The sequence below is a fragment of the Ovis aries genome, chromosome 15 (assembly GCF_016772045.2).
Source record: "Ovis aries strain OAR_USU_Benz2616 breed Rambouillet chromosome 15, ARS-UI_Ramb_v3.0, whole genome shotgun sequence".
In the NCBI taxonomy this organism is placed as follows: Eukaryota; Metazoa; Chordata; class Mammalia; order Artiodactyla; family Bovidae; genus Ovis; species Ovis aries.
This window is the reverse complement of record NC_056068.1, coordinates 80,188,556-80,260,644: the sequence shown is the minus strand read 5'-3', so window position 1 is coordinate 80,260,644 and position 72,089 is coordinate 80,188,556. Positions and strand designations below refer to the sequence as shown.

At 42.8% G+C, this 72,089-nt stretch overlaps 2 protein-coding genes across 2 annotated transcripts; both read left to right on the top strand.

Annotated features, from left to right (window-relative positions):
* The first annotated feature begins 12,977 nt into the window (after window positions 1-12,977).
* On the top strand, window positions 12,978-16,301 carry LOC101103671 (olfactory receptor 10W1-like). The gene is given in 3 exon segments (XM_042232635.1): window positions 12,978-13,638; window positions 13,641-13,916; window positions 16,240-16,301. Coding segments are annotated over 3 exon segments (999 nt in total).
* Window positions 16,302-35,612: 19,311 nt separating this feature from the next.
* LOC101103423 (olfactory receptor 10Q1-like) lies at window positions 35,613-60,586 on the top strand. The gene is given in 3 exon segments (XM_042233583.1): window positions 35,613-35,817; window positions 35,820-35,900; window positions 59,869-60,586. Coding segments are annotated over 3 exon segments (918 nt in total). The 3' UTR covers window positions 60,501-60,586.
* Window positions 60,587-72,089: the final 11,503 nt, after the last annotated feature.

The window sequence follows — 72,089 nt, the reverse complement described above, 5'->3', positions numbered from 1 at the left end:
TGCTGCTTTCTCAAGATTCCCCTTCTTTCCTCTAAGTATCTTTAGTCAGTTGGATGAGGCCCACCCACATTAAGAAGAGTAGGCTGCTTTACATATAGTCTGCTGATTTAGTTTTATTGTAATTCATTTTTTTCCATGCTTTTTAACATTTTGTCATGAAAATTTTCAAACAAGTAGCAACATTGTTAGAATTTTACCGTGGACACCCACATTCTCAGCACCTAGATTCTGCTGTTAACATTTGATTATACTTGCCTTATTACATAACTACAAATCCATTAACATATCTTATTATTTGTGATGTGCTTCAAAGTAAATCAAAGACATCAGTACACTTCCCCCAAATTCTTCTGAGGCATATCGTTAATATTAGAGTTTAATATTTGCTGACATTTTTCTTTTGATGTAAAATTTGCAATGAAATGCACCATCTTAAAAGTACATTCGCTGCATTTGACAAACATATACAAGTATAACCCACCAAGACACAGAATACAGGTAGTTCCCTGACTCCCCTTTCTAGTGAGTCCCTCCTCCAAGTCCCAGTGGTAACCCCTGTTCTAATTTTTTTTGCGCAGTAGATTAGCTTTATATATTTCAGAATCGTGTCAGTGAAATGACATGATACGTACTCTTTTGTGCAAACCTCATAATATCTGCGAGCTCTGTCCACTGCCTCTCACGTGTCAGTCACTTGCCCTTTTGTGTTGCTGGACCCATGGTTCACCATCACGTACTTATCTGTGTTTCTCTTAACAGACACTATGGCTCTTTCTAGTTATTGGCTATATGAGGAAAGCCATTGTAAACATCTTGAGTCTTTTTTGTGAACATATTTTTTGTTTATACTGGGTAAACATCTCTGCGTGGAGCTGCTGGTCATAGAGTGGGTGTATGTTTCATTCTAGAAGAAGCTGTCAGAGTTTTTCCCAGGGTGGTTGTGTCATTCACCCCATCATGGACGGCCCTGCTCCAGGCGCTGTATCCCTTCTTCCATAGATGGCTGATGTTAGCCTCTCTGATGGCCTCCTGATTTAAATGTGAATTTTATCTTAAAACAAACACACACACATAAAAAAAACCTTAGTGCAGCAACTCCACTGACGTTTGACCAAACTGCTGGGCACCGTGGCCTAGCCAAGTTCACATGTAAAATGACCATCACAATCCATCCCTTGTCAACTCAGCACCCCTACTCATCTCCTTAAACCATACCTGATCTCCAAGTAAAGATAGTAAAAAGCATACTTCTGCCTAATCTGATACAATTATACTGCATATAACTGAAAATACACAAACGGTTTCCACATGAGGGGGATGCAAAGTCTTTGGGTGATGGTCATCCTTCTCCTTGGTAGTCTGTGTGTTAAACGCTATGCTGTAAAGTTAGCAATACTACACACCATGGTGCAAAGCCAATACATTTTGTTACACGGCAAAGGGTTAAGAGATGGAAGGACAAACACACCAACGTATGGAGTAAAAAATAAAAAAGAGATATGCATAATAATTACAGCTCTCATTTCTGTAACTGGTCATGTACTCAAAATTGACATCTATAAAGCACTTCTTCCAATACCCATCCATATTCCCTTTGTCCTCAGAAAGTACCACAATATTTGGCAGTATTGGAGGGGGGAGGTTGGCAGTATTGGGGGCTTCCCTGACAGCTCAGTTGGTAAAGAGTCTGCCTGCAATGTAGGAGACCCTGGTTCCATTCCTGAGTCTGGAAGATCCACTGGAGAAGGGATAGGCGACCCACTCCAGTATTCTTGGTCTTCCCTGGTGGCTCAGCTGGTAAAGAATCCGCTGCAATGTGGGAAACTTGGGTTCAATCTCTGCATTGGGAAGATCCCCTGAAGAAGGGAAAGGCTACCCACTCCAGCATTCTGGCCTGGAGAATTCCATGGACTGTATTCCATGGGGTTGCAAAGAGCTGGACACGACTGAGCGACTCTCGTTTACATTTCCTTCTTTATGAGGACCCAGCCTGCCCTTAATTCAAGGAGTTCTGGGTCTATAAACTAGCTCAAGTCTGAGAATTGATTCTCTGTTTTATGATTTAAGTTAAGACTTTTGATCATTTGACCTAAAGCTCTTCCACTTAATAGACTTCCCGTCTGTTTTACTTTCAGGAGCACTATGATCAACTAGCCAAGGTCATTCACAGAAGTCTGAGTCATAACATCCTGATTGCTGCTTTGACTTCGTGTGCATTAGGACGACCATATCACCCTACCTTTGGCAATTAAATACTGCACTTGGACCTTGTCACCAAGAATCCAATTATCCCCATTACATTTAAGCTTCTCAAGCCAGTGGCAGAAGATCCCACTGTAATTTCTGAGAAGAGCAGTCACAGAACTCTTCAGAGACTCTGAAATTCTGCTTGTGAATTTGTTCCCCATGGTTATAGTGAAAAGTGTGTCCTCTGGACCCTCCTGGGGTGGATGAGCAAGTCTTAAATCCTCTAAGTTCTAAAGTGTGTGAATTGCTCTCTCAATGTGCTACCAAGGCACTCTGGTATTTCTACCTTCTCTGGTGTAAGCCACCCTGTGGCCCATGTTCCAGCCAAAAAAGCAAACGATTAAAGTCCTTTGTAACACTCGAAGCTGCAAAATCAATTTCAAAATCTGTGCCTAGTGTTGCTGTTGTCCAGTTGCTGAGCTGTGTCCGGCTCTTCGAGACCTCGTGGACTGCAGCACACCAGGGCTTCCCAGGCAGCTAGGTGGTAAAGAGTCTGGCTGCCAATACAGGAGACACAAGAGACTCAGGTTCTATCCCTGGGTCAGGAAGATCCCCTGGAGTAGAAAATGGCAATACACTCCAGTATTCTTGCTTGAAAAATTCCATGGACAGAGGAGCCTGGGATACAGTCCATGGGGTCGGAAAGTCAGACACAAGTGAGCAACTGAGCATGCATGACTGGAATATATTGAACATGGGAGTAAACAGTGATCAAAATAAGCTTGGAAATTTAGGCTTAAATAGGTTATTGCAAAGATACATGTGCCATGCTTTGCCTTTATTCCAAAAAATGATAGAAAACAAATAAATTAAGCAGAGCAGTATCATAATTTGATTTTTAGTGGGCTCATCTCAATAAATTCAGCCCACTTCAGCTTTGTGTTCTTTCATCATTAATCCACATATTTAATATGCATTTCCGCGCATATTCCTCACTTTTGTTTCTGTAAAATGGTGGGGATGGGGGGCATTGTGATTCTCTTGTAATTTTGTGCAACTCCTCCTCAGTCAGACTCTGCACTTCACCTTTCAGGGCCTATGGGGACTGGAGTCTAGTTTTAGGTCCAGAAGTAAAAAGGGTAATGGGTGTGGGTCCCGTGGAGAATTACCGGGGTTTTGTAAGGCAAATACCACCAGAAAGGCTATTATAGGCAAAGTAGGATTGATCTCTCTTGCACTGTTTCCTTGATATTTCCAGTTTTCTCGAAGAGCTCTCTAGTCTTTCCCATTCTATTGTTTTCCTCTATTTCTTTGCATTGTTCATTTTAAAAAGGCCTTCTTATCTCTCCCTGCAATTCTCTGGAACTCTACATTCAGCTGGGTGTATCTTTCCCTTTTCCCCTTCTATTCCTCACCTATTTGTAAAGTCTCCTCGGGCACCACTCTGCCTTCTTGCATTTCTTTTTATTCGGGATGGTTTTGGTCACTCTCTCCTGTGAGGGTTTTGAGTGGTACTGGAGAAAATTTGAGTCCCTTGGACAGCAAGGAAATCAAACCTGTCCATCCCAAAGGAAATCAGCCCTGACTATTCATTGGAAGGACGGATGTTGAAGCTGAAGCTTCAGTACTTTGGCCACCTGATGCAAAGAGCTGACTCATTGGAAAAGACCCTGAATCGGGGAAAGACTGAAGGCAGGAGGAGAAGAGAGCACCAGAGGATACGATGGTTAGACAACATTACTGACTCAACAGACATGAATCTCAGCAAACTCCTAGAGAGAGTGGAGGACAGAGGAGCTTGGCGGTTTACAGTTTATGGGGTCACAAAGGGTTGGACATAATTTAGCGACTGAACAACAACAAGAATGATCTCAGATGGGAGTGAAGCAGCTGCTGCTTCTAGCAAAGAAGACTCATCCGAATCAGGAATTCTATGTCCCCGGTTTTTGGATTATCTCATTGGTGCCCCTTGCAATTTTCAGGATCCCATTCTTTTACAATTAATGCCCTTAGTTAACAGAAGAAGCCCTGTGAGGTTAGGAATTGAATTTGCATTGTAAATCAGCCACTCAGAGGATGAAATTCTGGGTTGGGTTTTCAGCTCTTCAACTATAGGATGGTTAAGTCATCCCCCAATCTACAGGGGATTGGGTTCAAGACTCCCTACAGATAGCAAGATTTGTGGGTGCTGAAGCTCCTTATATAAAATGGCATTGGTTCAGTTTAGTCACTCAGCTGTGTCCAACTCTGCAACCCCATAGATCACAGCACACCAGGCCTCCCTGTCCATCACCAACTCCCAGAGTCCACCCAAACTCATGTCCATTGAGTCGGTGATGCCATCCAGCCATCTCATCCTCTGTTGTCCCCTTCGCTTCCTGCCCTCAATCTTTCCCAACAACAGGGTCCTTTCCAATGAGTCAGCTCTTCACATCCAGTGGCCAAAGTATTGGAGTTTCAGCCTCAGCATCAGTCCTTCCAGTGAACACCCAGGACTGATCTCCTTTAGGATGGACTGGTTGGATCTCCTTGCAGTCCAAGGGACTCTCAAGAGTCTTCTCCAGCACCACAGTTCAAAAGCATCAATTCTTCGGCGCTCAGCTTTCTTTATAGTCCAACTCTCACATCTATACATGACCACTAGAAAAACCATAGCCTTGACTAGATGGACCTTTGTTGGCAAAGTAATGTCTCTGCTTTTTAATATATATTTTATATATTATTTCATCTCTAGGCTACTTATAATACTTACTACTTATAAATGCTATGCAAATTGTTGCCATCATGTAACAAATTCAAGTTTTGTCTTTTGAAACTTTCTGGAATATTTTTGATAAGTGGCTTGTTGTATCTGCAGATGTGAAACCAATGAATATGAAGGGCTTACTATGTACTAGTCTCTTTCAGGGCAGACATAGAAGTTTCCAGGTCATTTACTCAGTAGTTGAGCTGAGAACGTGAATCCTCCAGCACATCCTTTTCTTTCTTACTTACTCTTGTGCAAATAGAAGCAACCCACCAATCTCATTAGTCAAATCTCATTTGTCAAATGCTTTGACAAAAGCATTTGAAGGTATCGTATGCATGCTCACCCCACCTCTCTCCTGCTATAAGCATCTGATCGTTGTTTCCAGCATCACATTCTGCATCTCTCTATTCCCGTTACCTACCATGCCCTCTCAGGGCTCTGCTACTGGAAATAGAGGTATTAGTATCTTTAAATCTAATCATAAGAGACAGCCATTTCCACAAAACCCAAAACCAATTCAGAAAACTCACTCTTAAGATTTCTTCCATTTAGAAACAGTTATTGCTATCAAAGGGCTTCCCAGGTGGTGGTAGTGGTAAAGAACCCACCAGCCAACGCAGGAGACGCAAGAGACAAGGATTTGATCCCTGAGTTGGGAAGGCCCCCTGGAGCAGGAAATGGCAACCCACCCTGGGATTCTTGCCTGGAGAATCCAATGGACAGAGGAGCCTGGTGGGCTATAGTCCACAGGATCACAAGAAATCAGACACGACTGAAGTGACTTGGCACACACTCATGTGTTGCTGTCAAAAGCTGGATCAGTCAGGGTTCTCCAGGAAACAGAACCAAGAGGATTTATTTAGAGAGAAAGAAAGAACATTTGATGTTAAGGATTTTCCTTTTTTAGTTGAAGAATCTGGCAAGTTCAAAATGTGCACGGTAAGCCAGCAGGCTGGAGACTCAGAGAGAAACTGATTCTGCAGCTTGAGCGCAAAGGCAGGCTGGAGACAGAATTTCTTCTTCTTCAGGAAACCTCAATCTTTCTTCTTCTCCTTAAAGTTTTCAACTGATTAGATAAGGCCCACCACATCACTGAGGGTAATTTGCTTTACTAAAGTCCAATTTTTTTGTAATTGTAAATCTCTTGTGTTAAAAATACTTTCACAGTAACATGTAGACTGGTATTTGACAAAATATTTGGGCACTGTGGCCAGGCAAGTCAACACATCACAACCCAGGAAATAAGAAGAGATCTGATATAACTTTAAATCTCAATCGTGTTCATGTTTCTATCTCAGAAAAACTGTGATGAAATGCTTTTGACAATATTTTATTCTGTCAGATACTCATCATACAAGTATTGCTTCAAAACATGCAGTCATCTTCTGAGTCTTAGAAATAAGTACGTGCATGCTCAGTCACGTCTGACTCTGCAACCCTAGGGACTGTAGCCATCGGGCTCCTCTGTTCATGGGATTTTTCAGGCAAGAATACTGGAGTGCTTGCCTTGCCCTCCTCCGGGGGATCATACCAACCCAGGGATTGATCTTTTATATCAGATCTTTTCTTATTTCCTGGGTTGTGATGGTCAGTTTTCTGTGTTAACTTGGCTGACCACAGTACCCAACTATTTTGTCAAAAATCAGGGATCGAACTTGTACCTCCTGCATCTCCGGCATTGGCAGGTGAATTCCTTTACCACTGAGTCATCTTAGAAATATATTTAATTTCAAACAAGTTTGTACATAATTAGTTTTAATTGTCAGGAAAAAAAAGGTAAATCCTTGGTCTAACAAGTTATTGGAAGTCATATGATATTCTCTTAAAAATAGATACTTATTGTCCACCCACTTCCTTGGTGACCCTGAAGAGCTGATGGGTTTTATCACTTGATAATCTGCAGACAGGTAAAGAACTTTTCATTAGCAATTTTAATATGGCAAAGCAGTAGTTGAAAAGGAACATGGTCAAGCCTATGAAATCTATTTGGTACATTGAGTGAATATCTCTATTTTCTTCACATTCTGGAAGACTATAATAAAAGTTGGTTGGTTTTTTTTTTTTAAGTAACAGAGAAGAGTTAACTCTCTGCCTGAGCTCACCCTCACTTTGTCCCGTTATGCATGGCCAGGATTGCAGGTGCCCCTTTTCCATAAACACCATGGGACGCAGTGTCAGTGCTCCTGAGCAACAATCATGTAAGACCTGGCTGAACCCGGCTATGGCAAATCCGACGGGCATTAGCTCCCACTTTATATTTTGGGGGAGATTACTTTGACTGAGAATGCTGATAAAAGGTTTAATATTGGCCTTTACTTTGACGAGAACAGATTTAATTTGGACTGATTATTGGTAACAAGGGAGAAGATGAGCCAACACCAAAATGCCTTCTGGGAGATGGAATTTATGAGACGAAATCCTGAATAGCAAAGCAACTTTCTGCTTCCACTGCTTTTATCTGGGGAGAGCGCTGAAGTCTCGGTCTCACTAGGCAATCTCTCCAGGCTCACGCTTCTCCCTTCTTTACCCACCAGAGCAGCCAGATATCACCTGCCAGGCCCTGTCTTTCATGAATACAAGTAAGAAGACCGGTTCGGTGTGCTCCTTTCTCTTCTGATGGTACAGCCAAGAGCTACAAGGCCTTTGGCAACCTCCTTCTTGATTTACAAAGTTCCAGGCGCCAGCTGACATTAAGTTAGAAAAGTGAGTCATGGCTTTACAAGTCAAGACTCCAGTATTTCAGAACTAGTACAGACCATGACTTGTGGTATTGTCTCTGAATGCACTTGGAAGCCCAGTTTATCTGAGTAGAATGGCAATAGCTAATCTCAATCAAAGAAACAGCGAGAGAGTAAATAATATAAATTGTGGTAAAGCTTAAGATTATAAAAAACCCTCTCCTGATATGGTATGTCATTTAATCTTGACAGAAAATGAAGCAGATATTATCTGTTAATATTAACTTTTCTATAGATTCAAAGAGATAAGGGAAAAATTAGCTTTGTATGCAAATTAATAGGTTTCATACTCTCCAGATTGCTCAGTGGTAAAATAGTTCGCCTGCCAATGCAGGAGATTCAAGAGACTCCACTTTGATCCCTGGGTCAGGAAGGTCCCCGGGAGAAGGAAATGGCAACCCACTCCAGTATTCTTGCCTGGAGAATCCCATGAACAGAGGAGCTTGATGGGTTACAGTCCATGGGGTCACAAAGAGTCAGAGATGAGGAGCAAACACACACACACACACACACATACACACATATCAAGCCAAGTGTTCTAAAAGCTTTATCTCATTTAATCTCACCAAATTCTGGATATGGGAAGATTTATTATTTGCATCTTTTAAACAAGGAAACCAAAGTAATGCAAAGTGATCCCCCAGAGGATAATGCTATTAATAGGAAACAGATTTTAGCACCGATCTGTTTATTGCCACATTCTCTTATCTCTTTTAAAATAATGCTAATTAGACTACAAGGAGATCAAACCAGTGAATCCTAAACAAAATCAATCCTGAATATTCATTGGAAGGACTGATGCTGAAGCTCCAATCCTTTGGCCACCTGATATCAGGAGCCAGCTCATTGGAAAAGACCCTGATGCTGGGCAAGACTGAAGCAGGAGAAGGGGGTGGCAGAGGATGAGATGGTTGGATGGCATCACTGATTCAATGGACATGAATCTGAGCAAACTCTGGGAGATAGCGAAGGACAGGGTAACTTTTCTCCTAACATCCTACCAGCTGGGGCTGCGCTGGCTGGAGAAGTAAGAAGGAAGGAGGGTATGATGTGGGCTGTGACTTGGAGTTGCTGATATGGGGGCAGAACCATGAACAGGTGTCACTCTGGGCAGATCTCCGGAGATGGTGCTAAAGTTACCTTGCCTCGGTTGTATGCAACTTGAAAGCAACTTGGATGAACAAGTTGATGCTATGTTGATATAATAGGTTTTACTTCTGGGAACCATAACTACCCCTATTTCATCTGTCCCCCTATTTCCTATGGACCCCATGACTCATCCTGTCCCTCTGCTCCTCGTTAATTTCTATTTTTCAGATCTAAGCTTAAATATGATTCCCTCTAGGAAGACTTTTCAGAATTGCTTAATCAAAAACTATGTCAGAACCCCATGTTGTACAGTCTTATAACACACTACTTTTTTTAATATTTACTTGACTGAGTCAGGTCTCAGTGGTGGCACTCGGGGTCCTCAGTCTTTGTCATGGCGCGCATGCAGGATGTGGGACCTAGTGCCCCGAAGTGAATCCCAAGCCCCGTGCATTGGGAGCATGAGTCTTAGCCACTGGACCACCAAGGAAGTCCCTATTTTTTCTGGATAGCAGGTAATGATATATATATACATACATATATAGATAAGCCAGATTGTTTTATCAACAGTGTCTGCCTCTCATCAGGATAGACTATCAGCTGAGAAGCAATCATCCCATTTTGATCACCATTGTATGTGGTGCTTGGCACTTTTATTACATTAATTCTTGTATTTTTTTATGTTTTGTCTTTCTCTGTCTGATTTGTTTCACTTAGCATAATGTTCTCAAGGTCCATCTATGCTGCCACAAATGGCAAAGCTTCTTACCTTTTGTGAATGGAGAGTATTCACAGTTTCTTGTTCACTGTTTCATCGGTGGACTCAGGCTGTCTCCGTGTCTTGGCTGTTGTGAATAATGCTGCAATGAATGTGGAGGGGCAGACATCTTTGGGACAGTGATTTTGCTAATTTTGGATATACACCCAAAGTGGAGTTGCCAGATGATATGGTGGTTATAGTTTTAATTTTCTGTGGAAACTCCGCAGAAATTTCCAACAGTGGCTGTGCCGTTTTACATTCCCACTAGCAGTGCACAGGGGGTTTCTTTTCTCCACATTTTGGCCAGCATTTGTTTTTCTCTTGTTTTAGCTTTGGTTTGCTTTTCCTGACAGCAGCCATTCTGACTGGTGTGGGGTGATATCTCATTGTGGTTGATTTGCATCTCCCTAGTGATTAGCGATGGGGAGGGCAGTGGCACCCACTCCAGTGCTCTTGCCCGGAAAATCCCACGGACAGGATCCTTGCGGGCTGCAGTCCATGGGGTCGCTAAGAGTCGGACACGACTGAGCAGCTTCACTTCCACTTTCCACTTTCATGCATTGGAGAATGAAATGGCAACCCACTCCAGCGTTCTTGCCTGGAGAATCCCAGGGATGGGGAGCCTGGTGGGCTGCCGTCTATGGGGTTGCACAGAGTCGGACATGACTGAAGCAACTTAGCAGCAGCAGCAGCAGTGATTAGCGATGCTGAGTTCGTTTTCATGTACTTCTTGGCCATTTGAACATCTTTTTTAGAAAAACGTCTGTTAGCGAAGCATTGATACACTCCTTTGCATAAAAAGGTAGCTAAGATGAGAAGTGGATTTTTTAAAGTCTCAATATTGGCAGGCTAGAACAATGGGCCAGTGTTACAGGAATGGTAGAGGACGTCCTGATCCTCTGAAAATGAGAAAAATAATTAGGAATTTTAGCACTAAGAAGTTAATATCAGTCAAAGTGTGAGCAGACCACCAAAACCATCAAACACAAAGCTATAAATTAACCTGATTTTTATTAGATTATTATCATATTTTTGAATTAATTTTACTGGAGTATAGCTGCTTTATGATATTATGTCAGTCTCTGCTGTACAGCAGAATGAATCAGCTATATGTTTGCATGCATCCTTTCTTTTGGATTTCCTTCCCCTAGGCCACCATGGAGCACTGAGCAGAGCTCCCTGGGCTATAGAGTAGGTTCCCTTCAGTTATCTGTCTTACTGTATCTTTTTAATGATGGTCATTTCTGTGATCTGCCCCTTCCAGCACACTTTTAAGGATGATATTTGAAATAAGGGGATTTCCAGAGCTAAAACTGTGAAACACATCAAAACTATGTCACATGATGAATAGCTAAACAAATCAGAGTTAAAATGGAGGGCTGCATGATAATGGCTATTCAGTATCTGAAGTGTTTCCTGTAGAAACGGCCCCATTGCACAGAACAGAATGAATGAATACGTAGAGGCTGCATAGGAGAGTGTGTCTGCTCATTATGAGAAAGGACTTTCAGAGCACTGACCCAGCCGTGGAGCAAGAGAACCAGGACGCAATGAATGGAAGCTCTACTAGAGGTCCAATGTTGGACCTTTACATTTTGGGGTCGTCAAAAACACATAACAAAGTTTATTATCTTCAAGCGTACAGTATACTACAATTAACCACATACCCATTGTTGTGCAAAAGATCTCCACAAAATTTTCACGTTACAGGACTGAAGTTCTATCCATTGATAGAATGGTTTGATATTTCTATCCATTGCTTTTTCCCATCACCCCTACCCCAGTAAACACATTCCATTTATAGTTTCTAAGGGCTCGACTACTTTGGATACTATCTATAGGTGGAATCATGCTGCAGTCTTCTTTTTGTGACTGGCTGGTTTCACTTAGCACAATGTCCTGAAAGTTTAAGCATGTTGCAACATATGACAAGATTTCACTTTTTTAAGGTTGAATAATATTCCTTTGTATGTTTATATCACATTAGCTTTATCCATTCATTTGTTGGTAGACAATTACATCGCCTCCACTTCCTGGCTATTATAAACAGTGTTGCGATGAATACAGGTGTGCAAATATTTCTTCAAGAACCAATATTCATTTATTTTAGAAATATACTAAGAAGTGAAATTGCTGGATCATATGGTAATTTTGTGTTTAATTTTTCTGAGGAACTTCCATACTGTTTTCTATAGTGGCTACACCATTTACATTCCCACCAAAAAATGCAAAAGGTTTCTAATTCCTCCACATACTTGCCAAAACTTGCCATTTTCTATTCTTTTATCGTGGCCGTCCTAATGGGTGTGAAGTAACATTTCATTCTGATTTTGTAAACCTGATGATTGGTGACGCTGAGCACCTTTTAACATGCCTGTTGGCCATGCATGTGTCTTCATTGAAGAACTGTGTATTCAAGCCTTTTCCCCATTTTTAATTGCATCGTTTGTTGCTCAGTTAGGTAAGTTTTTTTGCATATTCTGAATGTTAAGCCTTTATCAGACAGACAGTGTGTAGATATCTTATCTGAGTCCAGCAGCTGGCATTTCACTCTGCTGGCTGTTCTCTGCAGCACACGGCACTGCTCCTTCTTAAGCAAGGCTCTGATGATGTCATCCCATCACTGCTACTCTTACCAAATGGTACACACCCTCCTACCGTACTACATCAAGTATTTACCCTTGTAAAAGCTTATGGCAATCTCCTCTTTCCATTCTCCTTTGTAGCATCTTACACTCCATCCAGAATGAATCAGCTTCTCATGACCCTCCCACTGTTACACTTTTAAATTGTATTTTCCATAAATTTCCTTTCCTTAGTCATCCTTACATGCTTTCTCTCCCATGAAGTCTTGACTGACTCCCAAAACTGAAAATGCATTCTATCTATAAAACTTAATTATCTAATTTATACATCTCTTATGACTCTATCTACTTTCTGTTACAATCTTGTTACGTATATTTCACACCATATAATGAACTTTTGAATATTGTACCCATATATCTCCAACTGAATGTCTTAGGAGGTACTGAGTATACATACAAATGAATTAAGTGATGAATAGTTTCCACCCTCCCCTTCATAATCTCTGAACTTTAAAAGTTGTTGACAGTTTCTTGGGAGTTAACCGAAATAATCTTCATTCCACTTCTACTGAAAATAGTTTGAAATTCCACAAACTTCCCTGACTCTTTTCCTCAAAAAATTCTTACACAGTTTAGCCCAACTTTTGGCAGTTAGAAGTATAATCGTAGATATTTGTGTGAAGAAGCTTGTTAAAGGGGGAAGGAAAGGAGGGTAAGTCTTAATTCTTGTGGTTTCTAACTCAGTCTTGTTAGATTACATCATGGTGATGTAGATTACGTCATGCATCACGGGAGTGTGAACTGATGTATTGTTAGTCTGATTCTTTCTTTGTATTAATAACTCTCGACAGAGAAAATCTGTTAACTCAATGTCCTGGGGAAACCGCTCAGTGTGGATGGAATTCGTGCTCCTGGCCTATCCCTCCCAGTCAGAGCTGTGCATCTTGTCCTTCCTTGGGGTCAGCCTGGTTTATACATGGGTCATCACCGGGAATGTCCTCATCATGGTGGCCATCCAGACCGAAGCCCACCTCCACAGGCCCATGTACTATCTTCTGGGCAGCCTCTCGGGAGTAGAAATCGGCTACACTGCTGTGGTGGTGCCCCACATCCTGGCCAACATCCTACGGTCGGAGAAGACCATCACCCTGCTGGGCTGTGCCACTCCGATGGGCTTCTTCGTGGGACGGGGCAGTGCCAACTGCTTCCTCTTGGCTTCCATGGCCTACCACCGCCACGCTGCCGTCTGCCACCCCCTGCAGTGCCTTCTCATCATGCCTCCGACGCTTTGCGCCCGCTTGGTGGCGGCCTCCGTGGCCCTCGGCCTCTGCCTGTCCTCCCAGCAGGCGGCCTTGGTCTTCTCTCTGCCCTTCTGCCCAGCTCGGGGCGTTCGGCACTTTTACTGTGACGTGCCCCCAGTGAGGTGTCTCGTTTGTGCCCAGAGCCACAGGCATGAAGAGTCAGTGCTGGTGGCGGCCACACTGGCCATCGCGGTGCCTTTCCTCCTGATTGCCGCCTCCTACGCCTCCATGTGGCCGCGGTGCTCCGGGCCCACTCGGCCGCGGGCCGCCGCCGGGCTTTTTCCGCCTGCTCCTCCCACCTCGCGGTGGTCCTGCTGCAGTACGGCTGCTGCGCCTTCATGTACCTGCGGCCGAGCTCCAGCTACCACCCCGAGCAGGATCGGTTCGTCTCCCTAGTGTACACACTGGGGACCCCATTGCTGAACCCGTTTGTCTACACCCTGAGGAACAGTGAGATGAAAGGCGCCATAGCAAGAGTTCTTACCAGGAATCGCCTCCCCCAGGAAAGCGAGTCCATCCTAAAGGAGCTCAGTCCTGAATATTCATTGGAAGGACTGATGCTGAAGCTGAACTCCAATACTTTGGCCACCAGATGCAAAGAACTAATTGGAAAAGACTCTGATGCTGGGAAAAATTGAACGCGGGAGGAGAAGGGGACGACAGAGGATAAGAAGATTGGATGGCATCACCGACTCAATGGACATGAGCTTGAGTAAACTGCGGGAGCTGGTGATGGACAGGGAGGCCTGGTGGGCTGCAGTCCATGGGGTCACAAGAAGTCAGACACGACTGAGCGACTAACTGAACTGAAAAACTAGGAGAGGATTTTACCTCTCAGGCAAGGATTAGTTTCCAGCTCATGCAAATTCCCATGCAACAGAGATTTCTCTCAGTTGATGTTAAAACTATCTTTCAAAAGTGTACAAGTTATTTGGACACTATTTAGCTAAGTGTACTAGAGACCTTTAAAATTTTTCTGCCATTTGACTGAGTAATTTATTTTTCTTTTTCTTTCTTTTTTTTTTTTTTTTTTTTAGCTTATATGGCTGTGCTGGGTCTTAGTTGCAGCGCATGGGACCTTAGATCTTGTTGGGGTATGTGGGATCTTTTTTGAAGCATGCAGAAAATTTCCTTGTTTTCATTGTGCATGTGTGATCTAGTTCTCTGGTCAGGGATGGAACTGGGGCCCCTACATTGCGAGCAAGGAGTCCCAGCCACTGGACCACCTGGGAATTCCTGACTCATCAATTTCTATGAATGAAATACATAAGCAAATCATCATAAAGTAATATAGAGTGGTACTTATAAGACAATATCCAGGTATCAGTTGGAAGCAGATGACCCATTCAATAGATTTTAACTGAAAAAAAAATATTCTGATCATATGGAGACATATGAGTAAGGGAACCAATAATCGTAGTCAAGACACTTACGTACTAGCAATAGCGGGAAGCCATCGTCACCCCTACACCTAAAAGGCAAAAGGATGATAGAGTATTATCTGAGACCAATAAGAGCAAGATTTATCGAAAAGAGACTCTTGGTGGAACTCTGGCCTCAAGGGGAAAAGCCTATTATAGAATAAGGGCCATGCAGGGAAAGATCAGGGAGATAAATACTTAACCCACTCTCTGCCTGTGTCCTCCTATCTCTTGCATTTTCTCCCATTGGCTGAGTTCATCTGGAAGCAAGAGGACAGAGAGATTGAGTGACTCAGTCCACAGAAGTGAGACTTTGGGGACAGTCTGGAGCACAGAAGGTCCTTGAGAACTGGGGCAAGAAGATAATAATCAGAACAGAAGTTGCTCGTTAGCATATTAGATCTAACAATGAAGATACATTAAGAGTTAAGTTTCCTCATAATAAAGGATTGGTTAAACAATTACTTATGAGATAATATTACGTAGCCTTGAAACCTGTTTCAAACGCTAGTTGTTGGTGATGGCTGACACTGAGTGCCTTCTGTCTGCCGGAATCCGTGCTAGGGGACTCGCTTTCTCTCCCTTCCCTTCTCCCTCTCCCCGCCCCTCTCCATCTCAGTCTATCTACCTATCCGTAAAAGTCAGCAGATGGAGGAGGTGATGGACTCGTGTCCTCAAGAACCATCTTAATTTGGGGTAGAATTTAAGTGTCTTTCCTTATTTTCCGAGGATAAAACTGAATCAAAGAGATTGAATAACTGGTAGATGTCAGACAGCTCACGAGTGGCAGAGTTGGGATTTGAACCCGGATTCCAACTTCAGAGGCCATGTTAACACTTAACTGGTGAAAGTTGTAGAACTGCTTCTACAGCATGACCCGATATTTGGAAAATACACCGTGTGCACATTTGAAGAAAAAGTGGCCACAAATGTACCAAGATGTTAACTATGGTCATCTCCAGTTTGAGGGACAAAGAATGATCTTCATTATATTCACTCTCCATCTTTATCTTTTTCCACACTTTCTATATTACAAACCTATTATTTCTAATTCAGAAAAAAATAACTGTTGAAAAGCATTTTCATAAAGAATCTGATGTTTATGCATTAGCTTGAACCGTGTGAAATGACTACCGTTTGACCACTTGTGACCTACAAGACAGTGATCTCACATGTTGCAAGCTAGTGCATTTATTTAGCTTAAATCTTCTATTCCTACAAGAATGCCCTTCTACTTTTCATATAACCCTGAATTGATAGTTTTATCTTTAATGTTTCCTTTTTTCTCTCCAAACCCTTGATGATTTCTTAAAATGAGGACAATTGTTTTAATCTAGTTTGACATAGAAATAGTGAGAAGGACTTTACATTTTGTAAAGTGTAAGGCATTCTCCTCCTATCCTCTCAAGACATCATGCATCATTTTGTCTGCAACATTTTTCTGGGCGTTGAGAAGAATGTAAAAAGGTAGGGGGAGGAAAGCAGGGAAGGAAGGAGAAGGTAAGGTTTTCAATTTCATTTCAATGTGACATTTGATGTCATGAATCACATTTCTCATTAACTTATAACTCAAAACAGGTAAGTCAAGAAAGAAAGGATGAATTATAAGGCCAGTGGAGAAATGTCGCTGAAGGATTGATTCCAAATTACTGAGTAGCTCCAGTCCCCCATCATCCAGACATATAATAAAGGATGAGGTTTACTTGCTTATCGAAAACCATTTGGCAAACTCATGTGTCTAGCGTCTAGTTAACAAGAGTCCTTTCATAGAATCATTAGCCATCAAAAGTACATAGTACAATAGAATCATGGAAGAAAGCATGCCTATGTCTGCCTGGGGGTATTTTTTTTTTACTAGGTCCTCATAAAGCTATATTTTACCAATCATAATAAGTGCCCTATGATTCTTTTTCTCTGACTAGATAAACTAGACACCTATGATCATAAATGCCTGAAAAGCACTTCCTCTGTCTAGAGACGGGGCCATAAACATATAACTAACAGGCTCTCTGACTGCGTATCAGTGTCTCCTGGCTCTGAATTCTGCTTCTTGATATTTTCCTTGTCCCAAGTCTCTGGGATGTGTATCATTGACCCCCACCTAAGTTACTCTACCTTGTGGAACTTCCCCGGTGGCACTAGTGGTAAGGAACCCGCCTGCCAATGCAGGAGACGTAAGAGACACGAGTTCAATCCCTGGGTCGGGAAGATCCCCTGGAGGAGGGCCTGGCAACCCACTCCAGGATTCTCGCCTAGAGAATCCCACGGACAGAGGAGCCTGGTGGGCTAGGGTCCACAGGGTCTCACAGGGTGGGACAAGACAGGTGATTTAGCACGCGTGCATGTGAAGCTTATTTGGATTGACTTTCTAAACTACTCTTGGGTTTGATGATGCTTTACCTCAATTGTCTCTTTAGTGATTATCCGTGGGTCTTTACCTGTGGTTCTGTCCCTCCTTTCCTCTGTGTTTCAACTCTCAAATCACAGCAGTTTTATCACCCAAATCCCGTTAGTCTGGAAGGGAATACTCAATGAGAAGTATAGCCAGTGCCTTGAGGTAACTAAAGAATAAATTTTTCATCTATCTCTGCATCAAAATTACATTCTCTTAATCACTGTGGATTCACAGTAATGCCTGATATAAAGTAGAGCAAGCCAAATCATCATGTTTTTCTTCAAGAGTGTATGAGCTATTCTTGGTCCTTCAGAAATCCTTAAGATTTTAAGATCAACTTGTCAAGTACCTGCCTCTCTCTCTCTCTTACACACACACATGCACACACCCACATACACACATACTTACCCACACCCCTACTGGAATTTTTATTCAGATTGTGATGTGTCTACAAGTCAATATCAGAAGTCATATCTTTAAAAATAGTATACTATGATCCATGACCATGGCATACGTTTTCATTTGCTCAGATTTTAACCACTATCTTTCAATGAAGTTACATACTTTTGCAGAAAGCAGTCTTGCATTTCTATTATTTTGAGTTACTGGTCCTTTACTGGGATATAGCATCTTTGCCATAAAATGCACACATTTAAAACTTCAGAGCTCAATGAACTGTGATAAGTATATCCAGCTGTGTAAACTCGGCTCAGCCCAAGGTAACACAGAAAGTTGCTTTGTACCTCTTTCTAGTCAATTCTCCTCTTCAGAGGCAACCACTATGTATATTATTCTTCTCATAGAATAGTTTTACCAATTCTTGAACTTCATAACTTGGAGTAAACAATGCAACGGTTATCAATCTCTTGCCTCTCAGCTCCCAATTCACTCTTTTCTATTCTGCTCCATGACGCACCACAGCTACTTTGCTAGCTGGCAGAATGCGTAGGGTCCTCTGTAGAGAGTTTCATTAGAGGGACACATCGGGAGGGAGCAGCGTCCTTCCTGGTTCTGGTAGGCTCTGCTCTGCTGATGCTCAGCCGTGTCTGACTCTGAGTGACCCCCTGAACTGTAACCCACTAGGCTTCTCTTTCCGTGAGATTTTCCCAGCAAGAATACTGGAGTGGGCTGCCATATCCTCTTCCAGGGGGTCTTCTCCACCCAGGGAGTGAACCCGTGTCTGGTGCGTCTCCTGCACCGGCAAGTGGATTCTTTACCACTGAGTCCTCCAGGGAAGCCCGCTGGTAGGCCATTTCTGTTCTATTCCTGTAAGTCAAGGCCAGTGGTGTGTGGGACAGCCATAGACACGTCCAGTGGCTCTTGCTAGAATTCTAAAGGATGGTTTTGCACTGAGTTTTTTTCCAGCATCCCAGCTGGTTTCCTAGCAAGTATCACCAGTGCCTCAGTGGACAGCTTCCCAAAGAGTTTCACCTGCATTTCAAGGAGTATGTTTCTGTGACTTCAGCAAACTTCTCAAACTTTCTAGAAGGCTACAATCACATACACTCCAGGTAGGTCAGAATCCCAGCCTTGGGGGTAGGGGGATGCCTTCCTAAAAGTTGTTTCTTCTTTGATTCTTTTTGTTCCAGTGGTGCGGGCCTTTTGGTATCCACATAAAGGGAATTTTAATTGGGTGGGTTGGACACGACTGAGCGACTTCACTTTGACTTTTCACTTTCATGCATTGGAGAAGGAAATGGCAACCCACTCCATCGTTCTTGCTTGGAGAATCCCAGGGACGGGGGAGCCTGGTGGGCTGCCGCCTATGGGGTCACACAGAGTCAGACACGACTGAAGCGACTTAGCAGCAGCATAATGTGTGGAGTTTTTAAATTTTTACTGGAGAATAGTTCCTGCAGAATGTTGTGCTAGTTTCTGCTGGACAGCAAAGTGCATCGGCTGCACAGACCCCTCAGCCGCTTAGCCAGGCGATTCCCAGGGGGATTTCTGAGTCGTCACGTGCCTTTCTTTTCACCAGACAAGTAGGGATTTCTTTTCTCTTTTCCTTCTGTAAATAGGCAGTACATGTCCATGTACACAGTGACCCCTGTCACCCTCTGTCCAGTCTGCACCAAAGTAAACATCATTTTACTATATATATAACATTATATATATATATATATATATATATATACACACACACATATATGTATATATATTTACATGTATATCTCTTTCTTGGGGCTTCCCTAGTGGCTCAGTTGGTAAAGAATCTACCTGCAATGCAAGAGATACAGGTTCAATTCCTGGGCCAGGAAGGTCCCCTGGAGAAGGAAATGACAACCTGCTCCAGAATTCTTGCCTGGAGAATCCCGTGGACAGAGGAGCCTGATGGACTACAGCTCATGGGGTCGCAAAAGAGTCAGACATGACTTAGCAACAAAACAATAACAAAAGCATATATTTCTTGATTCTTTAGCCTCAGCTCTAGAAGTCGAGGATACTCCTTTTATCTTCAATTCCTGTGTTAAAGTTCCCTTTGCCCTTTTTGGAGAAGGAAATGGCAAGCCACTCCAGTATTCTTGCCTGGAGAATCCCATGGACGGAGGAGCTTGGTGGGCTACTGTCCACAGGTCGCAAAGAGTCGGACATGACTGAGCGACTTCACTTTCACTTTGCCCTTTTTACTAGATAACCCCCTATTACCAGACTAGAAATTCCTTTTACATTAAGCTTTCCCTGTTCCCGGTGTTAGTCTGGTTCGGCTGCCCCATGCAGTACATACTCTTTTGCGCCTGGTTTGTTTTGCTGAACAGTGTTGCATTGTGCAAGCAGGTAAAAGGTTGTCTATCCTTTCTCCCGGAAACCCTACAGAAAGACATTAAACGGACAAAACAGGCATAAGCCCTTGGGATAATGAGCACAGACGAGGGCAGGCAGCAAATAAATATGCTTTTTGGAAAATGTAAGACAAACAGGTAATTTGTAAACAAGTTAGTAGAAGAGAGAAAGTATTAACACCTATCAGCTTGAAAGGAAAGAACCCAATAAAAAGAAATCTTGATTGCAGAAATTCTGGATGAACACAGTAATTGGAACCCTCAGGTGCTTCAAAAATCAGGGAGGGACTAAAAGGAAGAAAAGCAGTTGAAAATCTGTATTGTTACAGAGACTATTAAGTACGTTGTGGAATAAAGCAAAGAAGTGATTACGTTTGTGTTATGGAATCTTGGAAAGGAAATACAGATAGAAGGCTGAGGTAAAACCTTTATAGTTCTAAAGTTGAATGTGAGAAAAGAACATTCCTGTTCTCCAAAATCAAGAAAGAAAAAGACTGACTGCTTAGAGGTCATATGTGTCAGTGGTCCAGTGATTAGCCAGCTGTTTGATGCTTTGCTAGAAGGACTCATAAGATTTAGCTTATAACTGTACTCGTGGCTCACATCCATTCGAGCCAACAGCGTACACAATAGAAGCGGCAAGGGCATAACAGCGCGGGCCTCCTGTGTTCTTCCTGACGGAGTCGCGCAGAGAACACGTCCTTCTACAGGGGCTGAAGGCAGCAACGTGTGTGCGATGCTTCTGCCCGGGAAGCCCACTAGAGACTCAGAGCCCTGGTGTTTCATCTGGGGCTGGTCACACAGACATGCTACACTTGTATGAAAAGGCACAATTATCAAAATCCCAGGCTCGCAATAGGAAAGCAGGTTGCCTGAAAGCAGAAATATGTCAGAGCGTCCCATTCAGACTCTTTGACTAGAAATCCCCTCTCTCCTTCATTGCTAGATCAACTGATATCTCAAGAGAAACTACATCTGAAATTTTTTAGCTACTGATTTAAGTGCTTGCCTAAATCAAAAATGACTCCTCCTCTAAGCTAAAATTATTTTTGCTTTCTTAAAACTAATCTACTCATCTACTCATAAGGACTTCCCTGGTGGCTCAGACGGTAAAGCGTCTGCCTGCAATGCGGGAGCCCCAGGTTCGATCCATAGGTCAGGAAGGTCCCCTGGGGAAGGAAATGGCAACCCACTCCAGTACTCTTGCCTGGAAAATCCCATGGACGGAGGAACGTGGTAGGCTACAGTCCATGGGATTGCAAAGAGTCAGGCACAACTGAGATACTTCATTTTCTTTAAAACTGATCAGTGAAACAGAAATTTCCAACCTTCAAGGGACTTGGGTATCAGATTTTAAAAGTGTTTTCTTAACGCTTTATTCTCTATTTGAAGAGTATGATAAAACTTCATAGTTGCGGCCTGTTAACCATGAGATAATCACCTTTCATATTTCTAAGCAGAATTGGATATGCATTCTGCGGGGAAGGAGACACAAATGATTTTGCCAATAACTGGGTGTCTGCTTTACAGAGGGGAAGCTTTGTACTCCATGTATAAAAACACCTGCATCAGATACAAGTGATGATTAAAACAACTCCCAGTCATGACCTCATTGGCTCATTTTGGCCACATTTAATAAGCTATTTGCTGTTCAGATTTCTCACGGAACTTCTGCAAGCATTACACTTCTTACAAATAATATTTTGACAAAAGTGAATGCAGATTTGATGAGACATACTGAAGCAGAAAACACTAACAATGTGCTTCTCTATTATTTCCTGAAATAAAGGGGGAAAATCCAGGAATATGTGGTGGGCAATGAAAGGGAGGGAAGGCTTGGGTCTATAAAGGAGGATTTAATCAAGGATATCCTAGAATAACAGATAATTATACTTTTTAAAATCTCTGGGTGGATGAGCAGTGGAGGTTGGGAGGTGGAAGGAGATGTATCTGCATGCAATTTTGAAGCCAGTTTAGAGTTTGATATTAAAGCATACATAACTTTTAAATAATGAAGATTTACCAGTTTATAGAGAGTATTCATCAAGTCAAAAGGAAGCACATATTCTAACATCTAGTTCCCAAAATAACAAATTCTTCTCCTCCAGACATTAGAGAATCTAGAATCAACAGACCTCTTTTTTTAAATCAATTTAAATGATTGCAAAGCAAGACAAACGAATATACTGAAATCCAGAAAGGAATGCCTCCTTGAAGAAGTGCTAGCTGCAGGACATTCCTCAGTCCCCAGTGTTCAGATGCCAGCTTGGAGTCAGGACTGATGTCTTCATCCTTGGCACGCCTCAAGCACATTATTTATGACTAAGAGGCGATCATCTGACGGCACGCCACAATCACGATGGCATCCATTCTTCACGTTGCCCAGTGTCCTGCCTGCAAGATGAACTTGACAAATGTTGGATGCACGTTAAAATGCAGTAAAAGTCAGGCAAAGTCAGAATGATGACGTAAGTATTTTTCCCCTGGTAATTCACATGCCTCCTTTCCAAGAAACTGAAGTTTGTTTTTCAAAACAAATGCTTTTAATTTAATCATTTTGAAAGCATATCTAAAATACACTGGCAGTGCCTGGCATGGCACATAGAAGTAATGTGATGATCCCACTCCTGGGCATATATCTGGAGAAAACCATGGTTCAGAAGTATACAAGCACGCCGATGCTTATTTCAGCACTGTTAACGGTAACCAAGTCAGGAAAGGAACCTAAATGACTATCAACAGACGAATGGGTAAGGAAGATGTGCCACGTATACACAACGGAATATTCAGTTCAGTCGCTCAGTCGTGTCCGACTCTCTGCGACCCCATGGACTGCAGCACGCCAGGCCTCCCTGTCCATCACCAACACCCAGAGCTTATTCAAACTCATGTCCCTCGAGTCAGTGATGCCATCCAGCCATCTCATCTTCTGTCGTCCCCTTCTCCTCCTGCCCCTAATCCCTCCCAGCATGAGGCGAAAGGTGGTGGTGAGGGACAAACTGGGAGTTTGGGATTGACATATAGACACTGCTTTATTTAACATGGATAACCAACAAGGACCTACTGTATACAACAAGGAATTCTTCTCAAGATTCTATAATAACCCAAATGGGAAAAGAATTTGACAGATACCTGTGTGTGTATACGTGTGTGTATATGTGTGTGTACACGTGTGTATACGTGTGTGTACGTGTGTGTATATACGTGTGTGTATGTGTGTATACGTGTGTATGTGTGTATACGTGTGTATACATGTATGTGTATATGTGTGTACGTGTGTATACGTGTGTGTGCACGTGCGTGTACATGTATGTGTGTACACACGTGTGTGCGTGTATGTGTGTACACGTGTGTATACATGTATGTGTATATGTGTGTATGTACGTGTGTATACATGTGTGTGCACGTGCGTGTACATGTATGTGTGTACACACGTGTGTGCGTGTATGTGTGTACACGTGTGTATACATGTATGTGTGTATGTGTGTATGCACACGTGTGTGTGCACGTGTGTATACATGTATGTGTGTACACACGTGTGTGCGTGTGTGTGTACACGTGTGTATACATGTATGTGTGTGTACACGTGTGTATACATGTGTGTGTATACGTGTGTGTGCACGTGCGTGTACATGTATGTGTGTACACACGTGTGTGCGTGTATGTGTGTACACGTGTGTATACATGTATGTGTGTGTATGTACGTGTGTATACGTGTGTGTGCACGTGCGTGTACATGTATGTGTGTACACACGTGTGTGCGTGTGTGTGTGTACACGTGTGTATACATGTGTGTGTGTGTGTGTGTGTGTGTGCAAGCCTGAATCGCTCTGCTGTGCACCTGAGACTAACGCAGCGTTGCTGGCCAGCCGCGTGCCGCGCTGAGCTTAGTCACGCAGTCGTGTCCGACTCTGAAACCCCATGGACTGTCGCCCGCCAGGCTCCTCCGTCCATGGCGGTTCTCCAGGCAAGAATACTGGAGTGTGTTGCCATGCACTCCTCCAGGGGATCTTCCCAATCCAGGGGTCGAACCCAGGTCTCGCCAATATAAAATAAAACTTTTTTAAAAAGAGAAGTAAAATGATGGTAGCAGGCAGTCTAGTCTGCACAGACTCACCCAAAGCTGAGCCTTATGAGCCTGGAGTACAAAGATGGATGTGCCCCGCCTTTTCCCAGTAAAGTGCCCATTGTGTCAGGCGTCTTGGACAGAGAATTCCTTGAACACCGACAGGCATTTTGGCAATCAGAAAGCTCTTTAAAAATGCTTAATACAGAATAATGAAATAAGCAGACAAGGGTTCTGGTACAAACCTGAATTCCTCTAGAGCAACGTATCTCTAAGGGCGCTGTCAGCTGGATTTCTGCATCGGAATCAGCAGCAGTAATTGGGGAAAGTGTTGCTCCCAACATCCCTTACCCAATGCCACCCAATCAGACGTCTATAAAGAGTGAGAAATATGCTTTTGAAACAAATATCCAGTGACCCTGTGTAAACTCAAGTTTACATATCAAAGATGTGCAAACCAATCTTCTTTTCATATTGGCCCACGCTGAGATAGCAGAGCCTATTTATCTTCACTCTTACTGATGTTCCTCAATTATTATTGATAGTCCTGAGGGTTCAGCTGTTGAGGTCGCATCCCCAGTGACCCTCTGCTAAGCCTTTCTCTGCAGTCCTTACTTTTGCTTTGTGCTTGTCTCAACTAGGACATGAAAGTTCCTGAAAGATGGCATGTGTAGGAATTCCACAAGGAATTTTTCTGCATTGATAATTTATATCCCCACTCACATTCTTTAATTTTTTTTAAGTTGCTCTTTAAAAATAGTTTTCTTGAAGGAAAGTATACCAGTAAGCTTTACTTCTTCACCCAAATTCCCTTTGGGATTAATTAAATCCAGTCCCTGAAAATCAGGGAAGAGAAGCAGAGTTATTGCAGCAACAAATTTCTCATTCCATGCAGTGCTTGGTCCATCATTACAGTGTTTCCTAATAGTTTCCTGATAAAATGTGGGACATGGGAAACACATTCTTAGGTAACCAGATATGTGAGTTTCCTTCACCTACTCCAGGCGTTTTCCCCCTGAGGGTTAGTGAATGGGGATTGGGGGTTGGGGGCAATGGCTCCAACAGTGCACCCAGGCTCTGACAGGCAGCCAAGGGCTTGAATCAGGATGCAAACCCGGGTCAAGACCATCCCAAAGTCTAGGCACTTTCTAGCTTTCTGTGGTCAGCTATGTGACGTGAATGAGTGTGTGTGTGTGTGTGTGTGTGTGTGTGTGTGTTCACTGTCATGAGTCCCCTGCCCAAGCTCCCCTTACCCTAGATGTGTCTTGAACTCTTAGCTGTAGAACCATTCACTTGTCCCCTCATTCCCCCCAAACAAGGATCCACACAGACAACTTACTTCTATTTTTGCCTATTCTCTTTTTAATATTCTTTTCCATTGTGGTTGATCACAGGATGCTGAAAACAGTCCCTGTGCTGCTCATCAGGGCCTTGTTGCTGACCCACTCTAAATGCAGTCGCTTTCATCCACCAGCCCCAGATCCCGGGTCCAGTCCTCTCCTCCTCTCCTCCCTCTCAGCAACCTCAAATCTGTTCTCTATGTCTGTGAGTCCGTTACCTTCCTTCTGAAGAAAATTGTCAGACAGAAGTTAATCTGTGTTACTTAAAATGAAGAGTTGTAAGAAAGAACTGATGCTTCCTTAGAAATGCATGGAGAAGAAGATGCTCTGATTTTATCTGAAGTATCTTTACAACAGTGAGGAAAATGCATCAGACAATCTTAGGTGGATAGAAAGACATATTCCACATATGGCTCAATTGGCTACAATTCTGCGTTCCTATACTAACCTCTCAATCTTTACCTTGAATTGAAAATTCCATTCCCATAGAGTCCCAGTCCTGGGAGACTTAAGCTATTTATTCAAATATTCAACAAATAGTTGAGGGTTTTGGGCCACTCTCTGTGTCCTGCTGGATCTTAGTTCCCTGACCAGGAATGGAACTTACGCCCCGTGCGTTGGAAGTGTGGTGTATTAACCATGAGACTGCCAGGGAAGCCCCAACAACAAATAGTTTTGAGGACCTTCCATGTGCCTAGCCCAAAGGGTCTCAACTGAGGGCAACTGAGGCTCCCAGAGAAACATTTATAACGTCTGGAGGAAGGTTTGGTTACCATAAAGAGAGCAGAAGCTACTGCACTGTGACCCAGCAAGAAGGATCCAGGACACCGTGAAATATCCCACAGCAAGCAAGACAGCCCGCACAGCAGAAGCGTCCCGCCCAAGCTGTCAGCAGCACCGAGGCTGGAAGCGCCTTTCATTATAGACACGGTTTGCACACAAGTTGGAGAAAAGGAGACTCAGCCTTTGCCCTCATTGAGCTTACACACACCCAGTGGAAACGGAAGCTAATCCATAAATGTATAGCAGTGATAGTTGCACAGATGGATGGATACCGGAGATTCCAAAAAGGAATCTTCCAAAAAGTGCTCTTGACCTGACACTACCAAGGTCAGGGAAACCTTCCCTGAGAAACTTGTCATGAAATTGGGACAGAGGATAAGAGGAGCTCACTTATTAAAGAGAAAAGAGAAGAGGGAGCCCCAGCAGAGTGGACAGCAGGTGCAGAGGTCCCGTGGCTGGGAAGAGGTGTGGTGAGAAGGAACTGCAAGAAACACACGGTCGCTGGAGCACAGAACCAGGAAGAAGCTAGCAGTTAGTAGGGGCAGCCATTATACGGCCATGAAGCAACATTACGGTTCATCTTTGACATAACAGCCAGGGTTTGTTTTGGTTTTGTTTTTGTTTTTTTCAGAAGTCTTAAAGTTAATTTTATTTTATATACTACCGCCACAAAATGACAATTCAAATGGCAGTGATATACAGAGAAAACTTGATCACAGTACCACAGAAGTCAGAGAAAGAACAGTCCAGGTGGATGCTTTCAGGCAATGTGTTTGCAGAGGTGGGAAGTAAACTAGCAAGAAAACACAATGCCAAACAACACGTCATCACTGCGTACATACAGTTCACAATGCATTCGGCCCTTCCCCTCACGCACCTACAGTTTACTTGGAAAGTTGCCATGCATGAAAAAAGCTGCACCTAAGACTATTATATAACAGTCACTCAGGGCAGACAGCGAGCACAGAGACTACCAAACAGCGCATGTCCTCAGAGTTTATACAATGTAACTCTCACTGGGCTTCCCTCATAGCTCAGTTGGTAAAGAATCCGCCTGCCATGAGGAGACCCAGGTTCGATTCCTGGGATGGGAAGATCCCCTGGAGAAGGGATAGGCTACCCACTCCTGTATTCTTGGGCTTCCCTTCTGGCTCAGCTGGCAAAGAATCCCCCTGCAATGTGGGAGACCTGGGTTCGATCCCTGGGATGGGAAGATCCCCTGGAGAAAGGAAAGGCTACCCACCCCAGTATTTTTTTTAATTAATTAATTTATTTTAATTGGAGGCTAATTACTTTACAATATTGTAGTGGCTTTCGCCATACATCAAGATGAATCAGCCACGGGTGCACACGCATCCCCCATCCTGAACCCAAGAGCCAGGTTTTACTTTCACTAAGAGATAACAGAGCAATGTGGTTGGATGAAGCTTAATGAAAAGGAAAAAAAATATGCCTTAGGGTTAAGCAAACTTCACCTCAGCTGCTTGCTGCATCTCCTTTCACAAATTATTCAAATTCTGTCCGTCTTTTACGTTTGACTTTCACCTATTAAATAAGGATAGCACTCATTCTGCAGAGTTCTTATAAGGATTAAATAGTATAATAATATAATATGTAAGTGGCTTCCCTGGTGGCTCAGTTGGGAAAGAGTCTACCTGCAATGTGGGAGACCCAGCTTCGATCCCTGTGTCAGGAAGATCCCCTGGAGGAGGAAATGGCAATCCACTCCAATATTCTTGCCTAGAGAATTCCATGGACAGAGGAGCCTGGTGGGCTACAGTCCATGGGGTCACAAAGAGTCGGACACAATTGAGTCCTTTCGTTTCATAATATGTAAATGGATACCAATAGTACCTGCTTCTTAGAATTGTTGTGAGGATAAAGTGAGTTAATACATGCGAACTGTGTGAAATTTATTAATAGTAAGTACAACATAAGACTTAGCTATTGTAATTATTGCAATCCTTGGCACAAAAGATACCTCAAAAATCGCTGGGTAGCTCAGCGACTCAGGTAGCTCAGCCTGTATGGCTGTTGAGATGCGACTGTCCTACAGAAACGCACACAAACACACATTCACACACATGCACACACATGCACACATCAAAAAACTACATTAGTCACTCCAGACCCATGTAGAGCACTTTCCCTTGAATAAATGGGGCACATGGAATCATACATTCACACACAGATATTTAAACATTTGTATACATACGACCAAGCAACATTTTTTCAAGGAATAAGCTACTTTACTAAGACCTAAGGGAGTGTCTCTGCTCACTGGGTGTTAAAGAAAGATACCATGGTAAGTATTCATTGAGGTAAATATTCATTGAGGACCTATTAAATATAGAGCAGTATGCTAGGTCTCGTGAAATCTAGATAAGATGCAAAATATGGTCAATTCTCCAGGGTGATAATTTGACACTTGGGCTGAACCCAGCTGTGATCATCTGGTGGGAGGACACTCCCTGGAACAGGACTTTCAAATGACCTTGATTATGCAACTTTCTAATTCTCAGAAAATTCTTCTGGAGCGCTGAGAATGTTGATAAAGGGCTTACCAGTGGTCCCTACTATGACAAACATACCCTAGATCTTCCGTTGACCGGGTATCCCAAGTGGAGAGACCATTTTAATTGGACTGTTTATCCAGTAACAGGGGAGGAGCGAGGCAATCACTACACCACTTTCTTCTGGGACATGGAATGTATGAGACAAGATCCTAGATAGAAAGGTGATTCACTGCTGCCGTGGCTTCTAGTTTAGGAAGGCTCCTGGAGTCTCAGTCCCACTGGGCAGCCTCTCTGGGCTCTTGGTCCTCCTTCCTCCAGCCGTCACATAGGTGAGATATCACCTTCGAGGTCCTGTCTTTTATGAATGTGCCTGGGAACACTGGCTCACTCCCTTCTCATGCTAAAGGTAAAAGGAAACTTTTTCTACCTCCTTGTGTCTTTGCAACAGACTTGGCACTTGCTGATGCTGCCTAGGAAAGCACGTAATGGCTCTGCAAGTATTTCAGAACTATTTCAGCCCATGACTTAGCAGTGCTCTCTGAATTCACTTGGAAGGCTTATTCTTCTGGTTAAAATGATAATTACTAATCTCAGTCCAAGAAATATTGAGGGAATGACTAATATAAATCTGGATAAAGTTTAAGGATTAAAAAAAAATTTTCCTCATAAGGTACCTCATTTAATCCTCTGCTATCAAGAAGTTATTATTATCATCCCCTTAAAAGATTCAAAGGAGAGAAGAATTAACATTTATTATGCCATTTAAAAGGTTTCATACATCAAACCAAGTGTTCTAAATACTTTATCTCATATCATCTCATCACAGCTCCATTAGGTAAGTATTATTATTTATATCTTTTAAATAGGCAGAAAGAGAAATTAATGTAAGATGATCTGCCCAGGTGACAATAATAGATTGAGATTCTACCGTGAGTCTGGTTTTGCTAAATCTCAGTTCAGTTCAGTTCAGTCGCTCAGTCGTGTCTGACTCTTTGCGACCCCATGAATTGCAGCACGCCAGGCCTCCCTGTCCATCACCAACTCATGGAGTTCGCACAAACTCATGTCCATTGTGTCGGTGATGCCATCCAGCCATCTCATCCTCTGTCGTCCCCTTCTCCTCCTGACCCCAATCCCTCCCAGCATCAGTCTTTTCCAATGAGTCAACTCTTCGCATGAGGTGGCCAAAGTATTAGAGTTTCAGCTTTAGCATCAGTCCTTCCAAGGAACACCCAGGGCTGATCTCCTTCAGGATGGACTGGTTGGATCTCCTTGCAGTCCAAGGGACTCTCAAGAGTCTTCTCCAACACCACAGTTCAAAAACATCAATTCTTCAGTACTCAGCTTTCTTCACAGTCCAACTCTCACATCCATACATGACCACAGGAAAAACCATAGCCTTGACTAGACGGACCTTTGTTGGCAAAGTAATGTCTCTGCTTTTGAATATGCTATCTAGGTTGGTCATAACTTTCCTTCCAAGGAGTAAGCATCTTTTAATTTCATGACTGCAATCACCATCTGCAGTGATTTTGGAGCCCAAAGAAATTAAGTCTGACACTGTTCCACTGTTTCCCTATCTATTTCTTATGAAGTAATGGAACCAGATGCCATGATCTTCGTTTTCTGAATGTTGAGCTTTGAGCCAATTTTTTCACTCTCTTCTTTCACGTTCATCAAGAGGCTTTTGAGTTCCTCTTCCCTTTCTGCCATAAGGGTGGTGTCATCTGCATATCTGAGGTTATTGATATTACTCCCAGCAATCTTGATCCAGCTTGTGCTTCTTCCAGCCCAGCATTTCTCATGATATACTCTGCATATAAGTTAAATAAGCAGGGTGACAATATACAGCCTTGATGTACTCCTTTTCCTATTTGGAACCAGTTTATTGTTCCATGTCCAGTTCTAACTGTTGTTTTCTGACCTGCATATAGGTTTCTCAAGAGGCAGGTCAGGTGCTCTGGTATTCCCATCTCTCTCAGAATTTTCCACAGTTTATTGTGATCCACACAGTCAAAGGCTTTGGCATAGTCAATAAAGCAGAAATAGATGTTTTCTGGAACTCTCTTGCATTTTCGATGATCCAGCGGATGTTGGCAATTTGATCTCTGGTTCCTCTGCCTTTTCTAAAACCAGCTTGAACATCTGGAATTTCACGGTTCTCATATTGCTGAGGCCTGGCTTGAAGAATTTTGAGCGTTACTTTACTAGCGTGTGAGATGAGTGCAATTGTGCTAAATCTACCAACTTCTTTCGCATGATGCTAACTAGAGAATTGGAAAGCCACTCCAGCATACAGTTCCTGTATTTACTGACTGCACAGGGACAAGGTTTTTCATGACACTTTTGCCGACAAGGGCTGGTCTTGCTGGAGGAGTAAGAAGGAAACAAGAGTGTAACGTGGGTTGTGCCTTGGAGGCACTGAGATGGGTGTGGATTAAATGAACAGACGCCACTCAGGGGTAGATCTCTGGGGATGATGCCAGGTGCTCTTATCTTGCCTCTGTCTTATGCAATATATTTAGTATCAACCTGGAATAGCAAGTTGACGATATGTTGACATAACACATTTGACTCTCTTTGAACCATTAAATTCACTATCTCATCAGTCTACAGTATGAACCTCACTGCTTTACCTGCCTCTCTTAATGTCTATATTTTTGGATCTAAGATTAAATGTTACATCCTCTAGGAAGACTTGGAAGAAACTCTTAATCACAACTATGCCAGAGGCTCATGTTTCACAGTCTTATTAACACACTGTTTTTTTTCCAACACCTAATCACCGTTTTAGTTCCTATACACACATACGTCATGCAGTGCACTCTGCTCAGCCCTGTCTGACTCTTTCCAGCCTCATGGACTAGAGTCCACTAGGCTCCTCTGTCTATGGAATTTTCCAGGTAAGAATACTGGGATGGATTGCCATTCCTTTCTCCAGGGGATCTTCCCAAAGTGAAAGTGAAGTTGCTTAGTCATGTCCGACTCTTTGCAACCCCATGGACTGTAGCCTACCAGACTCCTCTCTCCATGGAATTCTCCAGGCAAGAGTACTGGAGTGGGTTCCCATTTCCTTCTCCAGGGGATCTTCCCAAGCCAAGGTTCAAACCCAAGTCTCTTGTGTCTCCTGCACTGGCAGGCACATTCATTTACCACTGAGCCACCTGGGAAGCCTGTATGTCATAATATATATAAACATATACTATGTTTATACAAGTATATGCCCGATTCTTTACAGTGCCTGTCTCTCTCATTAAGATATATAACCATTTGGACACCACTGTGCCATTTTGATCATTCTTGTATGTGGGCTTGCCAATTTATTTATTTTTTAAGATGTGAGAGACTGACTGTAGGAAGGATAGTTAAGATGTGGAGTCACAGATCAAAGTTGTTTTTGTTTTTTTTTTTTTTATCTCGATCTCAACAGATTAAAGCTATGGACCAATGCTAAGGAACAATGGAGGATGCTCTGCTTCCCAGAGCGGGGGTGGGGGGGTGGGGGGGGGTGGGGGGTGGGGGGGGGGTGGGGGGTGGGGGGGGTGGGGGGTGGGGGGGTGGGGGGGGGTGGGGGGGGTGGGGGGGTGGGGGGGGTGGGGGGGGGGGGGGTGGGGATGTTTAGAGTTTTAGTGTCCAGAGAGCTACACATCAGTCCAAGTCTGATGATACCATGAAAACCATCAAACACAGGAATTAATCTAATTTTGATTAAAGTAAAGAAATAGACTGCCAGTGAACAGATCGGTGGCACCCAGATCTTTTGATAGTTGACCACTTCTGTGATCTGTCACCCGCAGTACACTTTTAAGCAAGGTATTTAAAGTGAGAGCATTCTAGAGCTAAAATTGTGAGACACACCAAAACCATGCCCATGTGAGGAAGAGAAAAAAGGAAAGTAGGAAGAAAACTCACTGGACTTCACGATAGGAGCTCTGGCTCCAGAGTTTCATGCGGACATGGCCCCATTGTCTAGAAGAGCAGGGATGTGTAGAAGCTGCACAGAGGCAGAGGGGCTGCGGCTGGGCTTCGCTGATGACTCAGCAGGTGAAGAATCGGCCCGCCGTGCAGGAGACGGAGGAGATGCGGATTCGATCCGTGTGTCAGGAAGATCCCCTGGAGAAGGAAATGGCACCCCACTCCAGTATTCTTGCCTGGAGAATCCCGCGGACGGAGGAGCCCGGCGGGCTACAGTCCAGTGGGTCGCAGAGAATTGGACACAACCGAGCAGCTAAGCACTGATTTCAGCCATTACAAGACCAAACTTTTTGCTTGAGAACGATGTCATCCAACAGTGGAACAGACAAGCCAGGAGGTAATGAGATTTTCTAAACTTTGAAGGTGACCTGATGTTCACATACAGATAGGAGATTGAAATGTCTAACAAATGACTGAACTAGACACATCCTGAGGTCTTTTCCAGCACTAAGAATTCATGACCTGTAGAGAACTCTATCATACAAATATTTTGTAACAGATCTTGGAGAGCACCATTAAGATGACATGAGTGTAACTGACTATAGTAAAATCATTATCCCAAAGCCCTGTATCATAATACAGATGGTAGACAAGCCTTAGACATGTTTGCTGAAGTCTTTTACATGTTTCTGAGTGACATAATCTTCTCCAGAATGCAACTCAAATGTTGGATACCAAGTTGTTTTCTTATACAAAGGTTCTGATCATGAAATAATCTTAAAAGTAAAAGATAAAATGGGAAAAAGGGTAAATGACATGTTTTCATAGTATGGTCATCCATACAACATAGATTTATTGAATGCCTAATCTTTGTGCAACATTAGGCTTGGTTTATGTGGGAGATAAAACTATAAATAAGGGAGAATGGCTGCCCTGGAACTTACAAATAATAATCATGGTTATCCATTATGAGATTGTTATTATTACTGACGGATCTTGGTGGTAGACACTTTACATTAAGATCTCAAGAACTAAGCATAATTATTATCCCCATTTTTCAAATAAAAAAACTGAGACTCAAAGACATTATACATAGCCTAATATTACAGAGATGGAATCACTCAAATCACATCGTTTAAAATCAAAACTAATTTCACACTCACACACTGCTCCTCCACCTCCTCATGTTATATATGATGTTGGATATGCTATGTAACATTAGCAATCATTCAAAGCATTAATGAAGTTCAGAAGAGAGAAAGAGAATGAATGAAATGGCCACTGCTTGCTAACTGTTGGAAAAGCAGAGGCATTCATGCCCTAGGGGCTCGTTTCATTTATTCCTGACAATCTCTAATCACCCTAAGCTGGTTTATGTGAATAGCACTTATCAGAGTGGTGCTTCTGGATACGAGTTCTCTTTAAAGTTCATGGTAAATAATACATATTAAACTAGGGAGATCTGAATTAAGGTTGAATGTTGCCTCTTTTCATCTTTCTTTAAGATTTGTTTATTTATTTATTTTGGTTGCTCTGGGTCGTCGCTGGGTGTGGGCTTTCTCTAGTTGTGGTGACTGAGGGCTCCTCTCTAGCTGGGGCACAGGCTGTTCGCTCTGATGGCTTCTCCTGTTGCAGAGCACAGACTCCAGGGTGCACGGGCTTCTGGGGCTGCAGTGTGTGGATTCAGTAGCTGTGGTGCCCAGACTTAGCTGGCCCGCAGCACGTGGGACATCCCCAGAGCAGCACGTGGGACACCCCCAGAGCAGCATGTGGGACATCCCCAGAGTCGGGACCAACCTGCGTGCCCTGCACTGGCAAGTGGACTCTTCACCACTGGACCACTGAAGAAGTCCTTTTCCACCTTCTTGAATGAGTTGATCTTGGAAAAGTAATGGAACGGATGCCCTTTGAGAGTTAGGACTCTACATTAGAAAGTTTTCAAGGAAGCTAGATGGTTTGTCTTAGATTTTTCTTTAGCTTCTTAGAAGAGAGGAAACGCAAATGGAAACGGCTTGGTCTTGCCCATTCATCCCTAAACTCACAGGAAGGGTGCTCAGTTCTCTGACAGCTTATGATCACATGTTTTCCCATAGAACCACAAGCCAGGAGGAGCCCTGTGATAAAACTCCCTGATTGGACATGGCTAGAACACCCAGGAGTTGGGAGGACTTTGGCTTCAGAGGGTTATGCCTGACACTGTCAACATTAGGCCTATGTCAGCCCTTTGCCCATGGACACTGGGTTTTCTTCCTTCATTTTCTATCATATCACTAGTTTTTCAGTGTTATATTCTTGTATTTCCAAGCCAACGCCTCAGGAGGTGTTGTGTGTAAATTTGTGAATAAATAAATACTTCCTGTTCTCAACAGCCCTGGCTCTCAAGAATTTCTTGACACTTTCTTGTGAATTTACTAAAACAATTGAATTTTCATTCCACATCTACTGAAGATAACTTTGAATTCCATAAAATTCTCTGCCACATTTCCTCAAAAAATTCTTACACAATTTAGCCCAACTTTTGGCAGTTAGAAGTGAGAAAGTGAAATCGTTCAGTCGTGTCTGACTCTGCGACGCTATGGACTGTAGCCTACGAGACTCCTCTGTCCACGGGATTTTCCAGGCAAGAATGCTGGAGTGGGTTGCCATTTCGTCTCCAGGGGAATCTTCCCAACCCAGGGATTGAGCCCAGGTCTCCTTCATTGTAGGCAGACACTTTACTGTCTGAGCCACCAGGGACGTGACATCGTTAGAAGTGAAGTTAGAAGTGAAGTTGTGGCTATTTATGTGAAAAAAAACTTGTTAAAAAGGGAGGAAATAGAGAATAAGTCTTAATTCTTCAAGTTTCTAACTCCAGTCTTCATTAGATTGCCTCATGGCTCAGAGTATGAACTGATGTATTGTTAGTCTGACTCATCTTTCTTTGTAGTAATAACTCTCAACAGAAAAAATCTGTTAACTCAATGTCCTGGGGAAACAGCTCAATGTGGATGGAATTCGTGTTCCTGGCCTATCCCTCCCAGTCAGAGCTGGACGTCTTGTCCTTCCTTGGGATCAGCCTGGTTTATACACGGGTCATCACCGGGAATGTCCTCATCATGGTGGCCATCCAGACCGAAGCCTGCCTCCACACGCCCATATACTATCTCCTGGGCAGCCTCTCGGGAGTAGAAATTGGCTACACTGCTGTGGTGGTGCCCACCTCCTTGCCAACATCCTACGGTCGGAGAAGACCACCACCCTGCTGGGCTGTGCCACTCAGATGGGCTTCTTCGTGGGAAGGGGCAGAGCCGCCTGCTTCCTCTTGGCTTCCATGTCTATGATTGCCGCCAGGTGGCATTAGAAAGAATCTGCCGGCCAATGGAGGGGACACAAGAGAGAAGAGTTCCATCCCTCAGTTGGGAAGATCCCCTGAAGTAGGGAATGGCAACCCACTCCAGTATTCTTGCCTGGAAAATTCCATAGACAGAGGAGCCTGGCAGTCCATGGGGCTGCAAAGGGTCAGACTCGATTGACCATGTGACTACCCTGTGCCTCTTCCATGCCTTTTGAAAGAAAAGTGTCTCAGTTCAGTTCAGTTCAGTCGTTCAGTTGTGTCCGACTCTTTGCAACCCCATGAATCGCAGCACGCCAGGCTGCCGTGTGAATCACCAACTCCTGGAGTTCACTCAGACTCACACCCATCAAGTCCGAGATGCCATCCAGCCATCTCATCCTGGGTCATCCCCTTCTTCTCCTGCCCCTAATCTCTCCCAGCATCAGAGACTTTTCCAATGAGTCAACTCTTCGCATGAGGTGTTCAAAGTACTGGAGCTTCAGCTCTAGCATCATTCTTTCCAAAGAAATCCCAGGGTTGATCTCCTTCAGAATGGACTGCTTGGATCTCCTTGCAGTCCAAGGGACCCTCAAGAGTCTTCTCCAACACCACAGTTCAAATACATCAATTCTTCAGTACTCAGCTTTCTTCACAGTCCAACTCTCACATCCATACATGACCACTGGAAAACCATAGCCTTGACTAGATGGACCCTTAGGTGGCAAAGTAATGTCTCTGCTTTTGAATATACTATCTAGGTTGGTCATAACTTTTCTTCCAAGGAGTAAGCGTCTTTTAATTTCATGGCTGCAGTCACCATCTGCAGTGATTTTGGACCCCAAAAAAATAAAGTCTGACACTGTCTCTACTGTTTCCCCATCTATTTCCCATGAAGTGATGGGACCAGATGCCATGATCTTCGTTTTCTGAATGTTGAGCTTTAAGCCAATTTTTTCACTCTCCTCTTTCACTTTCATCAAGAGGCTCTTTAGTTCCTCTTCACTTTCTGCCATAAGGGTGGTGTCATCTGCATATCTAAAGGTGACTGATATTTCTCCCGGCAATCTTGATTCCAGCTTGTGTTTCTTCCACTCCAGCGTTTCTCATGATGGACTCTGCATAGAAGTTAAATAAGCAGGGTGACAATATACAGCCTTGACGTACTCCTTTTCCTATTTGGAACCAGTCTGTTGTTCCATGTCCAGTTTTAACTGTTGCTTCCTGACCTGCATACAGATTTCTCAAGAGGCAGGTCAGGTGGTCTGTATTCCCATCTCTCTCAGAATTTTCCACTGTTTATTGTGATCCACACAGTCAAAGGCTTTGGCATAGTCGATAAAGCAGAAATAGATGTTTTTCTGGAACTCTCTTGCTTTTTCCATGATCCAGCAGATGTTGGCAATTTGATCTCTGGTTCCTCTGCCTTTTCTAAAGCCAGCTGGAACATCAGGGAGTTCACGGTTCAAGTATTGCTGAGGCCTGGCTTGGAGAATTTTGAGCATTACTTTACTAGCATGTGAGATGAGTGCAATTGTGTGGTAGTTTGAGCATTTTTTGGCATTGCCTTTCTTTGGAATTGGAATGAAAACTGACCTTTTCCAGTCCTGTGGCCACTGCTGAGTTTTCCAAATTTGATGGCATATTGAGTGCAGCACTTTCACAGCATCATCTTTCAGGATTTGAAACAGCTCAACTGGAATTCCATCACATCCACTAGCTTTGTTTGTAGTGATGCTTTCTAAGGGCCACTTGACTTCACATTCCAAGATGTCTGGCTCTAGATTAGTGATCACATCATCATGATTATATGGGTCATAAAGATCTTTTTTGTACAGTTCTTCCGTGTATTCTTGCCACCTCTTCTTAATACCTTCTGCTTCTGTTAGGTCCAGACCATTTCTGTCCTTTATCGAGCCCATCTTTGTATGAAATGTTCCCTTGGTATCTCTAGTTTTCTTGAAGAGATCTCTTGTTTTCCTCTATTTCTCTGCATTGATTGCTGAAGAAGGCTTTCTTATCTCTTCTTGCTCTCCTTTGGAACTCTGCATTCAGATGCTTATATCTTTCCTTTTCTCTTTTGTTTTTCGCCTCTCTTCTTTTCACAGCTATTTGTAAGGCCTCCCCAGACAGCCATTTTGCTTTTTTGCATGTCTTTTCCATGGGGATGTTCTTAATCCCTGTCTCCTGTACAATGTCACGAACCTCATTCCATAGTTCATCAGGCACTCTATCTATCAGATCTAGACCCTTAAATCCAACTGGGAATGGATGCTAGTTATGAGATTCAGGATTTTGAGTCTGGGTTATAATTTTTGTCACTGACTGTCTTATGACACATGTTTTATTATGTCTCAGGTGCCTTTGAAAAGAATGTGTATCCTGTAGCTGCTGAGTGCAGGCAATTGAATAAAGTGAGTTAATAGTGTGGTTCTAATCTCTATCGTTATATATCTTCGTCTACTTGTGCTATCCATTCCTATCAGAGGTAGGTAAAATTTGCAACTATGATTGTCAATTGTCAGTCTCTCCCTTTAGTTCTGGCAATTTTTGTCTTGTTCTAGTTCTTTTATTTCCCTTTTTTTCTGAAGCTCTGTTATTCAATGTATATATATTCAGCATGATTATATCTTGTTGATGGCTTAACCATCTTATCATTAAGCATTGTTCATTTCTATTGCTGGTAATATCCCTGGTCCAGAAATCTACATCTAATCTTAATTTGTCCACACTATCTTTTTTATGATTAACATTTTCATGGTACATATTGTTCTTCCTTTTGACTTCTACCTGTACTTCCTCATATATAAGGTATGGCTCTTCTCAAGAGCATATAGTTTATACTTTTTCTTCTTAATCCTGACTGGACAATCTAGAGTCCCGTATTTCCATGTGTATTTTATTCATCTGTTCTCTGATTTTTAGTTTCTCCTTATCAGCCTCTTTTTGCATTTGTAAACATTTTTGCCAACAGCTTTTTAGATATGTCTTTTGTTTCATATTTTGTAGTTGCATTCTTATCATGGCCTGCCAAGAATTGTTATAATGCTTTTGAAGTAAATGTGTAAGAAACTTTGAACAGTTTAATCCCATTTTATGCCCCCATATTTGTGCTCTTATTGTAGCATCTTACTTATAAATTCCATCATACATTTTCATTTTGTTTTAAACAGTCAACATTTTTAAAGGTATTCTAACAGTAGTTTTCTACATTTTTATTTTAATTTTAAGAATATTTTCACTGAACATAGAATTCGGAGAAGGGCAGGGGTTACCACCTAAAGGTACATTTTTTTCTCTTTATCTTTGATTCCCAGCCGCATAAAAATACAATGAATCTAAAGTTCAGGTAGGACTGGGGGATGGGGGGAAAGTAAGGAATTCATCATGTTAAAATAAGATAAAATGGAGACTACACTTGAAAATCCCCTGAGCAGACAAAATCAGTTAAGCCACGTAAGCAAAACATAATCTAGCTTATTTCATGAATATAAGTGAAACTCTACTTAGATATTCCTTCTGTCTCTGATAATCATAAACAAAATTGAAGTCATCTTCCTAAAGTGGTATAACACTTTTTATCTAAGTCCTCTTTCATCTGGAAATTCCCATTGTAATAACTAATCATTGTATAAGTTAAACAACTTCTCCATTCTCACTTTATAAGCCATCTTGTATTAATAACAACATGCCTCTGAGCTTCAAATCACTTTCAGTCTGAAGTCTCCCTTTCTGCTTAGAATTTCTTGCTCGATAAAATATTCATATCAGGTAAAGTTCTCTAAATTTTCTTTTGACAACTGTATTTAAAACACACCTAAAATGTAAAATAAGTTCACCCTCTTCCAAATCCCCCAAACCCTCATCTGATTATAGCATTAACTCAGGTCCAAAAATCTTATCTAAATATCATTAGTTCAAAAGTCTCAAATCTCATCATCCAAACTATCTAAATAAAGGTCTAGATGAGACTTAGAGTACAAACATGCTAGGATAAAATTCTCCCCCTTCTCCAGACCTAGAACTAGAAAACAAGGTATCTGTTCCCAACACACACAGTGGGACAGGCATAACATAACAGTTACAAACATTTCCATTCAAAATGAGAGAGACTGGAAGGAAAAAATGGATTTCTTGGTTCCAACCAATTCTGAAATCAAACAAGGCAGATTCCACTAGTTTTCATGGCCCAGGAATAATCCTCTGTGGCTCACAACTCCAAGCTCTGGGCCTGCGGAATCCCTCCCTGTGGCCCAAGGTCTCACTGCTGTCTCCAGAGTCACCCTTCCTTTCTCATGAAGGGTAGCACATGTTTCCCAGGTGGCTCAGCGGCAAAGAATATGACTTAAAATGGAGGAGACACGGGTTCCATCCCTGGGTGGGGAAGAACCCCTGGAGGAGGAGATGACAGCCCACTCCAGTACTCTTGCCTGGAAAATCCCGTGGACAGAGGAGCCTGGTGGGCTGCAGTCCCTGGGGTCACAAGGCAGACGTGACTGAGTGTCACACACAGCACGTGTCTGCAGTTGGACAGTTTTCTCAGACTGTTCCCTACTTGCAGAACTTAGGGCATATAATCTCCTTTTCTTTCTTTTCTTTCATTTTAAGCTACATTTAATGATTCTATTTGACTGGCTGGTTAGTTTTTTTGGTTTAAGCAAAAAGTATTAACTATTGTTATATGTTCTGTGATTTCCAAAATTGCTGGTATGGATAGAAAGGTACGTATGTGAAGCTCCTGGGGACAATTTCTGGTCCCAGCATTTCACTGCTGCTGCCAGAATCAGAAATCCGCAAAACCCAGAAGATGCTGGCTATAAAATCTTGCCTCTAAACTATGATCCATACCAGCCATGTTGATGACTTGCATATTGCTTTGCTCCTCTCATTTTCCCCTTTTTTAATTGTGGTAAGACCACATGAGGTATATCCTTTTAACAAATCTTAAAGTACATAATACAGTTTTGTCAACTACAGCCATCATGTAAATCAGTTCTTTAGAACTCATTCTTCCCGTGTAACTGAAATCTATACCGATTGAATGGCAATTCCCATTTCTCCCTGTACCCAGCCCCCCAGAAGCCATGATTCCACTCTCTGTTGCTATGGATCTGACTATTTTAGATACTTCAGATAAGTGAAATGCAGTATTTACTCTTCTGTAACTTGCTTTTTTTACTTAGCATAGTATCCTCAAAGTTCATCAATGTTGTCACATATAATAAGATTTCACTTAAAGATTCACCCTTAAAGATTGATCGATATTCCGTTATATGTATATAGCACGTTTTTTGTATCCACTCATTCCCCAATGGACACTTAGGTCATTTCCATATCTAGGCTGTTGTGAATAATCTTGTAACAAACATGGGATTATGGATATCTTATCAAGGAGGCCCCCTAAAAAATAAATTTGTAAAGATCATTTATACTGTATATTAATTAGATATATGACTTAATTAGATACTATAGTTGGCAAGTATATAATCTAAACTTTTTTAAGTTGATTTCTTTAGAATTTTTCTTTATGTTTTAAAAATACTCTTGTTGCACTTTTTAAAACTTTATTGTGGTAAGAACAGTTAACATAAGATCTATCCTCTCAACAAATTTTAAGTAAACAATACATACTAATTACCTTCTAAATCATGCATAAATATCCAAGTAAATTAACAAAGAACAATAAGAAAGTGCACGTTTTCAAAAACACGATTTTGGATGACTAACTGAATCAAATCCTCTATATTACCGTATGTTCATCTAAACTCATAAGAAAATAAAAAAAATCCTAACTGCTCAATATTAGGGATTCATTTAATAAATTGTGGGACATCAATACTAGTCATACTAAGTTGTCACAAAAAACGTGACTGTGAACACTGTATTTGAAAATACAACCTGCTTTTTGATGGAAGTACTACATGCTGTCATTGCAAGAGTGTAAAATATGTTTGCAGGAATGAGGTCATCTGAACAAATAAACATGTCTGGGTGAGAAAAAAAGGAAAACCATCTGAGTACAGTCTCTGTATGCATGTAACTATCCTCCAGTTTTAAGAACCAGCACAGAGCTATTCAATTCATGACTGCCATGAATATAAAAGCAAGCTGTCTTTCCTCGAATGGATTTGTGGGTGTTTGGGACTTTATGGACAAGTTTGATGTGCTTATCTGGGCTTCAGAAAAGGCCACGCCGCCTACTGTGGTTTCTGCCCTAAGACTCTTTCCCTTCTCTTTTCCCGGCGGGCCTGTCTGCTCAGATCACCACGTACCTAGAGCCTAAGAGAGCCCTTCCAGAGCTCAGGTAGCCTCTGCACCTCTCACACGCCACATCACTCTCAGGCTCAATCCCCAGCATCCTCGCCCTGGTTTGCTTTTTGTCTGTAGCACTCACCCCTTCTGACACATTACTTCATGTTCTTTTTTTAAATTTATTTATTTTTAATTAGAGGATAATTTCTTTTACAATGTTGGGCTGGCTTCTGCCATGCATCAGCATGATGATTCATGTGGCTCTGGGTATACACGTGTCCCTTCCCGCCTGAGCCTCCCTCCCATCTCCCACCGCATCTCAGCCCTCTGGTTCGTCCCAAAGCACCGGCGTGTGCTGTATGGCGTCTGTACGTCCCTGCCGCATACTCTGAATTCCCACTGGCTAGCTGCTGCACTCACGGTAATGTGTGTGTCTCAGGGCCCCTTCTCAGCTCGTCCCTCCCTCTCCTTCCCCACTGTGCCCACTGGTCTGTTCTCCATGTCTGCGTCTCCACTGCCGTCCTGCATAGAGGAGCATCAATACCGTCTGTTTAGATTCCCTCACATGCTCTTATCCTTACTTTCTGCTCATTGCCTTTCCTCCCCCCTCCAAGAACACAGCCTCTATGAGGGCAAAATTCTCATCTATTTTGCACACTGATATATCCCAAATGTTGGAAATAGAACCTGGCTCATAGTAAGAATTCAATAAATATTTGTTTCATAGTAAATAAAGATACATTATTAATAATGGGTATAAGACAGGGAGGGCTTCCCTGGAGGTTCAAGTTCCCTGGTGGCTCAGACAGTAAAGAATCCACTTGCAATGCAGGAGACCCAGGTTCGATCCCTCAGGAAGATCTTCTGGAGAAGTGAATAGCTACCCACTCCAGGATTCTTGCCTGGAGAATTTCATGGACAGAGGAACCTGGCAGGCTGCAGTCCGTGGGGTAGCAAAGAGTCGGACACAACTGAGCAACTGCTTTTCACATCAGACAGGGATGTGGAACTTGATTGAAAATTAAAGGCAACAGTGAGGATAAAGTATATGTTTTTAATTCCATGAGGTTGGACGGAGGTGGGAAAGGAGAAACAAATTTGTAAATGAGTAGGTTAAGTGGTGGGAATATACAGGGAACTCTACTCCACGCTCTGGAGTAACGTAAACCGGAAGAAAATTCGAGGAAGAGGGGGTATGTATGTCCATGTGGCTGATCCACTTTGCTGTACAGCAGAAACTGACACAACATTATAAAGCAACTATACTCCAATTGAAAAAGAGGCGGAAATATGGCTATAATTACCCAAAAAATAGATACAGATATACAAACATCTTGAAAGATTAGAAAAGTATCATCATAGGGAAAACTTGATCAAGAAATAGAAATAAGTAAGATAAGAAAAAATGAAGCCAGCAATCAAAAGGAATCATTATGGGAAAATGTTTCATAATTTTGCTTATCAAGAAAAAAAACACAGTTCATAGAATTTTAGAGCTGGAGAATTCCTTGGAGTCTGTTTAACCTGACACCTCAGATCACAGGTATGGAAACCTGCCCACATAAGAGCTCCACTGTTTGCCTGAGGTCAACGGCTTTATGGCAGGTCCGTAATTAGATTCCAGGTCTCCAGATGCCTCGGCGAGGGCTGAATTAGTGCATTATACATGTTCCGTGAGCTCAAGCTGAAAGGAATGTCTTCAGCAAGGCTCACCGGGATATTGTCTGGAATACAACGTGAGTAAGTTCCCTGCTGGGTATAGAAAAAGAATGACAACACCGTCTGGAATTCCCGGATAATGGCTGTCGATGGCGACCGCACAGAGGAGCTGCCCATGAGTCTTGCTTAGTTGACCAACTCAGGAATTTTTTCTCAAATATTTTCTCTGGCTGGCTTCAGTTAAGGGGAACCACAGGGGACATTCCTCTTCCGTGGGGACTCATTAACTTTAAGCAGGTGTCACAGAGGACATCAAGTAACCTGACTGAATCAGGCTAGACTGGACCCTGCATTAAGGAGGAGCTGCAGGTCTTCCCACTCAGGACTTGGGATGATTCCATAGGATCATCCTTCCAAGGGACGTTCCTCTTATCCTGCTTTGTCCTTGCCGCAAATCTCTGAGAGGTGTCTCTTATGAATATCAGCATGCAAAGGATACTCTTCTCCATTCTCACCTAGACATTATGGAGGGATCACACAATGTCCACCTGTCCTCCCTAAGAGACGCTGCGCAGCATGAGGTTCATGGATCCTCATTCCAAGTCATGCTTTAAGAAGAGGACAAATAGGGTCGATGACTTCCCTGGAAGAGCTCCTCTATCCTCCATGCCAAGAACTTTTAACATCTCGGCAAGAAAAGTCAACCTGATGGATTGAAGCAAATTTCAAAGCGGTAAGGGAGCATCTCAAGAGACAATTTCTTTTATTTGATTTTGACTCTATTTCTAAAAATAGTAATAAAACACAAGTATCTATAGTGCTTTGCAATTGGGGAAGAATATCCATATACATAAAATTGTGCAAAACGAATAAGTTACCAGAGTAGGTTCTACTATGCACTTTTACAGATACAAAAAGGGTTGAATTACCTCACATCCTATCCCTAAGAACTGTGATGCTAGGGTAAAACTTGGATCTTTCGTCTCTCCTTTTAATATACTGTCCATAGGACTTTTTTCAATGGTATGGCATGGACCTCACTTTTTTTTAAGTAGAATTAAATCACAAATTCTTATTGGTGCTATGTGAATATACATATATATATATATATATATTCTGTGATAAAACAGATTTGGAAAATGCTTGAGGTAAAATGAAACTGTTTGCTTTACAACAGGGCCTCCCATAACTTCACTGTAACTCTTGAGAAAAATGCTTCCCAAGTTGACCATGAACATTTTCATTTCTGAGGTGTCAAGAAGAAGTCTATTCTAAGAAACACAGTTTAGGAACTAGTTCCTCAGAGGATGTTTACATTCTTTCCCATGTCATGTTCTGTTATATGGCTGAAGCTAGCGATTATGTCTTATAATTTTCTTATGCATCTCCACATAGCTAGAGCCCAGGACTTGAGCTCTTTACATGCCCCATACATGCTGGTCTGCTTGATTTCTATACTGATCAGTCACAGTGGCCTCAGAGCTGAGGTGACGAGGCTTTGGGGGAAGCCCAGAGAAGTACCTGTCATTAGAGTTGGGGAAAGAAGAGAGTGAAGGAAAGCTTTACAGGAGAAATGGCACCTGAACACAGCTCTGAAGGAGAAGGTGCAGCTAGGGAGCGGGAGAGGAGTGTCCAAGGTGGAAGGAGCAGATAATGCCAAACCCCCAGAGCAAGAGGGGCCGTGGGAAGGAACTGAAGGTGGTCCAGTAGAGCTGGGGCGCAAAGCACAAGGTGGAGGGTGGGAAACACACCTCCTGGAAGTCGGGCAGGTCTTTCCAGGTGGCGCAGTGGGAAACAATCCGCCTGCCAAGCCAGAGACCCGGGTTCAATCCCTGGGCCAGGATCTCCCCCAGAGAAGGAAATGGCAACCCACTCCAGTATTCCTGCCTGGGATCCCATGGACAGAGGAGCCTGGCGGCCACAGTCCATGGGGTCAGAGTCAGACAAGATGGAGCGAATAAAGAACAGCAACAAAGTCAGGCAGAGCGCATGATTCACCTTACTGCTAACTCACCTTACTGCTGACTCACCTTACCGCTGACTCACCTTACTGCTGACTCACCTTACTGCTGGTTCACCTTACTGCTAAGTCTGTTAACTTACTGTGAGAGCTAATTCTCACAACCACTCTATAGGGTAACCGTATATACCCTGTGTAGCTAAAAATCTGAGATTCGTGGAGATTCGGTAACTTTGTCCAATTCTGAAACTATGAAACGGCAGATCCAGAACCCACACTCTTGTTGAGAGATCAAATGTCTCTTAATTATCGTGGTCTTGGTAATCATTTATACATATATCAAATCATCATATATTCAATTACATTTGTCAGTGTTTCCTCAATAAAACTGGTGGTGGGAGGGACTGAAAAAAGGTACAATCAACTTGAGAATGGCTTCGTGGTCATCATTAGGGGAAATTGTTTGGAACAGGAGAAGTTTTAAAGAGCTTTCAGAGTGTTCTACGAAAGATGCTGCTCCGCTTAGCTGTGTGCATAGCAGCAGAGTGTGGGCCTGTCTCCCAGCAGCTCTGCCAGACCCATCCTGGGTCCTTTCTGCTGGGTATTTGCACTCTCTTAGCTTTCATATCACCTTTGTTGTACATAAAACGTGAAATACACTCAAGGCCTATATATACACTTTACACTCTGGTAACTAATCACCTAGAAAATAGATTCAGCCCCCACATATGCTTAACACTAGCGTTATGCCTCTGAACAAGGCTTAATCTCAGCAGACCGTGAGTTTTGCATGAAGGATATACGTGGGACCAGGTACCTCTTAAGTTCCCTTATAGTTATCAGACACAGAGATCCAACTTTAAATACACTTTATAAATGAGCACACATCTGACCTGCGGGCTTTGCTATGGTTTCCTGGCTCACTGATGTTTCCACAAGTGTTTAGGTTTTATATGCACAGCGTTTACGGATTAGCAGGAAGCATATATTACACCGTGAAATACTGCTTCATCAGTCATTAGGAATAACTGCTAACTAGATGAGCTTCAAACATTATCAAACTTATTCAATAAGCACATCAATGGCTTAATTGCTGTGCTTCCCACTAGCCACTAATCAAGTGAATCCATCCCACCCAAACCTTCCTTTTTGCAAGCAGCAGACAAATATACACAAAATGACCTTTGGACTAGGAAAGGCCCGTCTACGTGGGGCTAAAGAAGTTGCGACGTAAGTGGGCTATAGAAGTGCCATTGGATATGGGCTTTGAAAGAAGTTTAAAGGACATGAGATTTAACTATAATTTAACTATAAACTATTTTACAATACAAAATAATTCAATCTAGTTCAAATCAAATTTATTGTGATGAGACACTCTGATGAACAAGACAGACACTCTTGTCTTTGTGGAGCTTAAATATAGCCCTGATTGAAATGTTTACCAAAATGGCATTGCCAGGAGTGGCGTGTTCCCCAGGAAGGAATGTGGGCATCCGGAAAGAGAGTGAATTCTGCGAGCAGCAATGGTACAGGCCTGGGAGACACTCTGAATGGTTTCTGAAAGCGTAGTAGAAGACAGAATACTAAATGCCGCCTCATGGATTGGCATGGACTGTCATGTAATCAAGAGATAAAGTTTTGAACGCCTCCTGAAACGCCTCATGAAATACGATAGGATGATAACGACTTAGAACACAGAACTGAGTTGCTATTTGCACAGCACTCTTTTGGACGTGAAAAAATAGAGAGCTAGCACAAGGACAATGTCTGTTAAGAACTTTTTTAGACGCAGTCAGCCTCTCATACACTGTGTGTATGCATGCTAAATTGCTCCAGCTGTGTCCAACTCTTTGTGATGCTATGGACTCTAATCTGCCAGGCTCCTCTGTCTGTGGGATTCTCCAGGCAAGAATACTGGAGTGGATTGCAGTGCCCTCCTCCAGGGGATCTTCTTGACTGCAGGACTGAACCCGTGTCTCTTAGATCTCCTGCACTGGCAGGCAGGTTCTTTGCCGTTGGCACCAGCTCTCATACATTAGCCAGATGAAAACGATGACATGGTCAGATTTTTCATTTGTGTCAGTGGAGAGATGACTTCATGGTCAGTGGCCAAAAGAGATGAATTTGAATGACAAAATCCATTACTCAGAGTTGAAAACTTGAGTTGAAAACGTGAGGAAAATGTTCACAAAGATTGTGCCACACATCTCAAATGGTACACTTAATAGCAATTATAATATTTATTCTTATATTTCTTAAACAATTGAAGAAAAATGTATGTTTCTACTATACAACAATATCAGCTTCACCAACTCCTGTTTTGCTCAAACTCTATATAGCAAATTGGGGTCACCTAACTTACTCTATTTTATTTTGCTGTACCTCAAATGATTTGCTATTAAGAAAATGAGCAAATGTATGCTCCAAGTGTGAACATATGTCACAACTGATGAGGTAAGAGAAAATGTGCATTCTTTTAAAATAACCCTCAGTGGCACTCCAAAAACAGTTTGAAAGAAACACCATTAAAGTAAGTGCAAATCCTTTGAAAGTGGCCATTGAAAGGGAAAATGCTTGATTCATAAGTACAAACTTTGATATTTTTTTTATATTGTATAGACTCACTGTGAATATATGTGGCAGTTTTTTCCATGAAATTGCCCTGACATAACTTGTCCTAGCAGACATCAAGCTCCAACACTATATGTCTTGCTTTATCCATACATTAAGTATGTTTTGCACCAAATCTTGACAGTTCCCATCCAAGTTAAAAGCTGCTTATTTGATTTTCATGTCTTAATAGGGGCTTCCCTGGTGCTTCAGCTGGTAAAGAATCCACCTGCAATGTGGGAGACCTGGGTTTGATCTCCTGGGTTGGGAAGATCTGCTGGAGAAGGGATAGGCTACCCACTCCAGTATTCTTGGGCTTCCCTGGTGGCTTAGCTGGTAAAGAATCTGCCTCCAGTGCGGGAGACCTGGATTTGATCCCTGGGTTGGGAAGATCTGCAGAAGGGAAAGGCTACCCACTCCAGTATTCTGGCCTGGAGAATATACAGTCCATGGGGTCACAAAGAGTCGGACAGGACTGAGCAACATTACTTTCAGGAGGTGCTGGTGGTAAAGAACCCACCTGCCAATGTCAGAGCCATGAGAGACATGGGTTTGATCCCTGGTTTGGGAAGATCCCCTGGAGTAGGAAATGGCAGCCCACGTCACTATTCTTGCCATGGAAAATTCCCTGGACAGAGGAGCCTGTTGAACTACAGTCCATGGGGTCGCAAAGAGTTGAATACGACTGAGCAACTGAAAACACACACACACACACACACACACACACACACACACAAGTCTCATTAAGATAGATTCGTTTTTAAATGTTTTCCTGAGTTAAGATCTATCTAATTTGCTTTTGGCGATATGTAATCACATTATTTTACTGAAATCTCTCTTCCATTTTATTCTTCTTCCTTTTCTCTTTTACTCTTCTTTTTATTTTCAATGTTTAGTAGAGGAACTCAAGACCTGGGAAAACACAGCTCTAGAGGAACCTCACTGTCCACTGGGGAAAAGATAAGAACTGAAGGGTAACTAGCCAAGGGAAACTCACCATCGTGAGAAAAGAGAAAGGCATCAGTGACGTTCGCTCGACACTCATCATGTCCCAGCCACACTGTATATCTGAAACATTCAGTCTTCATAATTTTCCCACATTCACATCTCCAATCACGCATTAGAGAGTCAAGGCTCATCAAGTAATGTGATCAATGTGAAAATTAAATTAGTCAATCAGGGCAGTTTTCACAGTCAGATCTAATTTTTTAAATATTTATTTGTTTGGCTGTGCTGGGTCTTAGTTGCAGCATATGGGATCTAGTTCTTTGAGCAGGGATTGAACTCAAGCCCCTTGCTTGGAGTCTTAGCTACTGGACCATCAGACAAGTCCCTGTACTCAGATCTGACTACAAAAATTCATACAATCAACACTCTAACATTCTTCCTTCTCAACATTATGTTAAAATACCAAAAGATAAAGGAAATTTTTAAAATTTATTAAATGATTGCAAAACTGGGTACATTTACTGTCAAATCTGTAAATATAGAAAGCATAAACTAAAATCCCACCAACCTGGTAATACTCATTGTTAATATTTTAAGATATATTCTTTTTTATGAATATAAATCACTATCTCTTAAATGGAATCCTGATTTAACACTTTTTTATGATCTGTTTTTTCATGGGTCTCCTGATCGCATAAAGCATTTTTCCGCAACATCATTTTCAAATGATTGCATTTTTCCATAGCATGGCTAGACCCCAATAAATTTAAGCATTTTCTCATTAATGATATTTAGGTTGGTACAATTTTCACTATTATGTCAGAAACCGTGATGAATATTCCTGTCAACAATTTTGTGCACATACACATGGTTAATTTATAAAAATAAATTCCTTAACACATTATTGCTGAATCAAAGTGAATGCATTTCTTCAAGTCTTTTATGGCATACTACCAGATTGCACTCCACACAGCTTTATAGCACTGTTATACTTCCAGTAACTAGAGCTTCCCAAATAGCTCGGATGGTAAAGAATCTGCCTGCAATGCAGGAGACCCAGGTTCAGTCCCTGGGTCAGGAAGAGCCCCTGGAGAAGAGAAGGGCTACCCACTCCAGTATTCTAAGTCGGACATAATTAAGGGACTTTCACTTTCAGCAATGTTTGGGACTATATCCCTCTTTGCAACTTTCACAACACTAGATATTATCATTTTTCCAAAACAATCAGTTTCTAAGCAGAAAATAATATCCAATTTTATTTACGTTTATATTTGTTTGAATGATAGTGAAATTGAATGTTTATATGTCTTTGAAGTTTTCTTTTTTGAATTGCTTGTTCTTCTGATGAACTTTTTTCTGGGAGGTAAATTTTGATTTTCTATTCAGTTTGCTGACTGTATTTTTGACACACAACTTTTAAATGTTTCTTCTGTCCAAGTGCCAATATTTTTTTGTGCTCTGCTCATTTGGTTGTGAGTCACTTGGTTGTGCTCTGAGATCTGAAAAATCTTTATCTACAGTATCTTCTAGCTTTCTTCCACTGTTTAAAATTTGAATCTTAATTCAATAAAATTACATCATTACAAAAATGAATCCAAGTGGCCAAAGTAGGTCTGGGTGAAACCCAGCTGAGTTTTAAACATACAGTTCCGTGTGGTTGTAGGAATGCTCAAACATGTCAGAGAATAAGCCGCAGGTCTCTTGTGTTCAGTGTATCACGGGCTTCATATAGTACCTGTACAGAGGGAAGGAGGCGCATTGGTTAATCTGACATGTCAGTTAAGCTTAGTTAGGAGATTCCTTATTATATTACATTTGGAACCAGCCACCGTGATGAATGTCTTATTCATCTCAGTTTTTCAATTTGTTCTGTTGTGTCTTAAATTAAACAATCAAATAGTCTACATCCTTTTTCTATCTTCTTTCACAGGCTACATCCTAAAACACAATGCTAAATAAAAGTGATGCTAGCCTTTTAATGTCACTATATGTAAACTTGGTTGAATTTTTTCCTCATGTAAGTGTGAGATACTCTTTAATAAGACATAAACCTCTCTTAAACTTATTTCCAGAAGCAGAATACTTTTCTCAGCTTATATTAAGCTATTTTTATCTTACATGCTTGCTCACATTTTCCTTTGTTTCCTTTGCCTCTCTGCACTATATTTACTTTTAAAATCAGATTGTTTGGAGTGGATATGCTGTGTGTTTATTCTACTGAAGATTATTATTCAAAAAGTTATGTTTGAATAGGTATTCCTCTAATTAGTCATATCTACATGAAATAGCTCTTGAATTCTTGCTTCCATTGATTGAAAAAATTAGTATACTTACACTTCTCCCATCCTTCACTACCAGTTTCCCAATTGTGCACTTTGTGGTTTTAAATATGCAGAGCTATTCTAACTTTTTGCATTTTATATTATGCATTCTTTCAATAATTATCTTTAGATTTTTTTGCTCTTAACAGTATTTGCATTAACCATTTAGTGTTAACTACATATCTTATTCTTTGATTTTTCAAACCAAGTTTTTACATTGCAACTCCCTCAATCTTGAATTTGGTTAATTACCCAGTTCAGTCAGTTCAGTCGCTCATTCATGTCCGACTCTTTGCAACCCCATGGACTTGCATGGACTAGTTTCTCCAATTTAACTCTGAATTTGGCAACAAGGAGTTCATGATCTGAGCCACAGTCAGCCTCCTATCTTGTTTTTGCTGACTGTATAGAGTTTATCCATCTATAGCTTCAAAGAATATAATCAACCTGGTTTCATTGTTGACCATCTGGTGATGTTCATGTGTAGAGTCTTCTCTTGTGTTGTTGGAAGAGGGTGTTTGTGATGACCAGTGCATTCTCTTGGCAAAACTCTGTTAGCCTTTGACCTGCTTCATTCTGTACTCCAAGGCCAATCTGCCTGTTACTCCAGGGATCTCTTGACCTCCTACTTTTGCATTCCTGTCCCCTATAATGAAAAGGATATCTTTTGGGGTATTAGTTCTAGAAGGTCTTGTAGGTCTTCATAGAACCGTTCAACTTCAGCTTCTTCAGCATTACTGGTTGGGGCATAGACTTGGATTACTGTGATACTGAGTGGTTTGCCTTGGAAACGAACAGAGATCATTCTGTCGTTTTGAGATTGCATCCAAGTACTGCATTTTGGACTCTTTTGCTGACTATGATGGGTACTTCCTTTCTTTTAAGGGATTCCTGCCCACAGTAGTAGATACAATGTTCATCTGAGTTAAATTCACCCATTCCAGTCCATTTTAGTTGACTGATTCCTAAAATGTCGACGTTCACTCTTGCCATCTCCTGTTTCAGTTCAGTTCAATTCAGTCGCTCAGTCATGTCTGACTCTTTGCAACCCCATGAACCACAGAACACCATCCATCACCAACACTCCTGTCCATCACCAACTCCTGGAGTTTACCCAAACTCACGTCCATTGAGTTGACAATGCCATCCAACAACCTCATCCTCTGTCATCCCCTTCTCCTCCTACCTTCAATCTTTCCCAGCAACAGGGTCCTTTCCAATGAGCCATCTCTTCACATCCAGTGGCCAAAGTATTGGAGTTTCAGCCTCAACATCAGTCCTTCCAAAAGAACACCCAGGGCTGATCTCCTTTAGGATGGACTGGTTGGATCTCCTTGCAGTCCAAGGGACTCTCAAGAGTTTTCTCCAACACCACAGTTCAAAAGCATCAATTCTTCGGCACTCAGCTTTCTTTATAGTCCAACTCTAACATCCATACATGACCACTGGAAAAACCATAGCCTTGACTAGACGGATCTTTGTTAACAAAGTAATGTCTCTACTTTTCGATATACTGTCTAGGTTGGTCATAACTTTCCTTCCAAGGAGCAAGCGTCTTTTAATTTCATCACAGCAGTCACCATCTGCAGTGATTTTGGAGCCCCCAAAAATAAAGGCTATCACTGTTTCCAATGTTTCCCCATTTATTTTGCCATGAAGTGATGGGACCAGATGCCATAATCTTAGATTTCTGAATGTTAAGCTTTAAACCAACTTTTTCACTCTCTTCTTTCACTTTCATCAAGAAGCTTTTTAGTTCTTCTTCACTTTCTCCCATAAGGGTAGTGTGATCTGCATATCTGAGGTTATTGATATTCCTCCCGGCAATCTTGATTCCAGCTTGTGCTTCTTCCAGCCCAGTGTTTCTCATGATGTACTCTTCATATAAGTTAAATAAGGAGGGTGATGATATATAGCCTTGACGTACTCTTTTTCCTATTTGGAACCAGTCTGTTGTTCCATGTCCAGTTCTAACTGTTGCTTCCTGACCTGCATACAGGTTTCTCAGGAGGCAGGTCAGGTGGTCTGGTTATTCCTATCTCTTTCAGACTTTTCCACAGTTTATTGTGATCCATACACTCAAAGGCTTTGGTATAGTCAATAAAACAGAAATAGATATTTTTATGGAACTCTCTTGCTTTTTCAATGATCCAGTGGATGTTAGCAATTTGATCTCTGGTTCCTCTGCCTGGATCACTTCCAATTTGCCTTGATTAATGGACCTAACATTCCAGGTTCCTATGCAATATTGCTTTTTACAGCATCAAATTTTACTTCCATCACCACTCACGTCCACAACTGGGTGTTGTTTTTGCTTTAACTCCATCTCTTCATTCTTTCTGGAGGTATTTCTCCACTGATCTCCAGTAGCATATTGGGCACCTACCAACCTGAGGAGTTTATCTTTCAGTGTCCTATCTTTTCACCTTTTCATACAGTTCATGGGGTTCTCAAGGCAAGAATACTTAAATGGTTTGCCATTCCCTTCTCCAGTGGGCCACATTTTGTCAGAACTCTCCACCATGACCCATCTGTCTTGGGTGGCCCTACACGGCATGGCTCATAGTTTCATTAAGTTAGACAAGGCTGTGGTCCATGTGATCAGTTTGGTTAGTTTTCTGTGATTGTGGTTTCCATTCTGTCTTCCCTCTGATAAAGAAGGATAAGAGGCTGATGGAAGCTTCATGATGGGAGAGACTGATTGAGGGGGAAACTGGGTCTTGTTCCGATGGGTGGGGCCATGTTCAGTAAATCTTTAATCCATTTTCTGTTGATGGGCGGGGCTGTGTTCCCTCCCTATTACTTGACCTGAGGCCAAACTTCGGTGGAGGTAATGAAGATAATGGCATCTCCTTCAAAAGGGCCCATGTACGCACTGCTACACTCAATGCCCCCAACCCTGCAGCAGGCCACCGCCGACCCACCGCTGCCTCCGCCAGAGACTCCTGGACACTCACAGGCCGGTCTGGGTCAGTCTCTTGTGGGGTCACTGCTCCTTTCTCCTGGGTACTTGTGCACACGAGGTTCTGTGTGTGCCCTCCCAGAGTCTGTTTCTGGCAGTCTGTAAGTTCTGGCAGCTCTACGGTGGGGTTACTGGTGACCTCCTCCAAGAGGGCCTGTGCCACACCCAGGTCTGCTGCACCCAGAGCCCCGCCCCTGCAGCAGCCCACTGCTGACCCGGCCCTCCGCGGGAGACACGGAAACACAGGTCTGGCTCCGTCTCTGTGGCATCTCTGGGTCCTGGTGCACACAATGTTTGTCTCTGGCCAGTATGGGGTTTGGTTTTAAATGCAATTTCACCCCTCCTACCGTCCTGCTGGAGCTTCTCCTTTGGCTGTGGAGTATCGTTTTTTGGCAGGATCCAACATTCTCCTGTCGATGGTCGTTCAGCAGTGAGTTCTAATCTTGGAGTTCTGGCAGGAGATGATGAGCACACGTCCTTCTATTCCGCTGTCTTGGAGTAATATCAATCACACAGCAACCCAGATTGTTTGTTGAGGAATTATTTCAATTGTATTTAAATTGAATGGCATGCAAGGGTCAACTTAAAAAATATTCACAACATAACAGTTGAGAGTTATGTTTTATTTGGTGGGAATTTTTAGGACTTCAAGACAGCATCTCAAGTGACCCTGAGAACTACTCCAAGGAGGCGAGGGGAGGAGCCAGGTCATATAGAAGTTTTACAGCAAAGGGCAGGTAGCCTGAATGTCAAAAATTAAAGGTTGTTATTAATTAAAGAAAACCAGGTAATCCAAGCTAAGGAATTTAGCTCCTGTCTATGTAGGGGGAAATGCAAGAGTCTGGGTTCACTGAAATCATTCCTTTGACATGCACCTCAGCTATCTGGGACCAGTTTCCTGTGTTTTCACATCCTGAGCTTCCTTTCCTCGAGGCTCACCTTAGGGAGTGACCATAGGTCTGCTGGCTGCTAGAAGGCAGATAGTCTCCTTCCTGTGACCTTCAGGGCTCACCAGCTCACACTGGAGGGCCGGAAACGCTGATGACGGTGACATCCTTATTTACTGATAACACAGGAAATATTCCATTTCTCACAAGCACGTCTCATTTTATCGCGCTTCACTTTACTGTGCTTCACAGATATTTCATTGTTTGACAAGTTGAAGGTTTGCCCTGCATCGAGCCAGTCTATTGATGCCATTTGCCAATAGATCTGCTCACTTGTTCTTTCTCTGTCACATTTTGGTAATTTCTTGCAATATTTCAAACATTGTCATTATTGTTCTACTTTTTATGGTGATTTGTTTTCTGTGATCTTTGTATTATTCTTGCAAAAAGATTATGACTGGCAGAAGCTCAAATGATCGTTAGCACTTTTTAGCAATAAACCACTTTTTAATTAAGGTCTCTATATTTTTATAGTCAATGGGGTCACTAAGAGTTGGACACAACTGAGTGACTAAGACGTTCACTTTCACTTTCATATTTTTAGACATAATGCTATTACTGCACATTTAATAGACTATAGTATGGTGTAAACATAACTTTTAAATGCACTGGGAAACCAAAAAATAATTGTGACTTGCTTTATCGTGATAATTGCTTTATTTCTATGGTCTTGAACTGAACTCACAGTACCTCCAAGGTATGCCCATGTTTCCTAAGCCCTGGTAAATTTGAGAAAGTCTTTCTGTTGCTTTTGAACATAAAGCTGTAAAGCCTGGGTATAGCATTCTTTCACAAAAATTGTTTTTCTTTAAACTCTGTAGACATTGCTCTATTGTCTCTTGGGGTTTTATATTGAAAATAAAAGTGTAGCCCACTCTAATATAAAAGTGCTTAGTTGACAGGTATTTTCCCCTCCCTCATAAAACTTACTCACCTGATGGTTTTAATGCCTATTTGAATTCTGCTATTGCATCTTTAGTTTTCTTATTTTCTCTTCTTACCTCAGGCAGCTCCACTTCCTTATTACCTGATTCCCTTTACATGTTCCTTTCATCTGAATTTGTCCAATTTTAAAAGTTTAGGTTCATGGTCGAAAAATTTTTTTAAATATTCAAATGAAAGGAAATACACAACGAGTATATATCAGAAAGGGTTGTAATAAAAGATGTTTGCCTAGTTTCACATAGAGTCAAAATTGGATGAAAAGCAAAAAACTCATGAATAAATTATAGTGTAGCCATAAAAAAATGGGATACTATAACACAGTGGAAATAACAAAGTCTTGCTACACAAAACAGCAAGACTAACTTTGCAGACATAATGTTGAAGCCAGGTACAATAAAGCACACACTTTATTATTACATATGTAAACTGAAGCACAGTTTCACTAATCTTCAATGATAAGGCCAAAAGAGTGGTTATATTTGTGAAGCATAAAGACTGAGAGACGATATAAAGAATGTTTGTAGGTTACTAGAATTTTTCTATTTCTTAATCTGGATAGAGTTTATGCTGGTACATTTACTGTGTAAAAAACAGATCAAACTGTACATTTAGAATGTGTGAAGTTCTCTCTGTGTATGCTATAATTCAAAAAGAATGTTTACCAAAAATGTAAACAATACATTGATTTACCTGATTTTGAAAATACCTACAATTATTAATAGAGTCAGTCCTCCCTATCCACATGGTCTGTACCCATCAGTTCAGTTCAGTTCAGTTCAGTCACTCAGTCATGTCCGACTCTTTGTGATCCCATGGACTGCAGCTCACCAGGCTTCCCTGTTCATCACCAACTCACTCTCAGAGCCGACTCAATGTCCATCGAGTCGGTGATGCCATCCAACCATCTCATCCTCTGTCATTCCCTTCTCCTCCTGTTTTCAATCTTTCCCAGCAACAGGGTCTTTTCAAATGAGTCCGTTCTTTGCATCAGGTGGACAAAGTTTTGGAGTTTCAGCTTCAGCATCAGTCCTTCCAATGAATATTCAGGACTGATCTCCTTTAGAATGGACTGGTTGGATCTCCTTGCAGTCCAAGGGACTCTCAAGAGTCTTCTCCAACACCACAGTTTAAAAGCATCAATTCTTCGGCACTCAGCTTTCTTTATAATCTAGCTCTCACATCCATACATGACTACTGGAAAAACCATAGCCTTGACCAGACAGATATTTGCCGGCAAAGTGATGTCTCTGCTTTTAAATATGCTATCTAGATTGGTCATAACTTTTCTTCCAGGGAGCAAGCGTCTTTTAATTTCATGGCTGCAATCACTATCTCCAGTGATTTTGGAGCCCAAAATAATAAAGTCTGTCACAGTTTCCACTGTTTCCCCTTCTATTTGCCATGAAGTGATGGGACCAGATGCCATGATCTTAGTTTTCTGAATGCTGAGTTTTAAGCCAACTTTTTCATTCTCCTTTTTCACTTTCATCAGGAGCCTCTTTAGTTCTTCTTCGCTTTCTGCCATAAAGATGGTGTCATCTCCATATCTGAGGTTATTGCTATTTCTCCCAGCAATCTTGATTCCAGTTTGTGCTTCATTCAGCCCAGCGTTTCTCATGGTGAAGAATTGATGCTTTTGAACTGTGGTGTTGGAGAAGACTCTTGAGAGTCCCTTGGACTGCAAGGAGATCCAACCAGGCCATCCTTGATGATCTGAAGGAGATCAGCCCTGGGTGTTCTTTGGAAGGAATGATGCTAAAGCTGAAACTCCGGTACTTTGGCCACTTCATGCGAAGAGTTGACTCATTGGAAAAGACTTTGATGCTGGGAGGGATTGGGGGCAGGAGGAGAAGGGGATGACAGAGGATGAGATGGCTGGATGGCATCACTGACTCAATGGACGTGAGTCTGAATGAACTCCAGGAGTTAGTGATGGACAGGGAGGCCAGTGATTCATGGGGTCGCAAAGAGTCGGACACAACTGAGTGACTGAACTGAACTAAACTCTGCATATAAGTTAAATAAGCAGGATGACAATATACAGCTGCGATGTACTTCTTTCCTGATTTGCAATCAGTCTGTTGTTTCATGTCCAGTTCTAACCGCTGCTTCTTGACCTGCACACAAATTTCTCGGGAGGCAGGTCAGGTGGTCCGGTAGTCCCATTTCGTTAAGGATTTTCCACAGTTTGCTGCCATGCACACAGTTGAAGGCTCTGGCGCACTCAGAGAAGCAGAAGTAGGCATCTTTGTGGCACCCCCTGGCTTTTACAATGATCCAGCAGATGCTGGATCTGCACCCATGGGTTTGACCAATCAACGATAGAGAATTTTTTTGATTTCCAGAAAATTACCCAAAGCAAAACCTGAATTTGCAGGGCACCAGCAACTATTTACAAAGCATTTGCATTGTATTAGGTATTATAAGTAATCAGAAGGAAATGGCAACCCACTCCAGTGTTCTTGCCTGGAGAATCCCAGGGACAGAGGAGACTGGTAGGCTGCTGTCTCTGGGGTCGCACAGAGTCAGACATGACTGAAGTGACTTAGCAGCAGCAGAGAGGATATAAAGTATATGGGAGGATGTGTGTAGCTTATAGGCAAACACTATCCTGTTTTATGAAAGGAACTTAAGCTTTCCTGGACTTTGGCATCAATCTCCCACAGATAACAAAGTACAACTGTACGCAACTCGAACTAAATGCAAGCAAAGAATTAGCCCTTGTCAACTGGATTTTAAGTAACAGAGTTGAAAAAGAAAAGAAGACATCTCTGTCATCAGAAACTTCTGCAGATTAGAATCTATCCCATTCATGAAGATTGCCAAGGGAGAATGTACCATGCTCTCTATTGTGAATTCATTTCCAAACACTGAGATTGGAAACTGGATACTAAATAGGCAATTCCAAATCAAAAGCAAAATTTTAAGTCCTTGATTCTACTCACACAATTGAATAATTCAGGAAAGGCAGTCTCAGCATCTTTGGTGCTCTTCCGCAGGAGACATGTGTGCGAGTAGCCCTGTCCTCAACCAGTCTGGCCCCACGGAGTTTGTGTTTCGGGTCTTCACCACCGTCCCAGAACTCCAGGTCCTCCTCTTCGTCCTCTTCCTCATCCTCTACTTGGTGATCCTTTGCGGCAACACGGCCATCATCTGGGTGGTGTGCACACACAGCTCACTCCACACCCCCATGTACTTCTTCCTGAGCAATCTGTCCTTGGAAATCTGCTACACCACCGTGGTGGTACCCTTGATGCTTTCCAACATTTTTGGGGCCCAGAAGCCCATCCCACTGGCTGGCTGTGGGGCCCAAATGTTCTTCTTCGTCACCCTGGGCAGCACTGACTGCTTCCTCTTGGCGGTCATGGCCTATGACCGCTACGTGGCCATCCGCCACCCGCTGCATTACACGCTCATCATGACCCGGAAGCTCTGCGTCCAGATGGTGGGCTGTGCCGTGGGCCTGGCCTCCCTCCTCTCCCTACAGCTCACCATCCTAATCTTCACCCTGCCCTTCTGCGGGCACCGACGTGAAATCAACCACTTCCTGTGTGACGTGCCCCCGGTCCTGCGGCTGGCCTGCGCGGACATCCGCGTGCACCAGGCCGTGCTCTATGCCGTGGGCAGCCTCGTGCTGACTGTGCCCTTCCTCCTCATCTCCGTCTCCTACGCGCTCATCGGCTCGGCCATCCTGCGCATCCGCTCTGCGGCGGGCCGCCGCCGGGCCTTCTCCACCTGCTCCTCCCACCTCGCCGTGGTCCTGCTGCAGTACGGCTGCTGCAGCCTGGTCTACCTGCGCCCGCGGTCCAGCACCTCGGAGGACGAGGACCGCCAAATCGCCCTGATCTACACTTTCGTCACCCCCTTACTCAACCCCCTGATTTACACTCTGCGCAACAAGGATGTCAAAGGCGCTCTGAAGAATGCCTTCGTCAGTAAAGCAGCCTCAGACAACACTTGAAGGCTTAGAGGGCTGGGGTGGGAGTTTGTCAATTGCCATCATGACAAAGAGAGCACTTTCATGCTTTCCCACCCTGTGCCATTGATTTGACGTTTTGCCCTATTTGGCCCAGGTCCACAACCTGTACTCATAATAGCAGAGTCCAAGACGGAAGGCTTCCTCTTTCTGCCTGATAATGCGGAATGGGGCCCTTGCTTGCAGTGCACTGCTTGCTCGTGGCTCTTCAAAAGTGGCAGTGGGGGGCTGGTCTGATAATGAGATTGCACATGTGGCATCACCCTCCAATTAAAAATTAATTTAAAAAAATAAATTGGTATAACCTTTTGTAACTGAAAATTAGGTCCCTGCCTCCAGTGCTGAGTGAGTAATAAGGGCAACCTGGCTATGTTCCAGTGTCTCCTAGTTTATGGTCTATGGGAACTTAAATAGAATTTGTATCCTACTGTGTGTGAACATCTTATAAAACTTTATTATGTTGAATTGGTTCACAGTGCTTTTCATGTCTACTATATCCTTTTACTGAAATGGCAACCCACTCCAGTATACTTCCCTGGAGAATTCCTTGGACAGAGAGGGCTGGCAGGCTACAGTCCAAGGGGTCACAAAGAGTCAGACGAAACTGACCAACTAAACATCAACAATACCCTTCTACTTTTCTGTGTATCCATTTTATTAATTTTTGATTGTTTGATATTGAAACTCCAACTAAAAATCTTAATTTATCTTCTTTAAAAGATAATTGTAATATATAGTGGAACTAAATGTAAATTTGTTCTGTATTTTCCAAGTCTCCTGTAAATGTACTATCAATACTTTCATAATTTAAAAAAAAAAAAAAAAAGAAAGAAAGAGTAATGAGGTCAAGGTTGTAAGGACAAAGAAAGAGAAATTTAGTAATTTGCTGGCAAACGAAGAGGGTAGCAGACTAGCATCTTGAAAACTGCCCTCCTGCTCTCTGAAAGAGGGTAGGTCAATTTAAAGAGAATTATGAGGGTCGGTCGGGATGGTAGGACTATGTGACCAAGGCTCCACTGAGCAGGTGCCACTATTTTTGACTTTCCCACGATTCATGGCCATTGTGGTTGTCTGCCTTTGATCAAGATGTTCCAACAGTTTTTCCGCCAACCACTTTGTCCTAAGCACCTGTGACTCAAGATAAGAACAACTAGCGAAACAGGAAAGAAGCTATCAGCATAGTTAGCAGGAAAAAGCAGCATGTGTACATTATCAGATTTAACACGAGTTAAAAGAGAAGGTTAGTTATTAGATTTTTAACTCTGTCGTCAGCTACACCTTCTGAATGCTGTGTGACCAAGTACACCAAAGGCCTAGAAAACTTTCTATTCTTTGATTCAATAATTCTTATTCTAAAAGTACAACCTCAGATAACTGAGTCAAACAAAAATGAAAATACAAAACTGTTTCTTAATTTATTTTTAAAAAGCTATTAAAATGTAATTTCAAATATTGGATACAAAAATAGAGTGTACTTTGAATTACACTTAATATTTCATAATAAAGGCACATATAAGTGATAAAAAGCAAGGTACAAATCTTTTTTTACAATAGGAACCCAATCTTTTAAAAATGCATATGCATAATGATGAATAGAAATACACCAAACAGTTAACAGTTGTTATATGTGATTTGTAGAATTATGGATAATGTTTTTCTTCTATACCCATTTAGGCATTTTTCATGATTTTTAATATAAGATTCTGTTACTTTTATAATTGGGAAAATAGTCATTTATAAGAGGAATCTGAGGCTCTTATAAACTTATTTGACAAGTAAACTTTCCATCATCACAGTGATGATGTTTTCGTGTTCTTCCTAAATTTTTAATGTTTTTCCTAGATTAACACTTTTTGCTTTGGTTACATCCTCTCTTCAAAACTAGAGTTAATACTTTAAAATGTTTTATATAATTTCACATAGTGATAAGAACTAAACACGTGTTACTTATTCCAGGAACAGCTATAGATTTAACAATATTAAAAATGCCTTTGCTTTCAACTAAACATTGAAGAAGACAAAGAAAGCTCTCTGGTGGGCAGGTTGCTTATGAACAAACCCAGGTCAAGTCACATCAGAACATAATGAATCAATTAAATGTATATACTGAACTTGGCATTGCTGAGAATGCGAACAAAAGTTTGCAGCTGCATTTTCTTGCCTCCTTTCATTTGTACTCACTGTCACAAATTATAGAGAAGACTAAACTGGAATTCCCAAGGAAGAGGCTACCCTGGTGGCTCAGTGGTAAAGAATCCACATGTCAATGCAGGGGACACAAGAGACGAGTGTTTGATCCCTGAGCCAGGAAGATCCCCTGGAGGAGGAAATGGCAACCCACTCCAGTATCCTTGCCTGGAGAATCCCATGAACAGAGGAGCCTGGTGGGCTGCAGTCCATGGGGTTGTGAAAGAGTCAGACACGACTGAGCGCTGCGAAAAGGGAAGAGTGTTGAAGCGTTACCCTGTTGGGAAGAAGGCTCTGAAGTGCTGATCAGTCCTTTCCACTGAATTACGGAGTTCCCCCGGTTGCCCTCCTGAGTATATTTTAGCTGAATGTCATGAGCTCCTTCTTCTTATTAATAAATTATTTCCTTAAAATAAGAGTCTTTGCATGAAGATACCAGATTCTGGAATTAGAACACTGAGTGGAATATCAGTGCATCGTCAGTCATATCATGGGACTGACTTGTCAATCAATGATGTTTCTTTGAGAAAATGATGGTGCCCCTCCCCCACACACCCCGCCCCCATCCCCCAGCCCCTGGTAACAAGGTAGACTCATGGTAGCATAAGTGGAAGTCAGAACTTACAAAATTATTTTAGGTTTCCTCCACTTTGCATCTCCTGCATCTTCACGGCTCCTTTCAAATCTCTACTTCTTTCAAAGCCCTGCTCATCCTTTTCATGTTTATCCTTTTGGGTTTGTGAGTCTGTTCTTGGTATCAAATGACTTACAGAGAAGCACTTGCCCAGGAGGTACACTCCCCTTCTGCTGGCATTCTCTAACTATGCCTGTCTCATTAGAACTTTATTAAAATGCAGTTTACCACAGAATATAATCGAGTAACCATGTGATTCCACTGTGAAGCAATAAGCACACTGTGGCCAGAACACATGACAAAAACATCACTAGTGTGTTGATACAACGGGTTCCTCCAACTCTTTTCATGCAGTTATACTGGTGGATGAGAAAAAGGGTTAGTTATAGCAGCAAGAGTGGTGTTTCTGTGTGGGAAATCCTTCCCGGCGTTTCTCCCCACGCCCCCCCCCCAAAAAAAAAGTATTTATTTTTAAATCCAAAGTCTGAAAAAAAGTAATTGCGAAATCAGGAAAAATGTGAAAGTTATTATAATTGTGCTGCAGGCATTAAAGCATAATAATCATTCAACATCACCAATTATCAGGGAAATGCAAATGAAAACCTACAATGAGATAGCACCTTACAACTGTCAGAATGGCTATCATCAAAAAGTCGACAAAAATTCTACAGAGAAGAGACTAGTGGTTAGCAGTAGGGAGAGGGAAGAGAGGAAAGGCAAGACAGGGAAAGAGGAGTAAGAGATACAAAATATGTACTTTTATGTATAAAATAAATCAGATACGAGGATATATTGTACAGCATAGGGAAAATAGCCAAAATGCTATAAGTTTAAATGGAATACAATCTACAACAATAACTGAATCATTATGTTGTATGCCTAAAACAAATATAATGCTGCAGATAAATTACAGATTAATTTTTAAAATAAATAAAATATAATTTAATTTAAAAATAAATAAACAAAGCATAACCATCAATGCAGAGAGGTTACTGGTTCAGAGGGATCCACTCATGTCAGGAAGAAAGTGGGGACCAACCAGGAAATGTGACATGCAGCATCAGAGGTTGAGTCTGCATTTCTGAGACCAGAACTAGAAGCACTGGGAGAAACTGTCACAATCGGATCAGTCAGTCTTGATGGTAGCTGTTCCCATATGTGTGTTTATGGCCCGTTTGCTGTTAACAGGGAGTTATTCTTGCAAGTAAAGGAAGTAGTCGTTCATGTGCATAAGATACTTTATACAAATCCTGTGAGAGATGTTCCAGGAAATAATACATTATAGAAACAAATAAGTCCTTAAACTGGCCATTTTGGCATGATTCTGTCTAATGCTTTTAGTCCTGTTGGGAGACCTGAATGCTCACTTATCCGAGTACTACCCAGCCATGTCCCTGGAGCATTGTCCAGTGTTTGGCTGATCCCTGTAGCTGGCGATGGTGGTGGTTTGGTTGCTAGGTTGTGGCTCTTACTACCCTATGTACTGTAGCCCGCCAGGCTTGTCTGTCCATGGGGCTCTCCAGGAAGAAAACTAAAGTGGGTTGCAATTCCCTTCTCCAAGGAATCTTCTTGACCTGGGAATCTGTTAGGTAGTTAGAATAGGGAAAGGGAGTCCAGAATGGTGGTGGCTAAAAGATAAGGAAGAGAAAAGCTCCTGAAAATAGAACAAAGGAAGGTCTGAGGACTGGAGTGAGGACCTCTGGTAAAACAGACAACACTCCTGGCTGGCCCAATTTACATAGGACAGGCCCAGGGGGAAGAAAAATACATAAAAAGAGGAGCCAAAGCTAGCTCTCTCTCTCTCTCCCCCACGTGCTAGGGCGCTCTTCTCTTCACGTCTTTGGATCAATGTGCCCTCACGCCTTGAAGATGGATTTTCCTGCCATCTTCTAAATAAAAGAGAGCTGTAACACTGATTTGTCTAAGAGCTATAACACGGTCTGTCCAAGACCCGAGAGCTGTGACACACTGAGGGGGCTTTCATGTCCGTCACTCCAAATCTTTGTTGTGACGAGACAAAAACCGAGGAGCGTGCACTCGGTGACAGACCCAACCCAGGTCTCTTGCACAGCAGGCAGCCTCGCGCAGCTACACTCGCATGACAGACCCACCCCAGGTCTCCTGCACAGCAGGCAGCCTCGCACATTACAGGAGGATTCTTTACCGACTCAGCCACCAGGGCATCCCCCATAGTTTGCAGCACTTAGTATATACTAAAACACCTAAAATTTGTAATTATTAAGCAACTTTTAGATACCTGAACTAATGAGTAAAGAGTACTGAGAATGCTGAAAATATTTTAAGAATGACTTATAACCTTATAGTTTTCATAAAAATTCCCAGGAATTTCCAGTTCCCATTGCCACATGTTGAAGACCAAGAAAACCACATAGGGAGTGCTTGCCCAAGCACGTCGGTGTTATCCAACTACAGCTAATGCAGAGAGAGGGAGAGATGGCTAGACAAGGAAGTCACTGAATGCAAGAGATTACAGTGCAGCAGTACATCTTGGGCAGTTTGTTTCAGGGCTATCGGGTGGGTTAAAAATAAGCTGCAGTGCACCGTCAAGAGCCAACACAAGAGGTATTTTCATAATGATTCTCTCTTTCTCAGCAGTGACTTTGAAAACCACATAAAATCACAGATTCTGCTAAAGAAAGTTCAAACTGCCGCACAATTGCTCTCATTTCACACGCTAGGAAGGTTATGCTCAATATTCTTCAAGTTAGGCTTCAGCAGTATGCGAACTGAGACACTCCAGATGTGCAAGCTGGGTTTAGAAAAGGCAGAGGAACCAGAGAGCCAATTGCCAACATCCGTTAGATCATAGAGAAACCAAGGGAATTCCAGAAAAAAACATCTACTTCTGCTTCATCGACTGTGCTAAAGCCTTTGACTGTGGATCACAACAAACTGTGTAAAATACTTAAGGAGACGGGAATACCAGACCAACTTAGCTGTCTCCTGAGAAACCTGTATGTGGATCAAGAAGCAACAGTTAGAATCTTAAATGAAACAATGGACTGGTTCAAAACTGGGAAAGAAGTAAGACAAGGCTGTATGTTGTCACCCTGCTTATTTAACTTATATGCAGAGTGCTGTGTGCTTAGTCGCTCCGTCACATCCAACTCTTTGTGACCCCGTGGACTGTAGCCCTCCGGGCTCCTCTGTCCATGAGGATTCTCCAGGCAAGAATACTACTGGAGTGGGTTGTCATTTCCTTCTCCAGCGGATCTTCCCAACCTAGGGATCGAACCCGGGTCTCCGGCATTTCAGGCGGATTCTTTACCGTCTGAGCCACCAGGGACGCCTCATATGCAGAGTACATCATGCAAAATCCCGGGCTGGATGAAGCACAAGCTGGAACCAAGGTTTCCAGGAGAAATATCAACAAACTCAGATATACAAATAAACCACTCTAGTGGCAGAAAGTGAAGAGGAACTAAAGAGCCTCTTGATGAGGGTGAAAGAAGAGCGTGGAAAAGCTGGCTTGAAACTCAGCATTCGAAAAACTAAGATCATGGCATCCAGTCCCATCACTTCATGGCAAATAAAAGGGGAAACAGTGGAAACAGTGACAGATTTTATTTTCTTGGGCTCCAAAAAGTCCAAATTACAGACTGTGACTGCAGCCATGAAATTAAAATGCACTTGCTCCTTGGAAGGAAAACTATGGCAAACCTAGACAGTATATTAAAAAGCAGAGACAGCACTTTGCCAAAAAAAGGTCTGTATAGTCAAAGCTATGGTTTTTCCAGTGGTCATGTACAGATGTGAGAGCTGGACCATAAAGGACGCTGAGCACTGAAGAAATGATGCTTTTGAACTGTGGTGTTGGAGAAGACTCTCGAAAGTCCTTGGACTGCAAGAAGATCAAACCAGTCAATCCTAAAGGAAATTAACAGTGAATACCCGTTGGAATAACTGATGCTGAAGCTCCAATAATTTGGCCACCTAATGTGAAGGGCCAACTCATTGGAAAAGACCCTGATTCTGGGGAAAGATTGAAGGCAAAAGGAGAAGAGGGTGGCGGAGGATGAGAAGGTTGGATAACATCACTCAGTGGACATGAATTTGAGCGAACTCCAGGGGATAGTGAAGGACAAGGAAGCCTGGCGTGCTTCAGTCCATGGGGTCACAGAGTCAGACACGACTTAGTGACTAGACAACAGTGGAAACCAGTACGTATTTTAAATGTGATGGTGATCATTGCTTGGGCTTCTCTCTGTCCACTGGACCCAATCTGTGAATTGCCCTGGTTTCCTTTTTTTGGTTTCAATCCAGTCCTCATGAGAAGGCAAAGTATGGCACCCGCAGCATTGGGAAAAGGAGGCTATTCAGCAGAGATGGGGCACCATCTTCAGCGACATAGACCACACAGTTGGGTGATCGTTAGGAAGCAACTTGAGAAACACCATTTTATGCCTTCATTTAGGATTTAGTGATGGCGGAGGGAAAGGAAGAATATTAATCAGAGTCTCAGCATCAGCTACAGACTTGAGGACTGTGATGACATTCTGGCCTTAGTTTTCCCTGAGGTGACTCTGTCCACCACCTTGAAGCGGGGGAGGCCTCAACCAGGGTGATACTGCCCCCAAGTGGTCAAAAGTTAGTACTTCAGGGGTGAAAAAGGGAAACAAACCTCTTAGCTGTTTGTGCCTCTCCAAAGCTCAACGCTGACTCATTTGAAGACTGATGCTGGGAAAGATTGAAGGCAGGAGGGGAAGGGGACGGCAGAGGACGAGACGGCTGGATGGCATCGCCCACCCGATGGACATGAGTTTGAGTAAACTCCGGGAGTTGCTGATGGACAGGGAGGCCTGGCGTGCTGCCGTCCATGGGATCGCAGAGAGTCGACACGACTGAGCAACTGAACAACAAAAAGCTCAGCCCAGTCTGACAAAAATCTTATTTCACAGTATTTGATTACATGGGAGCGGAGAGAATTGAGAAGAAAAGATCTATCAATTCAGTTCAGTTCAGTCACTCGGTCGTGTCTGACTCTTTGCGACCCCATGAACCGCAGCACGCCAGGCCTCCCTGTCCATCACCGACTCCCAGACTTCACCCAAACTCATGTCTGCTGAGTTGGTGATACCATCCAACCATCTTATTTTCTGTTGTCCCCTTAAAGGCTCCTTAAAGGGATGGCTGAGCAGTGATGAAAGAAAGGATGAGGACCTCTGGATGGACCGGCTTGTGCTTCCCTTCTCAGCATTTTCACTGTTTTACAAAAAAACTATTCCATAGAATCTAGAGATAAGGAGAGGGCACAAATAGATATGAGTAACACAAGAGGTGGATCGTATTGGACACAAGCCTTACATCACTCACTTCTTTCTCATGACAGTTCTCCTTCCAAACGCTGCTGCCTCTTTCCAAGCTCTCGCAGCCGACTGGCACCCACACTGACCCTGGGCCACACGTGACCACGCAAACGCCCCGCAGCCTCTGGACTCGGAGCAGCAGTCGCACTGAGGAGCGTGGTTCCCGACCTTCTGTGTGGCCACTGAGGGGCCAGGTGATGCAGTTCAAGAGACTCAGGTCCCCACGGGGTGAGCCTCGGCGGATGGGAAGCAAGAGATGAAAAGAAACGGGGTACACAGGTGTCCCTTTCTTCTCTCCCTGGACCGACCCCAGCTACGGTTTCTCCTTGCAGAGGAGTCTAACATGATAAACTTTATCTGATGAGCAGTTTTCTCCAGCTCTTGCGTCTCGTTGTGAACACTCACCCTTGCAGTGATTCATTTCATTGCATTATACTGCATCTGGCCCAGCCTCTGTTCCTTGTCTTGTCCTCTTCCTTACATCGTGGGATTTCATCTTCCCAATAAAATTTCAAGACCTGGATTCTTCCTTCAGGCTCTAGAAACTAGAAGACCCATGCTGAGATAGTAGTTATCGTAGTCCCTCTGGGCTGCTATAACAAAATACCAAAAACTGGGTGGCTTATAAACAACAGAAATGTATTGCTTACAGTCCTGGAGGCTAGAAGTCCAAGAACAAGGCTCTAGCAATTCAGTGACCGAGAGCCTGCCTCCTGGTTCACGGACTGCCGTTTTCTCATTGCATCGTCACGAAGTGGGAGGGGCAAGGGAGCTTTTTCAGACCTCATTTATAAGGATGCTAATCCCATTCCTGGGGGCTCTGTCCCCGTGACCTAATCAGCTTCCAAGACCCTATCTCCTAACGCCATCACCTGGGGCCATGTTTCAACATGTGAATTTTAAGAGGACACAAACTTTCAGACCATAACAGTAGCAGGAGAAGGAACTCGAAAATATGCCTCACGGACAAGTTGTAGGAAGAAGGATTCTGGTTCCACACGTATTTCCTTTCTAGTCATGACCAGACAGATGATGATACGTAGGTAAAATACCTTGCCTTTGCTCTCTTCTCCTACCCAGTTATTTTGGACGTTAGTCATGAATTCAATCAGTCTATAGGTTAAGTCATCTCCTGTTAAGGGGGAGTGAGTGTTCTTGTTTAGGGTGAGAAATCACTGGATTATATTATGAAGCAGGTGCAATCATTAGCCGTAGGAGTCTATGAATTTTGCTTATGTCTCTGGTTGACCCCTTTCTCCTGTCTATCTCAGGGTCCATATTTGCAGCCTTCCCAGTGTATCTGCGAACCACCAAATATCATTTCACTCTGTTCCTTCCATTCCTAAAAACCTGGAGTTTATTTCTTCAGTTTGCAACTGTGAGCCCCGAGTGCTGAATCCCTCAGTCCCCAGATTCCCTTCCAACCCTGACCTTCACTCAAGTGGGAAGGAGACTGTCGCCTACCCCCTTCCACGAGAGGCAGCGTCTCTTTGGAGTCATAACCCCTAGTGCAGGAATTACCCTCAGTTCTCAGTGCACTTACCGTTTCCCCTCGATTAGGCACTAGAAAGGACACAGAAAAGGCAATCTCAAATGCTTGCCAGTTCACTGGGAGAGTAAGACACGCAGCAAACAATTCAGTTGCTACAAAGAGCAATAAGCACCTAAGTTACAGACAGGAAGTCACAGGTGGGAAGAGGCCCGGAAGACAAACAAGAAAACATGTGTTTCCCATGCACATCGTGGAGCCTTGGGTGTGAAAACAGCCATCTGTCCTGAGGAAAGCCTTCAGGGACACTCTCCCCAGGGACCGAGGAGGAGCTGCCTGTCCCATGTGAGCCCGGCCCATGCCTTTATCAGCTCTGTGCTTGGGGAAAGAGCCTGCTTCTGGGAAGTATGTGGGACCTGCTCTCTATCTCCCCCTGCAGCCTTGTCATCAACAAGCTACGCTGCTTGGTCTAGAGTCCAGTGACTTCCTGAGGTCCTAGCGTCTTTCAGAGGTGAGCCCGTTTAGACTGTAGCATCGCGGCTCTCAGCTAGTTAGGCAGGGGCCCCAGGGACTCGGGCAAGTTTTGCAGGACTTCTGGGGGCAGGACGGTGAGACTGTCACTCAAAATACACACTTGCTCATGCTAGTCAAGCCCAAACCAGTCCAGGGCTTAACCCTCACAGGACCCTCTAAGGCTGCTCCGTGTCTGGCCCTGAGGTTAGATGGAGATGCCTGCTGGTCCTTTATCTCACTTTAGTTTGGCCTTGGCACCTCTCTCCTACATCAAAGCCTCAGTCTCTCTCTCTCTCCTTCCATCCCCATCCCTCTTTCACCTGTAAGTCAAGCTTCTCGGGGTCAGAAAGCCCTCAGAGACCCTGCTCCAGTCTCTGCTCCATTTCAGCCTTCCAGGACCCTAGCATGGAGGTTTCTTTCTTTCTTTCTTTTCTGGCCTCTTCATGGAAAGAAAAGCCACGTGGGGACTTGGCTGTCTCTCATCCTTTAAGGACAAGAATTTTGGGAATAAGTAGAGGCGAGCAAAAAATGAGAAGGAGAAATCAGGAAAGACAAGACCAGCGCCGCTTGGCTGTCCAGACAGCAGTCTTCCCAATAAGCCACAAAGAAAACCGTACTGGGTCTAATCTCCCTTCCCTGACCCTGGGTAATATCTTGCGAGGTCTCTATGCCTTTCCGGTTGCTTCTAGTTTTACCTTGGCACTAAAGGCCTACTTCACCAGGGATTCAAAAGCCCGGCCCATTTAGAAACTTCAGTTTCGCATCCTTCACAGCCTGCGCCCTCCCTTCTGAGCTGAGTCTGCTCTGCAGTGTGGGGGTGTGTTGTAGGGAGCCCAAAGGAGAAGGCTGGCAGTGGAAAGGGGGGGGCATCTTCTGTCTGCTGCCGTGGAATACTAGGGGGCGGTGAGTTGTGGGTGGCAGGCCTGCTCCATCATGAGAACACGTGGGATTCTTTGGAGGCCTTTCAGGGGCTGGTCCACGAAACATTTCCTTGACAAGGGTGATGAGCTTTCTCCCTGATCTCTCTATGACTGCCGTTTCCTAAGACAGCCCCTCCCTGATCCCTTATTCCATAACCTCCTCTACCCCAAAAGGCTTCTTCCTGGTTGGAGTCCCAACAAGGAGGCTTGAGCTCAATGACCTCCGGCAGCCACTACTTGGCCTGTGGGCAACTCACGCTGTGTCTGTGTGAGGATATAGGATGGTCCTGCCGTATCAGTCATGAGCTGATGCTCTGAGCTCCCAGCTTTAGACAGAGAGACAAACATGAGTCTTTAGGTTCTTACGTGCCCCCTAAACTTCTCCATCCACCTAACATCTAAGCACAGATGAAGAAAAATTCTACTCTCTCCTTCTTGTACACATTCTCCAAGAACAGTTCTTTTGGGGGAGTGTCCCCCTAACTTGAACGGTAAGGAGCACCC